This window comes from Megascapheus bottae, chromosome 11 (assembly GCF_031878675.1).
Source record: "Megascapheus bottae isolate mThoBot1 chromosome 11, mThoBot2.hap1, whole genome shotgun sequence".
Taxonomy (NCBI): domain Eukaryota; kingdom Metazoa; phylum Chordata; class Mammalia; order Rodentia; family Geomyidae; genus Megascapheus; species Megascapheus bottae.
In genome coordinates this window covers 59,623,934-59,682,488 of record NC_143519.1, presented here as the reverse complement: position 1 = coordinate 59,682,488, position 58,555 = coordinate 59,623,934, and the positions used below count along the sequence as shown (strand labels likewise).

The 58,555-nt window shown below is 39.4% G+C and overlaps 1 long non-coding RNA gene and 1 pseudogene across 1 annotated transcript; one reads left to right on the top strand and one right to left on the bottom strand.

Annotated features, from left to right (window-relative positions):
- The first annotated feature begins 8,849 nt into the window (after nt 1–8,849).
- Nucleotides 8,850–49,628, top strand: LOC150057208 (uncharacterized). The gene is made up of 3 exons (XR_016537153.1): nt 8,850–8,957; nt 13,380–13,781; nt 49,506–49,628. It is a non-coding gene; the product is annotated as an uncharacterized LOC150057208 (long non-coding RNA).
- LOC150057209 (26S proteasome regulatory subunit 4 pseudogene) lies at nt 33,363–34,670 on the bottom strand (annotated as a pseudogene).
- Nucleotides 49,629–58,555: the final 8,927 nt, after the last annotated feature.

Below are 58,555 nucleotides of genomic sequence, written 5' to 3'. Positions count from 1 at the left end.
AACAAAAAGAAAAGAAAATAATTTTTTCTAATGAGGAAATGTTAGAATTTCTAAATTTTTGCAGAAAGCATGTATTTTAAAATCTAATATATATTATACATATTGTTCTATCATTCACTGAAATTTCAGTTGTATTTTGTACTTTATTTTCTACTGCTACATGTATTTAATTGCACCAGTTATTTTAAGACAGGGTTTTGGTTTTTGCCCGAGGTGTATGTGGACAATGACTCTCCTATTTCATACTGTGCCACAGATGATAGGAGCATGGCGCCACGGCTGGATTTCTCTGTTGAGATGGAGCCTCAGTAACTTGCATGGCCTATGGTCTACAACCATCCTCTCAATCTCAGTTTCTCATGGAGCTGAGATGGCAGGCATGAGCTACTGGGCTAAACTTTAAATTTTCTATACTTCATAAAGATGAGAAACAAACTTCTGGTGTCTCGTTTATTCATTCATGAAGCCAGCAGGTACTGATGTTTATACTTCAGTGACATGATGCAAAGACAAAGCTTCTGTGTCTCAGACACAAAAGAAGCGCCCCAATCAGACCTCTTCCAGTAAGAACTCACTACACGATAGTCACACCGGGTCACATTTTCTTCCCTTTTACTTTTTACCTCCTTTTCTGCTCGGAACTTGGATCCCTCCCTCTTGATTTTTAAGTTTTGTTTTCAGTTGGGGGTATCATTTGTGCTGCATATGGTATTTTTATTTCCTTCAGGAAATGCATTAAGTGGTCAGGTACTGGTGCTCAGGCCTGTAATCCTAGCTACTCAGGAGGCTGACTTCTGTGTATCATGCATGGAAGTCAGCCCAGGCAGGAATGCCATCCTTCTCTTCAATTAATCAGAAAAGAAGCTGGAAATGGAGGTGTGCTGCGCTTAGAGTGTGCCAGCCTTGAGCAAAACAGGCAAGAACGAGGGACAGGCCCTGAGTTCAAGCGCCAGCACTACCACCTCCCAAAACAACTCATGAGGAGAAATCTAGGTATATCCACGTGTAAGCAAGTATGAGGACTTGCTCTGAACTCTAGCATGGAAGACACACACACGCACACACACACTACTTAAATAGCTCTTAGTTATCATTACTACATCTATGACTACTTCTCTGCTATAAAATGTATAATGTGATGCCTGGACTTCAATGAGTTCTTCCCTTACTATAGACATTTTCTTGGTAGGTCAGGGAGCTTGAACTCTGAGCTTGGGTGTTGTCCCTGAGCTCTTCAGGTCAAGGTTACTGCCCTTTCCCTTGTGCCACAGTCCCAATTTCACTATAGATATTCTTTAGAGACAACTGTCTTTGCCTACATATGCTGCCTTTAGAGTGTCTAATTGTAGGGGTACAGCTTGTAACACCCAATCCTCTTTGTATTTTACAAGTTAATTATATCTCCTTAGTGTGCATAGTTTACTAGTTTAAATAGATGTGAGACTGGCATTTAGACACTTTATAGTAGTGTCTTTTTTTAGATATGATCAAATTTACCACTAAATGTGCAAAATACAAGTGAAAAACTTTACACATATGAGCAGGTTGCAGGATAGTTTGAGGATTATTGTTCAAAGCCAGCTTGGGCAAAATAGTCACTTTGAAATCTTATGTCCAAAAAACTGCTCAGACAAACTCACAAAGACACCGTGGCTCAAGTGGTAGAGCCCTAGCCTTGAAAGTGAAGTGGCTCAGGGACAGTGCCAAGGCCCTGCCTTCATCCCAGGACTGCACCAAAATACAAGTGAGAATATAAAGATTGTATCCAAAGTCCATGAAGATGGCAAGGACTGTTTCTCTGGACAATGCTGAGTCACAGCAGAGGCCTCTTGCTCTTTTTCTGAAATATTTCAGCATGAAAGGAGATTTAGGTAAAGCAGCCTCTTTCTCTCTCTCCTTTCTTTTCTCCTCTTCTCCTCCCATTCCTCTTCCTCCTTCTGCTTTCTCCATCCTTCTCTTCTAATTATTTATCATAGCATCAATTTAGGGCCTTGGCCTTTTGTTTGGCTTTTTCACTCAATATTGGTTGTCCACCCCTTGAGGACCCTCCTCAATTCTGTTTTTTTGTACTTGGATTCGGGAATCTGCTACCTTTTTCTGCTGAGGTTGGCTTTGAACTACTATCCTCAGAACTCAGTCTCCAGAGTATTTAGGATTACAGTTGTGAGGCTCTACAACGCTATAAATGATTGTGTTTTATAATTAACTGAGAGTTAATTATAGTCCTACTTTGTCCAAAAACGATCATAAACTATTACTGGTCATCATTAACCCAAAGAATGTGTCTGATCTCATTTGTTTGAAATAGAAAAATAAAATCACATTCTGCATTTTGAGGATAATTTGCTTTTAGCCTTTAGGTTCAAAACTACTAGCTGTGTGCTAGTAGGTCAGGCTTGTTATCCTAGCTACTCAGGAAACTGAGATCTGTGCATCAATGGTTCAAAGCCATAAGGGCAAGAAAGTCTGAGAGACTCTTATCTGCAAGTAACTCTCTAAGAGCTGGATGTGAACAATGGCTAAAGTGATCATGTACTAGCCTTGTGCAAAAAGCTCATGGACAATGCCCAGGGCCTGAGTTCAAGTCTCAGCACTGGCACACATGCACAAGTATTAGGACAAGATAAATAGGTGATAGGCAGTCACTAGTTTATTGGAATTGGCTAGGCAAATCTGTGAAAGCTTTTTAGTGCTGGATACATGTCTTACTAGGTCAACACATGGTGTTCTAATGCTAGATGTGTTGAGTCCATTTTCCACTCATGAAACAAAAACCTGAGAATGAACGTCTAAATCAGAAAGGTTCATTAGCAGGGCATTGTTGGCTCTGTCTTGTAATTCTAGCTGCCCAGAAGGCTGAGAACTGAGGATTGCAGTGCAAATTGAGCTTGGATTGCAAAGGGTATGAAGCTCTTATCTTCAGTTAACAAGAAGATGGAAAGAACCAAAAAGAACAGAAATCCTGGCCACGTGTGAGAGATCAGCGCTGCAGCTGCAGGAGCTGTTTCGTGGCAACCAGCTGGTTTTCGCCCATCTTCTTCCCGATGGTTTAGCAGAGTTCGGCTGGCTCTTGCTCCACTGACCTTCCCTCAGAGCTCAGTGAGGACGCCCCTAGCAGCTGGGCTGGCAGCCTGCAGGTGGACTGCAGTCCATCCAAGCCCCGCCCCCGGCCCCACCCACCCGCGCTTAGACACGCCCCTCCTGCCCAGAGCACCATGGGAGCTGCTTGCCTGGAATCCCTGTGGAAAGCACAGTTGGAGGCCAACGGACAGGGCTCTTGGTAGACCTACGAAAGGAGCATCTGGAGTTTGCTCGTACATTGACTTTACCTTAAAATAGTACTGCAGTTATAATGTAGATGTTTATTTATATGTAGTTTACTTATCATTAAGAAGTTGTTCGTTTATTTCGTGGGGAGTGGGTCCTGAACTGGGTTGGGGAAAGGTCTGGGTTTCTTGCACACGGTTAGTGCTGTACCATTGGAGCCACACTGCTTATGGCTTTCTGGTGGTAAATTGGAGATAAGAGTCTCCTGGACTTCCCTGTCTAGGTTGGCTCCAAACGGTCATCCTGAGATCTCAGCCTGCTGAGTAGCTACGGTGAAAGATGTTTGCCACTAACAACCAACTAAAAGTTTTCTTAATAATAACATTGTCATTTTCCATATATTCCAGTTTCACTCAAATAATAACTTACAAAAAGTTGTTAGGAAGTACAGAGAATATTGATCTGGCAATTGTAAGTTAACTTGATGAAGAGGTCACCACTGAAATTTATATATCACCTTTTTCTCTCATAAAAGTTTAAAATTGCTGGATAAGATGAAAATTTATTCAGGTTTTCAAGATAGTCAAGCCTTGTGTGTTACAGTTTTAGGTATAGAATATTAACATTTGCATCTAAGCTGTGTAATTCTAGCTAGTCAGTGGACTAAGAGCTGAGGATGGTGGTTTGAAGCCAGGCCACGCAGGAACGTCCATAGTTAACCAGTGAAAAGTGAAAAGTGGAGGAGAGTGGCTCAAATGGTAGAGCACAACCTTTAAGCTAAAAGCTACAAGGCCGCACTTAGGGACTGAGGTTGTGTCTGTGCCAGTGCAGTCCCCAAAAAGGCCACCATAAAATACACATTGTGTGGCATCTGCTTACTACAGGAATGTCACACTCGTGATCCTTCTGCCTCCAGAGCAGCTGAGATGAAAAGCATGGACCATCACACTCCGTTTCTCCTTCTTGTCCTTCTTCCTTCCTTCTGTTTACTGTGCTGCTTCTTTTGGGACAAGGTCTGAGACAAGGAGAGCCTAGTTGGCCTGGAATTCCAGATCTTTCTGTCTCAGCCCTCTGGGAGCTGTTATTACACATAAGCTTCACCATAGCTGACATATTATTGTTTCCTACATAGTATAGTTTTGACATTTTTTAGGAACACTGCAGAACGCACCATTTCATATAAAATTTGTTTCGTTCTGAGATACTTACATTAATTACATAAACACTCTGCATTTTTTTCTTGGTTTTTATTTTTTTCCTTGTTACACTTAGAGAAGTTTGAACTCAGAGGCTTGTGCTTGCCAGGTGGTTTGGGGTTGATTTTATTTTAACCATTGAGCCATACCTCTTGTTAGCTTTGTGCTTGTGATTGTCTGATAGGGCCTTCCTTTATCCCAGGCCATTCTGGACTTCTATCCCCCTATATATGCTTCTCACAGAACTGGGTGACAGCATGAATCACCACGTCCAGCTTTTTATTGTTGAGATGAGGGATTGTGAGTACTTGGCTTAGTCTGGCCCTGGACAATGGTATTGTCAATTCCAGTCTCCTGAGTCTCTAGAATTAGAGGTGTGAGCCACTGAGCCTGGGCTACACATTCTATGGTAGTCTTTCTTCAGATGCATTTATTTTTCTGAGGGAAATGTCCGGAATATAAGTGCTAGCTCATAAAACGTGAGTGTAAATTTCATGAAAATGTCAGATTATTTTCCGCAATAATGTATCTAAAATAATGTAGAAGTGTAAAAATTGTTCTGTATCCTTGATGATCCCATGTGTTTTGGACTTCTTAAATTTAATTTCTCAGGCTAACAGTGTAGTGGTTTTGGCCTTTCATTTTAATTGTTGATGATGTATATTTATTCTACACTTCCTCCGGGGCTTCATCAAAATTCAAGTCATATGAAGCCCTGTATATATAGTAATTATATTATGAATATTACATGGAGCTATTGGGTTAGTAGTTTGTTCATAAAATCTGAAACGAAAAATTATGAAATATTCAGAACTGGTAAATCCAGAGAGCAGAATGCTTTCCTAGGTAGGAGCAGGGAATTAGTCTGTCCAAAAGATTGTAAATGATATAGCATTTGAATTAAGGATTACTCCTTGACAAAAGAAATGTAGCTTCATCATGTACATAGTGTGTATGAAGCCTTTGCCTTCAGGTCTCAGCGTCAAATTAAAGACAAAAAGAAAAATAGCATTTTTATACCAATAATACGTTTACATTGCCATTTTTTTCCACAGGTGCAGATGGTGCACAAAATGCCCTTGGCACCAGAGATGTAATCACACCATCTAATACATTTATGAACATTACTGGGACTATGATACTGAGGTAAAAAGCTCAGTCTAGTTGTTTTTTTTTTTCTGTGTTGATCTTTTGCTCAATGGCAAGACATATGTATAAAGATTTTCTTTGAGCTAGGCACCAGGGACTCAGCCTGGAATCCTAGCTACTCAGGAAGCTGAGATCTGAGGATCAGATTGAAGCCAGTAGTGGCAGCAAAGAATCAGAAGTGGAGCTATGACTCAAGTGGTAGAATGTTAGCCTTGATTGAAAAAAGGGAAAGGATAACATTTAGGCCCTATGTTTAAGCTCTAGTACTGTGTTAGAAAACAGGAGAAGGCCAGTTTGCATTTCAATGTAATCTGCTTTTTCGCCTTAAGTAAGCAGATTTAAAAACATAGAAAAGTGTTATTAGTGAAGAGACTAATTCTCAGCAGTGCTATTAATTGGAACAAAAGGAAAGATCATAAGAAAGAACATGTATAGGAATGTAGGATTATGTGCTTTCTTCAGCAATAGATATTTGAATATCATAAGTAAAAAGACTGTGATTAGCTGAAGATACATGAGGCTAGTTTTATAGACTCTGGGTTAGAAAGGTCAACTATTTATTTTTTCTTTTAATTGTTACACAGCATTTCACAGAAAAATTCTGAAGTGATGAATAGTGATGAATATAAAGATAAAAACTAGTCATAGAAACCGTCACCACACAAAAAGTTTCAAAATTATCTCCTAGACTTCCATAACCATTTAGTTTGCTGATGTCTTTGAATATTAATATGTTCAGATAATTCCTCCCTGAATACAAGTACCTATGTGCAGATATGATTATACAATCTATCATCTATAAGTCTGTCTTTTCTATCTGTCATTTATGTACTTCCTGGTATTGGAATTGGGGCTTGAACTCAGGACTTGTCCTCCTGCTTTTATTCCCAATAAAATCCTGGTGGAACTATGCACCCTAGCTATCACTCTGTGTGTCAGGAAGTTGTGACTGGACATAGGAGTTTGGATTCCTGGTCAATGGCTCTACATCTTAAAAAGACATACTGGCCATACAAGTCGTGTATCAGCCCCTGTATTCATGATCTTTCATGTCATATACATGTTTCTCACATTTTCCTGTCCCATTACTGCTAGGAAAGGGGGAAAAACAAGATGAGGGGCAGAGCAGAGGGAGGGAAATGGGGACCAAGACATAAGAAAGGGTATCAATGTTTGTGAAGTAATGCATCTTCTATCTGGTGAATAAAATGTAACATTTCTAATAATTACAATAAAAGTATATGAAAAAAACAAATAGCTCTTCTTACCAGAAACTTCTCCTTTAGGTAATCAGAAGCCTGGGATTTGGTAGGTCCATGTTCAAAGCCAACCCATCACGAAATTCTGGGAGACTCCCTGTTCACAATAAGTAGCATTAAAGGAGGCAGGCAGTGTGCCTTATGAGATGAGGTCGAAGCCAGACATGGTGTAGAAAGTTGAGCAAGAGTGAAGAGAAGCCCTAAGTTTAAAAGTTGACATGGTCAGAATCTGAAATCGAGAGAGAGAGGGGGGGGGGGAGCGCACAAGCAGTAAGAAATTGTCCTTTTAATTTCTTTAAGCTTATTATACTTTTTTCTTCCTAAGGAGAATTTTACATTGTGGTAAAACTTTCAGTATTTAAAACTAACACACTGAATATAATTCCATTGAGTTTTCTTGTTAGTGAATGCTTTTTCTTAACGCATAGATCGATATGCTCTTGTGTCCTTGTGCATCAAGGAAAATACTCTTTCTTTTTCTATTGCTGTTGATCCTAGGATTTCAATTGAGGGCCTGGGCACTGAGATGTTTTTCTTTTTTTTTTTCTTCTTTCTTTTTTTCTGTGCCAGTTCCAAGGCTTGTATTCATAACTGGGGCCCCGAGCTCAGGCCCCAAGACTAGCAAAAAAAAAAAAAGAGAGAGAAATAAAGAAAGATAGAAAGAAAGAAAGAAAGAAAGAAAGAGGCATTGTCCTTGCATTTCCACAGGCTAGTGCTCTACCACTTAAGGTACAGCACCACTTTCAGCTTTTTCTATGTATGTGGTACCTAGGAATTGAACCCAGGGTTTCGTGCATGCTGGACAAACACTCTACCACTAGGCCATGCTTCCGGCCCACTGAGGTGTTTTTGCTCTTGGTTACCACTCACCCATTTGAGCCACAGCTCCACTACTGTATATTTGAAGGTTTATTAGAGATAAGTCTGTTAGACTTTGATTCCTAAGCAGATTTCAAATATGGATTCTGAGATCTCAGCCTCCTGAGAAGTTAAGATTACAGATGCAAGCTAGTAGAGCCCAGCTGACCATTACCTTTTCTTTTGCTTAATTCAGTATTAGGATCCTTCTTATCATACAAATATCATCTTTTGAAAAATAAGCAAATTCTCTCCTGGAAAGTGTTTCTGTATTTTATTACTCTCCTAGTGAAAATATTAGTACTTTAAAAAATATGTATTTGATATCCTGTCCTCCAAAGCCTATGGGATGTGCAAGGTTGCTTTCTGTGTTCTTGAGTTAATTGCTTGCTGAAATATTCTCACCAGCCGTACTTCTGTATATCTGTAAGGTTTTTCTATAGTCACATGCTTGAATGACATGAACAATGACCTGACAACAACCATGGCCGCAACAACAGTGGTTTCACGTGAAAATCAGAAGAAAAGAGCTCAGTGATAAAGACACTGAAAACAACAAAGTTAATTTTTTACGAATTCAAACATTTTTACTTAATTAATTTTGAATACTAATTAAGGAATAGTAGCCATGAATTATAGCTGAAATAGGATCTTTACATCTTTATCTTATGCATTTGCTTTTAAATTTTTCCTCTAACCTTTAAGAAGCAAAAAGAACTCCAGGTGTGGTAATGAATAATTATCTCATTTGTATATTTGATGTATGGGATTGAAGGTATTTTCTGAAATACATATACATTTTGAAATACTGTTATTTAATTTATAGATCACACACCAAATAAATGGAGCAGATGATTCTAATGTCTTCTCTCAGTTGTCTGAATTGGTCTCAGAGGAGTCTGCCTTGCCTCATGATGAGCATTTCTTCATGGAAAATACCACTGAATACATCTAAGGAGTTCTTTATTGACTAAGAAAATGCTGGTATTTGTCCTTGGCAAACTTCACAGGACTGTGGACAGCATGAAGGAGGCCATTGAAGGAATTTCCTTGTTGATTGCACACTCTCAGTCTCTTGCCCATACTCCTGTCACAAATCCTACCAGCGAGGGGTCTTCCACATGATGCAGAATTGAAGGGAAGTTTCCCTCCTGGAGAAAACCATGTGACTTCTTCCTCAAATGCATACACTTCAGTTGAGAGCCTGGACCAGTAGTACCTGAGCAGGGTCAGTTGCATTTCAATATGTTCCACTGGTTTGCAAAGTTTGAATGATTACGCTTCATTTTTTGACATCCTGACTTGTTTGACTGCCTTGTGTTCAGTTAATATTGCTATCATTCAGTGTTCATAATAGAATTGGAGATCTGGGTATTTTTTTTAAACTTCAAGCTCTCATTCTGAATGTCTACAGATTTGGGGTTGTTTTTATTGGAATACCTTTGTTGTTTACAGTGGTGCTTCCAGTATCCTCCATACATGTGCTCTCCACTCTCGGAATAATTTCAACCGTTGCTCTGACTTTATCAGATAGTATACTGAAGAGCATTTTATATATGTCCCATACCTTCTCCTGTCATGTCCTCACTCCCCACTGCTGTCCTTCCCCCAAAAGGTCCTCTTGTGCTTTCCCATTATTCATCTTTAAATCTAAATTTACAAATGGAGAGAAAAATGTGACATTTAGCTCTCAGTGTGATGTATTTGGCTTAGCGTGCTGAGATCTCCTATCCATTTTCCTGATAATGATATCATTCCATTTTTAGAGCAGACTCGTTCCTCATTTTGTCCACACACAGCAGTTTTATATGTACTCATTGGTGAATAGGTAGCTTTTGTTTTTTTGTGGGTCATGGGGTTTTAACTCTGGGCCTGGGCTCTTTCCCTGAGCTGTTCTGCTCAAGGCTAGGGCTCTAGCACTTTGAGTTTCAGTGCCACTTCCGTTTTTCTGGTGATTAATTGGAGATCAGAGTCTCATGGATTTCCTGCCTAGGCTGGCTTTGCATCGTGATCCTCAGATCTCAGTCTCCTGAGTAGCTAGCATGGCAGGTGTGAGTCACCAGTGCCCAGCTTCAGCTCTTTTGAATAGTGCTAATATAAGCACAAAGGTACAATGAGAAAAGATACATTTTTGTGTTTCTTGACCCCATAAGTATATTGGAAATTGAAATATTTTAACTTTCTGTGGAAGCTGCGTCAGATGCAATAGCCCTTAATGCTTTAAAGCAGCTTCCACAAAATAATGAAGTAGAAGTAAGGCAACTTATTTGAACTAATCAGATAATTTTGAAACAGAAAGTAGGTATAATTCTGAATGTTTTTTTAATAGCAATCAGTGACATGTGACTAAGCTCACATAGAAATGCCAACGATACATTCAGATCACTACACTTAATTTGCAATGGTCAAAAAGCATAATGTAGCTAAAAAACTAGAAGAAAGATAATGCTCTCTTTTAACATGTTATACATTTATCCAAATAAATCAGAAAGGTACATCTCATGCTACAATGAACATGCAAAAATGGTGACAGTGATATCTGTACTGCAGTTTTTATATATGAACTTCCTCAATGCAAATTCCACATTCTGAGTATTTTGTGTGTGAATATATACTATATATGCTTATATGTACTGTATATATAGTAAATCTGGTTTATATTAGGTATTACATATAGCATATCTTATATAATACTGTAATCTGTGTTGTGGGTATAATATGTATAATATATACATAGATAGAGGTTCATGTATGAAAATGTACATACATATCCAAAGAAAAACACCAAGATACATGTGTCCACACATATTTCATATATATGTGATTACAACAAATTAGTATTTATCCCCTTGTATCTATGCATATTAGGTGCTCATTTATCTCCAACCTTTCATTTTACTGGGAAAAGTAAAGATTTGACTAATAACCTTTTACACTTTTTTTCAGAGAACTCCTAAAGATACAATAGTGCAAGCATATACTACAATATGACTATGCAGAAATATAGACAGTGACACTCTGTGTAAGATTAGTCCTCATTATGATCTTCCTACATGCCAACTTCTGGCTTTCTTTGTGTGTATTCAGTGGGCCACAGACATACTTGCCTACACATATACACATATATACGTATATATACATACATATATACATATATACACATGTGCATGTACATATGCATATACACACACAAGCCTCTTTACAGGTAGTATGGATTTCTACTTGCCCATCATTATTTTCCACATGTCTTTTGTGAATATTACTATCCAATCTATCCCATTCAAAAATATAAGAATGCAATATTGTTATGTAATTAAAAAGTACATATGACTCTTGACATTATATGACTTCCTAGATCATACATTCTGGTTAGTATTTCTCTACAGCTAAATGATTAGTGCGATTTGTTCTCATATAAAGTAGTTGCTTATAATTTTTTCATCATTTTTCTATGTCTTTGAGTTTGACAGATTTGTGATAGACCCATTTAGTTTTGCAACATCAGTTCAACAATGGAACCTTTCTGTTTAAGTGTTTAGAGTGGCAGCTTTTTGTGTTGTGCTTTCTTGCTGCTTCTGCAATTTTCTTTTTATTATATAGGTGATATACAGAGGGGTTACCATATCACCAGTCAGGTAATGAATATATTTGTCTTTAGATAATGACATCCCCTCCTTTATTCTCTCCCATATTTCACCCCTGTTCCCTTCCACGAGTTATGTAGTTCATTTTCTACATGATTTCTACTGAATATCACTACTTCATTTGTTCACTCTCTGTCCTTCCACTTTTGTGTACCTCCCTTATCCTCCCCATAGACAGAAGCAGAGAGGCTCTTTGTTCCCCCTCCAAGAGTGCCTGCTTTGGTCTAACGATGTATGATTGACCAGAGTCCTCTATGACTTATCATGTCACCATGTATTTTAGATTTATTCTCTGCCTATGTGTCATTTGTCTTTCTGAACTTGACTTATCTTCACTTAATATGATTTGTTCTGGGCCCATCCATTAACTCGCAAATGACAGATTTTTTTTTTTTTTTGCCATTCCTGGAGCTTCAGTTCAGAGCCTGGGCAGTGTCCTTGGGATTTTTGAGGCTAGCACGCTACCACTAGAGCCACAGCACCACTTCCAGCTTTTTTCCAATATGAGATACTAAGGAATTGAACTCAGGGCTTCGTACATGGTAGGTGAACACTCTACCACTAGGCCACACTCCAGGCTCCCAAATTACATTCTTTTATTTTATTTTTTGGTCAGTCCTGGGTTTGAACGCAGGGCCTGAGCATTGTCCTTTGGCTTTTTAATCAAAGATAGTGCTCTACCACTTGAGCCATAGCACCACTTCTGGCTTTTCCATATATGTAGTACCAAGGAATTGAACCCAGGTCTTTGTGCGTCCTGGGCAAGCATTCTACCACTAGGCCAAACACCCGACCCCAAATTACATAATTTTTAATGGCAGTGTAAAACTACATTGTGTATCAGTATTGCATCACTTGGATCCACTCACCACTGTAGGCCATCTGGACTGTTCCTATAACTGGGCTATTATGAATATTACAGAAATGAACATAGAGGCGCAACTGTATTTACAGGGTTCTGGCTTGTGTTTTTCTGGATAGATGCCCTGAAATGATATGGCTAGGTCACAGTTAAGGGATTTTTTGAGGAACCTCTAGACTGCTGTCCAAAGTGGTTGTATTAGTTTACAGTGAAATAGGATTCCTTTTCCCTCAAATCCCCCCAGCATTTGTTGTTCTAACTCCTAATGTTGGGCAATGTAACTGGAATAAGATGGAATCTTAGAGACATTTTGATTTGCATTTGCTTTATGGCTAGGGATGGTGGATTGCACGTCCTCTGTTTCTTTGTCATTCTTACCTCTTCCTCTGAGAAGTGTCTGCTCACTGTTTCTCATTCATTCACAACAGCTGCACTGCTATGACTTTGAAAATAGCTCCTTGGTCTCTACATATCTTTATACACATGTGTATTTATATGCAGATATCTAGCCTTTGATGGAAGACTTCACAAGTATGGTTCATTTTTGTTTGATTAAGTCATGGGCCTTGAACTCATGGCCTGGGTGTTGTCTCAGTTCATCAGCTCAAGGATAGTACTCTATTGCTTTGAACCTCAGCATCATTTTAAGTTTTCTGATGGTTTACTGGAGAAAAGAGTCTCTCAGATTTCTTGCCTGGGTTGCTTTGAACTCTGATCCTCAGAGCTTAGGCTCCTGAGTAGATAGGAGTGCAGTCATGAGCCATCAGTGCCCGGCTGTTCATTTTCGTCTGTGCTAAATGATTAAACTATACACAGTCAAGGACCATGTGAATTCATAGACTTAGTTTTTCATTGATGTTAGCAATAATTCACCTAATACCAACTTCACATACTGTAAATGCAAAAGGTATTTCCTGCTTTTGTCTACAAATGAAGCTTCTTCTAGCAAAAGTTAAAATGTAAACTCTCCATAACAAAGCTTTTATGCAAGATTGAGACATTACTTTCCTAGCTAACCTAATTCAGTGTTCATTGTGCTTTTGTTGTTTCATGTATTTTGTATTTCATGTACTAATTGGAGTTCAATATGATATAACATCTAAATTTCTGCTTCTATGTCTTCTCTATTTCTTGTTTGCTCTAGTGTTGGCTGTCTGTCCTGCCGCTCTGATGGATAAAAGCATCTGCAGGTGGAATGCAGGACTCCATCCAAAGTGATGCTTAGCATTTCAAGCTGCAGAGTCCTGGGGTATGAGGGATTGACGCAAGGTCAAATAGCTCTTCCTCATCTGAAATCTTTGTCACGTCCCAGGACTTATTGTGAGTGGCGTACGCAGACTGTGATTATCTGACTAAGCATTGTGGTTGCAAGTACTTGACATCACAACGGAAAATGTCTTTGACTTTGTCTACTGTTTCTGTTTCATTTCAAAATTGAACATAATTGCATCCCTGAGCAAGATATGGACAGGCTTTCGAGTATACTATGTATTGTTATATTCCAGAATGGCTTAACACTCAGAGGACAAGTACATGGATATGCCAGGTATTTGGCTGGGCAGTCCAGTATATGATAATATTTGTTAGTATATTGTCCACATTTTCAACATTGCAAATACACAAAACGTTAATTTGGACAATATCAGAGAAATCACACTTTTTGTCTACAGTGCTGGGTATTGAAAGCATGGCCTTGTGCATGTTGGCATGTGGTCTGCCAGTTGAGCTACATCTCCAGCTTAGGTTTCCCCTCTACCACTTCTCTCCGGTGGTGAGATATGAACTCAGAGCCTTGAACTTTCCAATTAAGTTTCAAAATAGAACACGAGGACATAGTGATACCAATACTCTGTCTTGTATACTGGTATTGTCACAATATTCTAAAGCACTCAGATGACAAGGACATGGACTCATCAGGTGTTTAGGTCCAGACACCAACTGAGGACATTACTCCTTGGAGACCCGTATCCCCCAGTGCTGTGATGTAAATTGTTAGTGCATAGGCTCTTACTTGGTGATTATTTGTTCTTGTACTCTAGAAAATGCATACAACCCCTCGAATTGGGTTTCATACACAGGTGGTTTGATGAGGATTTTTTAAGAGTTCTCTTCTCTGCTCAGTAGAAGAAGAACTGCATCTCCTCACTGGTGTCTCAGTCATTCACCCAACTTGTCAAAGGGCAGAATGGCACAGACAAAAGCTGCACTGCTGTGGCCTTCAAACTAGTTCCTCACAAACTTAGTGCTTGTTTTCAGTACATCTTTATACACATTCTATCTATATTCGGGTGTCTGAACTTTTTTGGCTGACTCCTCTGGATGTATGTGTACTCTGCTCCTTATTATCAGCACTGAATTGTTGAATTCTACACAGTCAAATACTATGTGAATTTCTACACCTACTTGTCCTTCCCAAATACCTATAATTCACCAAAAACTGACTCTACAAGGCTGTATTTCCTGCCTTTTCCTAGAAATGAGTTTTCTTGCTTCATTTAAGTGTTCACCTCTGCTAAACAAAGGTTTTATGAAAGGATGAACAAGAGTTCATGCCTTATGAATCTACACCAGTGTTTCCTGTGGTTTTGTGGGTTATTTTCTAGTTCACTTGCTATGTGGGATACAGTTCAAGACTTCAAGCATTAATTTCCTTTTTCAGGGTTTTAAAGTTTTCATCAAAAAGATCCTTTACGTTCTTAGTTAAGGTAATTCCTAGGTACTTTATTTTCATTGAGGCTATTGCAATAGGAGTTGCTTTCCTGATTGTTGCCTCATTCTTCTCACTGTTGGCGTAGAGGAAGGCAGTTGATTTTTGAGGGTTAATTTTATACCCTGCTACCCTTCCAAAGTTTTGAATCAGCTCAAGGAGCTTGGGAGTAGAGTCTCTAGGATTCTTTAAATATAGAATCATGTCATCTGCAAAAAGGGATAGTTTTACTTCCTCTTTCCCTATTTGGATCCCCTTTATGCTTGCTTCTTGCCTTATTGCACTGGCTAGGAATTCTAATACTATGTTAAAGAGGAGTGGAGAGAATGGGCATCCTTGTCTCATTCCTGATTTTAGAGGGAATGGCTTTAGCTTTTCGCCATTAAGTATAGTACTAGCTGTGGGTTTGTCATACACAGCCTTTATTATATTGAGGAATGTTCCATGGATTCCTAGTTTCTCCAGAGCTTTTAACAAAATAAAGGGGTGTTGGATCTTGTCAAATGCCTTTTCTGCATCTATTGAGACAATCATGTGATTTTTGCCCCTGCTCCTGCTGATGTGTTGAATTATATTAATTGGTTTGCGTATGTTGAACCAGCTTTGCCTTTCTGTGATGAATCCTGTTTGATCATAGTGTATAATTTTTTTGATGAGTTGTTGTCGATGGTTGGCCGGTATTTTGTTGAGAAGTTTTGCATCGATGTTCATCAAAGAAATAGGTCTACAGTTCTCTTTCTTTGATGAATCTCTGTCTGGTTTGGGGATGACGGTTATACTGGCTTCATAGAATGAGTTTGGTAAAGAACCTTCATTTTCAATTTCGTTGAAGAGCTTGAGGAGTATTGGTGTGAGCTCTGTTTTGAAGACTTTATCGAATTCAGTTGTGAATCCATCTGGCCCTGGGTTTCTCTTAGGTGGAAGGTCTCTTATTCCCATTTCTATTTCAGTGCTTGAAATAGCCCTGTTTACTTGGGTTAGTTCTTCTTGGTTCAGTGTGGGTATGTTAATATTGGCTAGGAATTCATCCATTTCTTCTAGATTCTCAAATTTGTTGACATAAAGGTTTGAGAAGAATTCCCTCATGATACTCTGGATCTTGGTAATTTCAGTCATGATATCACCATTTTCGTCTGTGATTTTGTTTATTTCGGTATGCTTCCTTCTTCTTCTTCTTCTTCTTCTTCTTCTTCTTCTTCTTCTTCTTCTTCTTCTTCTTCTTCTTTATTTTTTCCAGTCCTGGGCATGAGCTTAGGGCCTGAGCACTGTCCTTGCACTTTCTCAAGGCTAGACCTCTACCACTTGAGCCTCAGCACCACTTCCAGGTTTTTTTCTATGTATGTGGTTCTGAGGAATTGAACCTGGGTCTTCGTGCATGCTAGGCAAGCACTCTAACACTAGGCCAAACTCCTAGTCCCTCCCTTCTTTTTTGGTAAGAGTTCCTAAGGGTTTGGATGGAGCAAATGACAATCTTCATAATTTTGAGTTTTCTTAACTGTCATTTCTCAGTTAAACACATTTTTCACTATTTCAAAATAGCCAACATGGAGACTCTGTAAAGCAACAAAAGCCTCCACTTTAGGGGGGATGACAGATGTATAGTCAGTATCCTAATCTCTTTCTCTTTTTTTAGCTTCTTAACAGCAGTAAGAAATGAAGGCAACATTTAGAATGAGTCCTTACATTATCAAAATTCTTTGGTATTTTCCTCATTGTGACTAATTACTTACCATGGAAAAAGAGCCCAGCTGAGACTTGCAGACAGTAACATGGAAAGAACAAGCCCTTGCTTCTAGGCTTGCTTATGACCATGAGAACAGTGAAGGTGCTGAAACAGCGATGACACAATCTGTTGTCATGCACTAGAGAAAGGACTGTGGTTTGGGAGATAGTTCCTCATCAGGAGGAATGACATCTCCAGATAGCTGCACTAGATGATTCTGTACCATTAGTGAGGGGTCCTCTACAGAGAAGAGATTCTTTATCTGCCTTTTTCTCCAATATGTTTTTTTTTTTTTGGTAAGGGAACCTTTCAATACTGTTTGGCTCCTAGCAAGTTGCTCAAACAGGATTTCTTAGAATTCTCTTTGAGAAACTCCAGATGTCTGATGATGAACCAACTGAGAAGAGCTCATAAAGTGAACTGCCACATTTCCAATTAGCAAAAGCACTTGTACTGCATGCGAGTGGCTGATATCTGTAATCCAAGCTACTCAGGAGGCAGAAGCTGAGAGGACTGAAGAATAATGCCAGCCAGGGCTGAAAACTTTGAGATAATCTATTCTATATACTTAGCCAGAAGTTGAGCTAGAGATCTAGCTCACCTGGTAAAGTGCCACTTGTGAAGAGTTCAAGCCTACTGAGCACCAGGCCACTGAGTTTAAGCCCCAGGATGGGCAAACAATGAAAGGGCAATAGTGAGAAAGATGCCTGAAAATGCAATAGGGCAATGCAAGATGCAATAGGGCAGTGCTGTACCACTTCACATCTCCAACTCAGGCTGTTTTGGTTCTTAGTTAGAGCTAAGAATGAAAGGATTTCCTGCCAGGGCTGGCTTTGAAACACCATTCTCCAATCGCAGCCCATATCTAGAAATACAGACTGGTGCCAGTCACCAGTGTTGGGCTAGATGGGATTTTTTTAAGAGTGCATATGTTGGGTGTCATGCCAAACTTCTTGTGAGGTAAAAGGACCTGATGAATAGAATTTCCTTCCTGGTTGAGGAAAGAAGAGTAGGAAGGGTGACCCAGGGTTTGAGAAGAGTGGGGAAGGAATAAACAAAGCATGACTGTAGGTTGGGCTGAACCATGCACTGTATGGTTCCATCTTTGTGTGTTAGAGTCTGGATATGAAATGTGCACTTAAAAGGCTCATAGGTGGAAGGCTTGATCCCCAGTATACCAGCAGCGTTCAGAGGTGGGTATGGGGAAGTAATTATATTATGAGGCTTTTGACTTTATCCACAGATTCATTCTTTGAGGGCTTCCTAAATTTAAAGCATTAGTAGGAGGTGGGCAAAATGTTAGGAGTTGTGGACTCATGAAACCAAAGAAGTCACTGACCCTTCCTTCTCCTCAGCTTCCTGGGTACCTTGAGGTGAGCAGTCTTCTCCACAACACCCGCCTCCTTGACATAATTGTTCAGTGTCACTGTAGGACCAAAGAAATGGGATCAAATGGCCATGATGTAAAGCCTGAAACTGTGAGGCCAAATTAATCTTTCCCCACTTGAAGTTCTTTGGTCAGGTACCTTTTTTATAGTGATCAACACTCCAATCCAATATAATTGGGATTTTTCATACAGTAGATAGTTTAAAGAACGTTAAGAATATGGAATGAGAGTAAGTATATGATAATGTCTGCTGGAACAAGATTCATAAAATACTTATTATCCCAGTTCATTCTGTTTTCTTCTGTGTGTCTTTATCTCTCATTCTTGGTCTTAGAATATCTCATTCTTTCTCTTCTCTGAACTCCTCTTTCCCCTACATGAGGGTCATCACGAAACCATTCTGGCAATGTTCTAGAGACCTTGAATTGCTCATTGCCTTAGTGAAAGTTGGTGAAGACTCCAATTCCTCTTTCTAGGGAAATCTATGGCTAGTAGATCATCTACCAGCCAGAGATCATCTTCAGGCATCAGAAAACCTCAGATATTTGACCTTCCTTTTGGGGAGTGGACTCAATTCCAGAAGCTGTAGGGAATAAAGAATACGAAATGGAATGTGTCATGCTCTGCTGAGAACCAAGCCAATAGCCTATGAGGCTACAGATGTGGGCCTCCAAAGATCAGGAAATGGTTAGGAGTCACAAGTCCTCTGCCATCATTGATTGTTAAAGAAGGGTTACAGATGCAACCAGGCTAAATGTGCCACTAACATCTCCCCATAAATAACTTTTTGTGACAAGAGAAAATTTACTTGGGAGGACTTTCTACTCCTTGAAATTTATTGCTCAAATTTGTATCAGTTCCTCATTCTCCGAAGTAATTCAGGCTATCCTACAGAAAAGGGAAGGGGTTAATACAATCACAGTGCATATCTGGCCGGGAACTTTCTTACATCTCAGATTTTCAAGTAGCTGAGATTACAGGCATGCCTCCACAATGCCCACCTTTCCTTAGATTCCTTTAAAATTATTTTATTATTATTTTTAAAAACTCATTATAAAGGTGTTGTACAGAGAGGTACAATTACATAAGTCAGAAGGATAGAGCTTTTTGAAAATATTGATTCTTATTTCTTAAATACAGAGTTACACACTCGTGCCTATATCCTACAACATTAAGGAAATGGAAGGAAGGTAGGAGTGGGTTGGCACGGAGGGAGGAGAATGTTGAAAGTGTGACCTTACTCACAATGCACTGAATTCTCAAACTGCCTTTTTGAATGGCAACGACTTACAGATAGTAAAAATAGAACTTAAAATGCTGTTCATCATAGTAATTCTGAATTTGGGCATTCCCACCCATTTGTGTCTCCCTGCTCTCACTATAGGCTTGGCCCAGAACAAGAATACAAGGTTACAAGGCCAGTAAATAACTGTACATTAAACAAGGCTGTATTAAGCCAGGCTTTCATTTTCACTTAATCACCATGAGCTAAGCATTTCCTTAATATTTTACCATGAATGTTTCAGAACCGGCAAAATCAATACATATAAAAGACTAGGTATCATAACCTTGTTCCTACCTTTGCAGTCAAAAATGTGCCAGTTACAAGAAGACAGACACAGGTCACTGTCCCTGTGTGTCCTAGAAAAGAGGAGAAATGAGTTCAAGAAACCTTTGTTCCAGTGTAAAAATACACTCACAAATACTCATTTGGTATTGGTACTGTTTCTTCTGAAGTGTTGCTGTCTCAAAATTGCCATTTGAGAAATGTTAAGACTTTCTTTTTCATTAATGTAATGAAAATAATAAATAGGGCCATGCATGCTGGTCCTCATGTATAATCCCAGATTCCCAGGTGGGAAGATCAGGATGGTTGTGATTCCAACCAGCTTAGGCAAAATAAGCAGGACCCTATTCTCAACCAGCAAGATGGGCCGGGTGCTTCACATCTACAACCCTCATTGTGTGGGAGACATAGAAGAGGGTTTCAGACAGATGGCAGCTCAGGAAAATGCAGGATACTGTATCTAAAAAAATCTTAGGGGCAAAACAGAGCTGGGCATATACCTGAAGTGGGAGAATGCTTGCCAAGCACGTGTCAGGTGCTGAATGCAAATGCAAGCAGGAACCCACATTACCAATTAGAACTTGTAGTCCCTATGTAATTGTATTATTTGAATTGTATTGTGAACATTTGCAAAAATAAAAATGTAGAGAGACAAGCATAATGAATATGCATATTTCTATTCCTCAGATTATGTAATTCTAAGTATTTTGCTGTAGTGTTCTTGCTTACTTTCTACCTCAGCTTGCATGCCTGCTTTTCTCTCTTCTCCCTCTCTCTTTGCCCCTGCCTGTGTGTGTGTTAGTGTGTGTGTATGTGTCATAGTGTTTTGTAGCAAATATTTGACAACTATAGCAAATCCTTGACTTCTTCCTGCTTCAAATCACGCATCCTCTAAGTCTCTTCTGTTACCTTCCATTTATATCTTAGTTTTGTCCTAAAAAATTTAAGTTTGAAAATACGTTTTCTCTTACTATATTTATCCTTATAATCTAATTTTTAACATACCGTTTCACCAGAAAAAAGACATGTTTTTCATCTATTCTTTAAACATTTTTTCAACTGGAAGAAGAACAGTTTTATTATCTTCACGTACAGAGAAATGAACATTGCACATGTAACCCAGCTTAGTAGCCAGTTGCTTAGCCTTTGCCTTTTCCAGCTTGCCAATTTGAGTCACAGATTTTGGACTGAGGACGTTGCCTCCCCAGTGAGGATGGATCTCATCGTGAGTATATGTGAGTATATGCCTGGGTGAAACTTTCACATAGTCAAACACAAAGTATTTTAAATGCCAAGTGAGAAGTCATTCATGTTGAGGCCTGGTTATCAGAAGATATGCAACTGGCTAATTGATACATAAAGAAATTTTGAACTTCTTTAATGATAAAGAAAATACAAATAGAATCCGTGCTGACCAAGGCAGAATGGAAGTCATTAAGAAAACAACAGCAAAGGCTGGAAAGATGGAGCAGAAAGATGAGAATGAACTATATTAGTATACTGTTTTTAGGGGTTTTTTTGCCAGTCCTAGGCTTAAGCTCAGGGCCAGAGGACTGTCCTTGGAGTTTTCTCAAGGCTAGAACTCTACCACTTGAGCCTCAGCACCACTTCTGGCTTTATCTAAATAGTGGTACCAAGAAATCGAACCCGAGTCTCCGTGCATGCTAGGCAAGCACTCCTCCACTAGGCCAAACTCCAGGCCCTTTTGGTTGGGTTTGAAATTAGTATATCCACTACGGAAATCAGTATAGAGTGTTTTCTTCAAAACACTAATCGTAGATTTACTTGTCAGTTTTATAGGTCTCATAATTTACAAGGTAACTTCTCATTTTATAGAATATCTTGTTTGTGATTTTGGATGTGGTGAGCTGCCTGTGTGTGTGTGTGTGTGTGTGTGTATGTATGTGTGTGTGTGTGTGTGTGTGTGTGTGTGTGTGTTTCATACGGTTTACTATGGAAAAATCTTAAACCAATAATTTAATGGTACAACTTAAGATGCTGGAAAAAGAGTACCAAACCTAAGCAAAATCTAGTAGAAGGAAACACATTATTAAAATTAAAGCAGAATCAAATGAATTAAGAATCCAAAAAAAACCAGAATTAACAAAACAAGGAGTTGGTTCTTGGCAAAAATTAACAAAACTGACAGACCCTTAACAAATCAGATCAAAAGAGGAAGGGAGAACACCCAAATAAGCAAAATCATAGACAAGAAGGGCACTATCACAGAAGAAATTATCAAGATCCACAGCATCCCATGGGATTACTTTTCAAACCTGCATGTCAACAAATTTGAAAATCTAGGAGAGATGTATGAATATCCAGTAAATATTGAAATAACCAAACTGAACCATGAAGATCTAAGCCTACTAAACAGACCCACTTCAAGCAATGAAATAGAAAAGGCAATAAGAGACCTCTCATCCAAGAAAAGCCCAGGACCTGAAGGATTCACAGCTGAAATCTACAAGGCCTTCAAAGAAGAGCTCACACCAATACTCCCCAAACTCTTCAATGAAGTTAAATTGAAGGCTCTCTACCAAACTCATTCTATGAAACCAGATTAACCCACATGCCAAAATGAGACAGGAACTCATCAAGGAAAGAGAACCAGAGACCTAGTACTTTAATGAATATTGATGCAAAACTGCTCAACAAAATATTGGCCGATCAACTTCAACAACTCATCAAAAAATTATACACTGTGATCAAACAGGACTGATCACCGGGATCCAAAGCTGGTTCAATACATGCAAGTGGGTTAATATAATTCATCACATCAAAAGTAGCAAGGACAACAATCACATGATCATCTGAATAGATGTAGACAAGGCATTTAACAAGATCCAACACCCCTTGATGCAAAAAGTTCTGGAGAAAGTAGGAATCATGGAACATTCTTCAGTATAATAAAGATTGTACACGACAACCCTACAACTAGCATTAAAGTAAATGGGGAAAAGGTAAAGCCATTTCCTCTGAAATCAGGAATGATACAAGGATGCCCACTTTCTCCACTCCTATTCAATATAGTATTAGATTTCCTAGATAGAACTATAAGGCATGAGCCAAACATAAAGAAAGTTGAAATAGGGAAGGAGGAAATGAAACTTTCTCTCTTTGCAGATGACATGATTCTTTTTTCCATACATATTTAATTGTAATTAATAGAAGGGTTGCATAATATTCACCAGATAGAAGGTGCATTACTTCACAAACTTTGATACTTTTCTCATGTCATAGTCCCCATTTCCCTCCCCCTTCCCCCCTGTTCATCCTCCCTTCCCTATCCAATTTCAAATAACCAATTAAGCATATATGAAATATATCAGATAACAAGGCGAAATATTGTAATAATATGAGATAACCAAGGGACAGCAAAAGAGATAAGAGATAATATGGTACATTAAGGACAACAATCATTATATGGCTTTTGTTTCTATAACCTGGAGGTGGTTACTAGATTTTGTTCTATTGTAAATCTCTGCTAGAAGAGCCCAAGGTTTCTACTGATTATGAGCAAATGAGCATATGATTATGATAAATGAGGGAAACCGTTGAGCATATGTTCCTTTGAGTCTAGCTTACTTCACTTAATATGATTTTTTTCTAAGTCTTTCCATTTCCTTACAAGTGGGACAATGTCATTCTTTCTGACTGCAGCATAGAATTCCATTGTGTATAAAGACCACATCTTGTTGATCCACTCATCACCTGAGTGTCATCTGGATTGGTTCCATATCTTTGCTATGGTAAATAGTGCTGCAATGAATATCATTGTGCTAGAGGATTTAGTATGCCCTTGTTTCTGGCCAATTGGGTAAATGCCAAGTAGAATTGCTGGATCATGGGGTGATCTATGTTTACTCTTTTGAGGAACTGCCAAACTGCTTTCCATAGTGTTTCAACAAGTTTGCACTCCCAATAATAGTGTAGTAGTGATCCCTCCTAGCATTGGTTGTTGTTAGATTTCTTGATCCTGGCCATTATAACTGGAGTGAGGTGGAATCTTAGAATTCTTTTGATTTGCATTTCTTTTATGAGCAGAGATGTGGAGCATTTCTTCATGTGTCTATAGCCCATTCTTATTTCTTCTTCAGAGAAGACTCTCTTTTAATCTTTGGCCCAGCTTTTAATGGGATGGTTGTTTCTTTTTAGATTAGTTGTGGAGTGATTCAATTGTTTGAGCAGTTGATATATTTTAGATATGAGGCATTTTGCAGATGACATGATTCTGTACTTAAAGAATCCTATAATTGCCACTCCTAAGTTACTTGTGCTGATTCAAAACTTTGGCAAAGTAGCAGGTTATCAAATTAACCCTTAAAAGCAATGGCTTTCTTGTATGGCAACAAGTAGAAGACAGAGGCAGAAATCAGGAAAGAAACTCCTTTTGCAATAGCTTCAAGGAAAATAAAATATTTAGCAATTAACTAAAGATATAAAGGAGCTTTAGGATAAAACGGGGACCTTTAAAATCCTGAAGAAGGAAATCAAAGCAGAAATAAGGAAATGAAAAATCTCCCATGCCTGTGAATTGGAAGAATAAACATCATGAAAATGGCAATCCTGCCAAGGGCCATCCACAAATTCAGTGCCATACTCATCAATATCATGAACAATCATGATAACAAGGATGAAAATGAAACCTATCTCCCTCACCCTCACCCAGTACCCAACAACTTCAAAAGGCTAGAGATTTAACCAATATAGTGTCACTCAAAAAGAAAAGGAATTGTAACACTGCTTTGGGCAAATAATTTGTGACTAGAACTACAAAAATACAGTCAGTAAAGTAAAACAATAAATACATGACATTAGAGGAATGCAAAATGCTTCTTCACAGAAAAATAGATAATCATCTGAATTGAACAACAGTATAGAAGCATTAGACTTAACAGACATCTGCATATTATTTCACCCAGAAACAAGAGAATATACAATTTTTCAGCAACACCTGGAAATTTTTCTAAAATAGACCACATTTTAGGGCATAAAGCACACCTGTGCAGATTCAGAAACACTGAAATTATTCCCTGCATTCTCTCAGACCACAAGGGCATCAAATTGGAACTGAACACCAATCTCCACCAAAGAAAGCCCTGTAACTCATGGAGATTGAAAAACACATTGTTGAGTCATGACTGTGTCATGGATTTCAGAACAGAATTTCAACAGTGTGTGGAAATTTACAAAAAGGAGCACACAAAATACCAGCACCTTTGGGACAGAGCAAAGGCAGTAGTACCCAGCGGAAAATTTATAGCTCTGAGTGCCTACATTAACAAATTGGAAAAATCACAAACTAACGATTTAATGGCTCACATTAAACTCCTAGTAAAAGAAGAACATGACGGGTGGGAGTGCGAAGAGAAATGGGGACCAAGACACGAGAAAGGGTATCAATGTTCGTGGAGTAATGCACCTTCTATCTGGTGACTATAATGTAACACTTGTATTAATTACAATTGCAATAAAAATATATGGAAAAAAGAACAACAAATAAATCCCAATTCCAGTAGAAGGAAGCAAATTATTAAAGTCAAAGCAGAATTAAATGAATTGGAGTCCAAAAAAAACCATGGGAAGAATCATCAAAACAAGGAGTTGGTTCTTTGAATAAAAATAATAGGTTCTTAGAAAACCTTACCAAAAAAAAAGAAGAGAGCACGTCCCTCCCCAACCCCCCCCCAAAAAAAACCATGGACAAATATGGAAATATCACAGCAGAAATTACCAAGATACAGAACATCATAAAGGAATACATTTCGAACTTTATGCCAACAAATTTGAGGATCTAGAAGAGATGGATGAATTTCTAGCCAATATTAACATAACTAAGCAGAACCAAGAAGAACTAATCCAAATAAACAGACCTATTTCAAGTCCTGAAATAGAAATGGCAATAAAAGACTTCCCATCCAAGAAAAGTCCAGAGCCAGATGAATTCACAGCTGAATACTATGAGGCCATCAGAGCAGAACTCATACCAATACTTCTCAAGCTCTTCAATGAAATTGAAAGTGAACACTCTTCTACCAAACTCATTGTACAGAGCTACCATAACCCTCATCCCAAAACCAGATAGGGACTCATCAAAGAAAGAAAACTATAGACTCATCTCTTTGATGAATATTGATGCAAAACTGCTCAACAAATACTGGCCAACCATCTTCAGCAACTCCTCAAAAACTTATACACTATGAAAAAAAATTATACACTATGACCAAACAGGATTCATCTCAGGGTTGCAAAGCTGGTTCAATAGATGCAGGTCAATAAGATTCAACACATCAACAGGAGCAAGGACAAGAATCACATGATTATCTCAACAGATGCAGAAAAGGCATTTGATAAGACATAACACCCCTTTATGCTAAAAGCTCTGGAGAAACTAGGAATCCATGGAACATTCCTCAGTATAATAAAGGCTGTGTATGACAAACCCACAGCTAACATTATACTTAGTGGTGAAAACCTAAAGTCATTTCCACTTAATTCAGGCATGAGACACGATGCCCACTCTCTCCAGTTCTCTTTAACATAGTATTAGGATTCCTAGCCAGGGTTTTTCATTTGTTCTTCCCTCCCATTCTCTATTTTCCTTGTACTATTCTTTGCTTCTTTCATCCTTTAAATACAAGATTAATATGTTAGCAATGATGAATCTATAGGAATTCCTTATCTGAGGAAGAGCAGTAGGTATCTTCCTACAGTCCTTCAATATTTATTTTCAACTATCTTTTTACAAAGGAGACAGAAAGGAAAGCATCATTACCTTTTCCACCTTTGCAGTGAATTACAATGATGTTGGCAGGATCCTTGGATAACCAGGCAATGACTTCTTTAGAGAATGAAACCATCTCTCTGGTTTAATAAGGATTTTTAGTTAATTAAAATTCATTCCCAAATTTCAAGCCCAGTGAATTTAGTGCTTTTCTGAACATCAGTGTGGCATCAGACTTACTCAAGAGTGGGGACATTGTGATCATCTATCATTATTCTATGTACTCGGTGATGAAAATACTTGGGGTCATAAGGCCATTCGCCTGGAAGAAATGAGATATGTGTCAGAGCTGTATGCCTACTGACATGAAAGTTAGGAACGAAGTTTAAAATTTCTCATAGGAATTCTTATCTCCTTTCCATTGTTCTAAAAGGATTTTTAACATCACCAGCACAAAGGTCCTGAGAGGAACACAGGCAGACCAGTGGACCAAAGAGCCAAAGAGACATGAAGGACGTTAGGGACAGATTCTTGTCCTTAAAGACTTTTTCATCCCAAGTAATCTAAAATCAGCTCATGCTTCATATTCCTTACCTTTAACCTTCTAACAGAGTGCTAATTCTATTTTCTAGACTGTGTATCCTATCATCCTGCATTCTGCTTATTCTATCTTCTAGACTGCTTATTCTATCATACTACTTAGTGGTACATAGGTACCACTAAGCAGAGGTTAATGGTGCTGTCTAAATGCTCAGTCCGTGAAAATATTATTAAATATTTATTCTGACAATAAAATGCAATAAAAATGTACATAAAAATCATGATTGGGAAATCAGGGGACAGTGAAAGGGAGACAAAAACATGAGAAGGGGTATCACGGTTTGAGAGGTAATGTAACCATTACCTAAAATAATCTAACTGTAACCCCTCTATACATTAACCCTAAATAAAGTACAAAAAAAAACCCATACCACCATAAAAAAATCTAGACAGGTGTTAATGTCTAGACAGGAGAAAAACTGAAGACAGACACAGCAGAGAAACTGGGGGCACATTCTTCTCTTTCTTCTGTTTTCTTTTGTCATTTCTCATCACGCGCCTTGTTCTCATCACCAACCCTTTCTGGTGGATCATAAAACATACTTGCTGAATTGTCTGTGATACAATCTGGCATGAAAGGCAGGAAGAGTTGATTGAGCATAAGAGCACGAGCAGATCTTTCCTGAGCACTTCCTCTGCAAGTCTGCCTCTTCGGTCTCAGTGGCCCATCTCTCTCTTAGGGAATGTTGTGCTGCCAAGCTCACTTTTCCTACCACACAGCACAAGCGCATTACAGAGATTTCTGATCTGACTTCTTACTACGTAATATTTACAATTAAATGAAAGATACCCAAGGTGACTTTCTTACATATCTACAGTAGCAAATATATTAAAGTGATATACATACTACAAAGGTTGTATACAAAATAATGCTCAGGATGTCTGGTGTTGAAGAAATGAGCCACTTGCTAAAAAAGATAAATACATTCATAAACTATATTGTTGAAGGTGGCTCCTTTGTACAACTACTTAAAGATACTACTAAAACATGCTGTCTACTTTTGAAAACGCTTTTGTCACAGCTTTAATCTTCTGATTTTCTTCTTCTTCAAGTCTGCGAAATGCTTCTTTTGACCTAAGAGTATACACTAACTCCCCCCTTGTTCTGAAGGACAAAGCAGCCAAGCATTCATGCCTTCTAATTCTTGTCTATCTCCAGATAGACCCTCATATTAAACAGGAAGGTATTGGAGGCATTAAGGTAGGCATGTTAAATCTGTCCAAGTCTCAGTCTGAATGACCTGCCCTTAGCCTTTGTCTCTGGAGGCCTGGCCAGTGTTTATAGTTCTGGATTTTTCTCTTCAAGATGACAAGAAAAGGCATTGTGTTTGGAAAGCAGTCTGCCTTTTGCAGTTTTATAAATCCTGTTCTTCCTGGATCCCTAGATATCTATGAAGTGACTGCAAGGGAGCATGGCTAAGATCAAGAACACATTGTATTTTCCAGCAAAAGTAGCTTTTACTTGACTTAGGGGCAAAGGGACATGGCCTGACTGCATACAGAAGTGGCCAGACTTGTTGATGCTTCCTCACTGTGTTTGTTTCTCCAGTAACTGTGGCTGTGTCCTACGCATCTGCACTCTGACCCTTTTCTTTCTATATTCAGTGTTGTGCAAAATACAATGCTGAAACCTTCTTCCCTTTGAAGGACAAGCAGGAGCATATGACCTGCTTAGCCTCCTCAGGAATTAAGTTTGTTCAGTGTTATGTTTATGATGTACAGATCAACACAAAGTACAATGTTTACCCTCATTGTTTTCAAACTCAAATATTTAAAGTCATATGAGCTATAAAATGTCCACTCAAAAACTTCCAGTTGCCAAATTTACACTTCCTCTTGGTTTATTTTGTCATATTTGCATATTTTCCTATCTACCAAATGGATATGCAGAATATAATGCATTTCATGACTATTTGGAACAGTATATAACACTATATTTTCTGTGTGTGCATTTTCCACAGATCCATAAATATTAATCCTATTTTTAATAGAACAACCAGGGCACAAACCTAGAATTTATTTTGCTGATAGAAACACAGTTACAAAAGAGCTACCATATGATTCTACTATGAGAACTCAAGAAACATTAAAACTGGTCTATGGTAATCAATACTCAAAAGAACACTTTCAGTGTTTGGAAAGTGATTATAAATGCCAGAACATTGTCAACAATTTGATAGTGGTGTTCATTGCATGCCCTCATACATAATTGCGTTAATAGACAAATGTAAGATGAGGGCAATGTGGAGTCTGCATCAGTAAAGGTTTATTATATAAGCATGCTTTATATAATGATGGTTTTTCAATTAAGCACCCATTATTTTGTTCTTCTTGTTGTTGTTTTTTGCCAGTCCTGGGATTGAGCTCAGGGACTGAGCACTGTCTTAGTACTTTCTCAAGGCTAGAGCTCTACCAGTTCAGCCTCACTACCACTTCCGCCTTTTTTCTAGGAATGTGGTACTGTATTGTTATTTATTGATACATATAGAAGAATAAATGTCATGCATATTAATAAGTACCACATGAGATTTTGAGACACACACATGTATATACATATACACACACAAAAACACACACATACATGTACATAAATCAGGTTAAATACAACTATTATGTCAAGCATTAGATAACATCGTAGTGAAACTTTAAAATCCTTTCTTCTTTATTAATATATAACACAATGCTGTTGTGTGTAATCAATCTACTGTGCAACAGCTGAGTGAAAAGTTACCTCTTATGTCATTACAATCTCTTGCTCATTGATCAACCTTTTTCCAAACCTTCCTCCTTCGGACTCACCCAAGTTTCTGGTATTCACTAGTCTAGGCTTACCTTCTTTGAAATCAATGCTTTGCTATTTCACATATTCCATACTTGCCATTTGGCTTATTTTTTTAACATATAACTTCTCCTTTTGTGTTGTTGACAAAGATAGTTGTTTGCAGGAGTAAACAATGCACTACCATGTAGAGGTGCCACACCATTTACGTTGGATGGACACTTAAGAGGTGGATTTCATCCCTTGGCTATTCACTGCTGAGCAGTGAGCTATTAACCAGGGGTGCATATGTCTCTGCCACATCATGATCTCTTTAAGTCGCATCAATACCCACTCGAGGTATGATTGGATCCCAGGATCATTGAAGTCTGATTTGTTTGAGAATTTTCACACAGTTTTCTAGAATGGCTATACTAATTGATATCCCCATCAATAGCATGTCACAGGCCATCTTTCTCCACAGGTTTACTAGCATGTGTTACCTCTTATCTATTCAATAACTGCCATGCTTGTTGGAATGTTGCAGTGCTATCACATTGTGGTTTCCACCTGCATTTTTCTGATGATGAGTGAGGTTCCATATTTTCTCTTATACTATGTTTTTTTTGTTTGTTTGTTTGTTTTTTACCAATCCTGGGGCTTGAGTTCAGTGCCAGGAACTGTCCTTGGGTTTTCTCAAGGCTAGTGCTCTACCACTTGTGCTACAGCACCACTTCTGGATTTTTCTGTGAATGTGATACCAAGGAATGGAACCAAGGGCTTCATGCATGCTAGGAAAGCACTCTACTACTAGGCCTTTCTTGCTTGTCTCATAAGAGTTGTGGAGCATTTATTATTTGACTTGTGTGGGGAAAGAGACCTTTAGTCCTGAGGCTATGTTTGGATAACTGATGCCCAGCTTACACAACAGTACTCTTATGGGATGAAGCTGCTGAGAATTCCAGGAACTTACTTCAAGTACATTCATTGATGTTCACACACTGAGTGATCACCCATCAAGCAATTCCTGTCACTGACTACTGAATGCAAACACATTATATATGCACCCATACACAGATACCAATTACATTTCATTAAGGAAAAACAGTGAGAATTACTACAGGAATTCACTGTATGTGAATACATATATACATACATCCCTAACCCAAAATTTTATGTACTTTCTTAGTAAGGAGCTTCAAGGAGCTTAAAATTCAGTTAGTCACTTACAGAGCCAAAAGTGGGATTTCCCTTATTTAAATATCAGGAAATCTATGTGAAAGAACATATATATTTTTAGACATGGCTTTCTTCTCCCTGAAAGACTACATATGGGGACACAATTCCCCTCATCATGTGATGGAGCCTATTTTCTGATCCTTGAATCCAGACAGCTTTTGTAATTCATTTTGTCTCAGCGAATGAATTAAAGGCCACCCATGCTCACTTGAAGACTTATTCTTAATGTAATTACATTCATTTGCTTGCTTTTTCTGAGTCCATTTCAATGGTCCCCAAGATCTAGCTGTCTGGGAGAAGAGACATAATAACAGAGAGGCAATCAGAAAAGCCAATTCAGATGAGCTAGTCTTCAGATGAGCAGCAACTGATCAGAGATGCCCAGATCAGCCCAGTGAAGTAGCCAGTCCTGTACCTAATCATTGGAACCACTCCATTAAGCCCCATCCAAATGTTCAAACCACTCTATCTTGAGATAAATAAATGGGTGCTCTTACTAATCAGTAGGACCTCCAGGGCTTTGCATAAACAAAAGCAAGTTGATACCATGCTTTTATGATTTTTCACCAGAAAGAATAAAATGGTACAACACTGCTTTGCCTGGGTCAACACTAAGCTCTTGAGTCTATAGAGTTCACTCTGTGCTGCACAAATATGCTTACCTGCATTGGATTCCTATAGAATGTATGTATCCCAGAGGATGGAAATGACATGGCGACAAGACGGTCTGGAAAGCAAAAGAATCCCTATTAGGAAAGTCAGTGCACATGGGAACAACAATAATAACAAAAATTATTTGTACATCTATCCAGGTTCTTTTCTCAGAGTACAAGAAGAGTTGATATGATAGTGACATAACCAAGATGATGCATTAAGATGAAGCAATAGAGGTCTAGGGAGGTGATTTTGTGGCAGAGCGCTTTTCCCAGTATCACCAAAGAAGCCAACATAGTAACAAATCAAAAACAAAAAGCACAAACCAATGTGCCTTAGACACAAAATATCGTAGTTTGGGAAAATCAAAGGGAATATTCTTACTTCAAAGGAAAATGTGGATTAAACATAAGTCAATCACATGACAAGTTTCAAAAAACAGTACTATAATTAAGAGAAGTCAATCAACAGTTAAGTTTCACAAACCAGTGATGTAAGTTAAATCTAGGTCAAATCCATCCTTGGCATATCGTCTCTTATTGCCAGACACCTGGGGAGAACAAAAATGATGAAGCTGTAAAACAGAAGTCAACCACAAAGAATTTCATATTGCTACCTAAAACTTTTACCAGGATGGGAAGCAAACATGTCCTGCCCACTTACCAGTCTTCTGATTAATTTTTCTAGATGTCTTTTCTGAGTTGCAAGGTGAAAGATCCTCATAAGTGTTATCAGCCTCAGAAGCCGAAAGAATACAATCATTCTAAAAATTTATAGATACATACTTTTAGTTCAGAAAGAGAAGAGTTCATCAATACATACGTTTAAATCTGTGTACATATGTCACATTGCTCTGCACCACCCCCATGGCCTCCACATTATGCTCTAGTGCTCTAACAGTCAGCTATACCCCTCATCCCAGAGGACACTGGGTAACATATGGACATACTTGGTGGTCACAACCAAATGGATGCAGGTGCTAATCACATCTAGGACTGCTGCTAAACACCCTACAATAAATATGAATCTAGGAAGAATGTTAGGATGTTTTTGTCCTCTCTTCCCTACCCAAGTAATAACTATCTTCTCAAAATGTCAGTAATGCTACGGTTGAGAAATTACTGTCTGGAGAAACAGTAACAAGTTCATTAAGATTAATAGACTATTTTGGTTTTCATCTTCCCCCAAATGAACTTTGATTGTTTGTACATTGGTGTTATTCCTCTTAGTAACAGAGGCTCCCTACAGCTAGTACATGCATATCAGGCAGGGAACAGGTTGCAATACTTCCCAACCATACTGGCTGGTGTTTCTCCTCCATTCAGAAACACAAAGGTGTGGACATATCCAACAAGATTCATTTGGCAGAACTGCTTCAACCATGGTTCACAGATCCCAGAGCTACCAATTCAGTGGTCTAGGGTGGAGCCTGAAGTGTTCTTTCTTTCTTATTTTCTTTCTTTCTTTCTTTCTTTCTTTCTTTCTTTCTTTCTTTCTTTCTTTCTTTCTTTCTTCTTTTCTTTCTTTTGTTCTTTCTTTGCTCTTTGTTTCTTTGTGAAAAGCACACTTTATTGGGAAGCAGACTGCTGCAGAGCACAGAAAACAGAAATTGCCAGATGCGCGACCTATAAGCCACATTTCCTAAGACAAAGGGGAATTTTTAGTAAAATCATCTGACCCATGGTTTCCACTGGACAGGCTCTAATAGCTTCCCAGTGGAGAGCCAGGAACACTCGCATCACTTTCCTGAGGCAGTTGTGGTTCCTAGAGATAGAGCCCCTCAGGTGTGCCTTCTTGTTTTTAATAAACAAGGTTTTCTTTAGATTTTTTGAAGTCTGCATTTGTTACTTTCACTCTGCGTTCCCTCAAGGCCATCAGCTCAGCTTCCGTACACATTGCCTTATTGTTGGCTCCAGAGAGATCATCTTTGCCCTGATCAAGTCATCTAGTCACGTTGTCTGCCAGGACAGTCATGCTTTTATGAATGTGGAAGGTGAGCTTATTTTTTTTTCTCATCTGGCAGGGGGAGCTCAATCTTTCTGTCAATGAAGCCTGGTCTGATCAGTGCTGGATCCAAAGTTTCTATCTGGTTTGGGGCCATGGTCACTTTCACATCCCCCCTTGAATCAAAGCGATTCAACTGGTTTAACAGCTCCAACATGGTTCTCTGAACTTCTCTCTCACCTCCTGTTTTTGAATCATACATTTTGGTCCCAATGACATCAATTTAATCAATAAACACAATGAATGGTGCATGTTCTTCCTCAACACGAAACAATTCCCATACAAGTTGGAGCCCGTTGCCTAGGTACTTTTGAATAAATTGTGAGCCCACCACTCTCAAGAACGTGGCCAATGATTGATTTGTACTGCTTTAGCCAACGGTTTTACCTGTGCCTGGTGGCCTATAGAGAATGATGGGTGTTTTATACCAATCTGTTCATAATATTCAGGATGAGTGAGAGGCAACTCCTCAGATTCCTTAATATTCTGGATTTGGTTGTCTAAGCTGCCCATAACTGCATATGTCTCCTGGGGAGCCTTCTCCACCTTCATCACTGTGACCAAGGGGTCCCTGTCATCCATCAGCACCCCTATCACCACATGCACCTTGTGGGTGAGGCAGGACTGAGCAGCCTGGTTCCAGCAGATTCTTGTCCAGAAAGGAAAGGATGCTGACACAGTGCTCAGAGCCCACAGATGTGGACACTGTGGCACGAATGTCATCAGTGTTCTTCCAAGATGCCTACTGACATCAGGGTCCCCCCCAGGTCATCCACCTTCCATCTTTCCTCCTCTTGCTTTGCTTCTAATAGCTTCATTTGTTCCTGATTTCTAAGAAATTCTTCTTCCATGAGAAGATAATCTTTAATTCTCTCTAACTTGAGTTATTTCAAGGAACACTGAGTGTGAGGTGTCACCAGTGGCAGTTTGCTGGCAGCATCTGGTCACTTCGTTTTCTCCTTCTTTTTCCCCACTCTAGTTGGTATAGGTGCTTCATATATCCTTTTCTTGTCCTTATCATCCTTCTTGCTACCCCTGGCCATGACCACGACTCTGACTCCGATCCATCTTGATTCAGCTGCTGTAGCTGCTACCTCAAGCGTTTCTTGCTAGCAAGGTCTCAAGTGGTGTTGAGGTTGCCCATTGAAGGACCATATGGATTGAGGTTACTTTCAAGATCCAAACCCTAGCCCAAGCAATGTTTACTTGGGGATCACACTGGACCTTTCAGAAACTTTGTTAAGAAAGAATCTATTTCTTTGACTTCTAAAGAATATTGCTAAAGGCCCCCTAACATCAGCCCTCCAATGTACATTGCTATTTTTCTATCTCATTTATGGAAAGGGATAGAGAAAGAGGTAGACACAGAGACACAGATACAGACAGACAGCCACACCCATACATATTTACTTACTAATCCCTTACTGCTTTAACTTTGCCTTAACATTCTTCATTTTACCAAATTGCCATTGCAAATATCCATTATCTGGGTTGCCATATACGTGATTTCCTGGTTTCCATTGGTTACTTTTTAGAGAATTATAACTAGAGCCACTGAAACTCCATACATGGTCAAGTCAATACACTTGCAATATTAGGAAAAGAAGGTTAGTTGATCATCAAGGGGAGAATTTCAAAATGATTTTCCACTTCCTATATCCAGTGGAAGTACTTTAGTGAAGATACCTGTAACTGGCCTTAAATGCTGTCTTTATTTAGTTCCCAAGGGTATGAAAATGTATCATTTTCCCTTCATTTGTTCTTCCATTTTTGTGTTACAGTCCCTTGAAATCAGGTCCTTACACTTGCTAAGTAGGCCTTTACCACTCAATCCATGTCATCATCCCTAATATTTTATTTTCAAAAAATATATCAGGTTCAGAACTTAAACAGAAATCAGTTCAATATCACAATTTAAGACAATAATAAGAAAAAGTACAAATTAAGGAACAAAATAAAGGAAAGTGTGACAGTTAAGTCATGGGTTTCCTACCTTTGGATATCTTTAAAATATGCAGCCTTAAGGTATATGCATGTGATGTTCATAAATAAAATAATGACAGTGATGGCAGCATCTGTAACATTAAGGAAATCTGAAAAATAATGCTTTTTCTGGAAGAGAAAATGAAAAAATGGTTATCTTCTCTGAGAGTTTAGAGGAAAATCTTTAGAGCAAAAAATTAATTGACTCAACTTCATTAAAATTGGTATTGTAATAGATTCTATAAAATGTATGGACTAGATTTGGCAAAGGGAAAATATAATATTAGTGGAAGGTATTCAAGTAGTACATTTGTATTTATTACAGATTGTATAATATGCATGGACTAGATTTGACAAAGGGAAAATATAATACTAGTGGAAGATATTCAAGTAGTAAATTTGTATTATTACATACTCGCATACAGGATGAAAATCAAAGCTTAATGCATAAGCCATCTACCCCAGCCATTGGACAAGAGGCACGCACTGCCTTCTCCCATGGAGTTGGAAGAAGACAAGCACAAGTGTACAGTTCTGTTGAGCAACAATTTCAGTACATCATACTATCCCCAGATAAATATGTGAGTAGTATATGAGATGGGTATGAACTGGGCTTCTGACCTCATAATCTGTCCTTGTACCCACAATGGAATCCCAAGGGGCTGCTGTGTCCTTAAAAGGACAAAGACAGACATCCATCTACCAGACTCCTTTCCACCACTGACTCCTGCATAGGTGCGCACTAGTCCTCCAGGGAAAGCATCTTCACACTCTGAGGCAGTCTGTCAGGATCAGACTAACCTGGCAGTGAATAACTCTGCTTAGCTCAAGAGAAAAAGGAGAACAAGTCATCAGGAAAGAACATACACTGCCTTCTGAAATGACCTGGAGAAAGGGAGGCTAGGAAACCCAGTGCCTGACTCCCCCAGCAGCCCATCCCCAAGGCTTGCCTCACCCATCCTACTTTTCAGAAACCAGCAAGCAGGAGAGGGAAGGAATCTATTTCTTTCTTGCTACATCTCACTAATGAGATAAGCAATCTCCACATCACCTGCAGATGCTTTCATTGAAACTTTTCCTTTCAATGAACTTGGGACTATTTACAGTGCAGTATCTAGTATTTCACATACTATCAAATGTTACTTGAAATTCCAGTCAGAATCAAAGTATTGATCTATAGACCTCAAGTATATACTTCTCCTTCTATTTTTTAACAGTCATGGGGCTTGAACTCTGGGACTGGGTACTGTCCCTGAGCTATTTAGCTCAAAGATACCATGCAACACTTGAGCCAGAGAAACACTTCTGATTTTCTAGTAGTTAGCTGGAGATAGGAATCTCACAGACTTTAGCACCTGGGCTGGCTTGGAACTGTGATTCACAGATCTCAGTTTCCTGAGTAGCTAGGATTACAGGCATGAGACACTAGGCCCAGATTCTTCTTCTTCTTCTTCTTTTTTCTCAAGTCCTGGTGCTTCAACTTAGGGCCTGAACACTGTCCTTGGACTTTCTCAAGGTTAGAGCTTTACTACTTGTGCCACAGCACCACATCTGGCTTTTTCTCTATGTGGTACCGAGGAATTGAACTTGGGTCTTTCTGCATGGTTGGCAGGCATTCCACCATGAGGACAGACTCCTGGCACTCATACTTCTCCTTCTTAACGTACACATTGACATATTAATTGCCTAGCCCCTTTTGGTAAATCCCTTTAAGCTCTATCTGTTCAAAGACTTTTCTCAACTACACCATGAGAGTGTCTCAAGCAATATAAAACTAATTAAAGCTACTCAGTGAAAATCTGGGTTTGGGCCTTGGCTTCAAGAATGCTTTTCAAGAGGCACACATTTGTTTGGATTGATCTTCTAATTAATTTAGTATCCTGAAAAAAATTTGGCTGGGAGTTTGTCCTAGTAGAATGTTTGCTATCATGCACCAAGACCCTGGTGCAATTCCTTGGCACCACATATATAGAAAAACACTGGGAGTGGTGCTGTGGCTCAAGTGGTAGTTTTTTAGCCTTGAGAAATGTCCAAGGACAGTGCTCAGGCCCTGAGTTCAAGCACCAGGACTGGCAAATAAATGTTATTTAGTGTAAAAGCAAGGAGATAAATGGGCATTTCAAGCACACAGTTAAGGGAAACAGTGAACCTAAGCTGCTTGGTGGAAGAGCCAGTCTCTGTAGGGTTCTTCGGATTTAGGCTTCAGAGAGAATAAAACTTACCCTTTCACGAATACTTGTAGAACAACATCCAAAAGGAAAAATATAGCAATCACAAGGGAAATTGTTCTGTACTCTAATGGAATGTGTAGTTTGCTGGTCATAAGTATAATATCTGTGACCATTAGAACAAGATCAACAAAAATCAGTAGTGTTCTCAAAATCCTAAAATAAATAAAGACAATGAGAGTTTGTCACCACAGATCAACAATTACTTAAACTATATGTCAGACGCTAAAATGTCATTTTTAAGATTACAGTGACCCGTGGTATGAAGAATTAGTGTATTATTATCTAAAAACATTGTTCAGTTTTTTATCCAAAAGGAGCACTGAATAGTGAACAACATTCCCTCCCAAACAATATACTGGAGGGTATGTAGAAACCACACAATAACTGCAAGCTAGAACAAAAATGGAAATGAAATGACCAGTCTGTCAGTATAATCTCTTTAAATATTGATAAATTCTGAAGATGAATCTATCAGTTTCTCTTAGCACATAAAAAGTCATCAATCTGAATCTTTCTCAGACTGTAATAGTTAAAGCTCAGTGAAGGCATAAATGACCTAAGCGCTTGAAGGACCACCTGCCTGTGTGCGGTGGTTCATAGCTATGATATTAGCTATTCATGAGACTGAGGAGGATACCAGGTCAAGGCCAGCCCCAGCAAAGAAATTCCACAAACCCACTTCAACAAGACAAGCTAGGTGTGATGATGTGAGCCTCTTGTCCCAGCCAGGTCAATAAGGCAACTTCAGTCTTCCTACTGAAGTCCAGGTCAGTCAGAGCAAAAAGCCAAACCTTATCTCAGAAATAAGAAAGTAGGAAGGGCTAGAAGTCTAGTTCAGTCAGTAAAATGCTTGTCCAGGAAGCATGAGGCCCTAAAACGACTAATGCCCACTTGGATCCTAAGATTTTTATTGAGGATTTTAACATGGATATGATTATTTATTTGGGGGTACTCCTTTTGCAGCTATGGACACATGAAAAAGAATTCAATTCCGTACATATTTATGGAATTGAACTCCAAGGTCTTTGAAGTCTTTCTGTCACATATTTTAAACAAACTATCCATTGGTTGATTGTATCGTTTATGTCGTTATGACAATGAATTAAGAAGATTTCAGTCTTTTAGAACTGAAACTCAAATGAAAATACTATTAATTTTTATGTACTCTAAGGCACAGTATAAAATTATTCTCCTATGTAGAGTGGAATGGAGGAATCACATAAATAAGGGAGTTATTAGAATACAACCTATACTTCCAAAAGTTTAACACTTCATTGTTATTCTTTCCTTTATTTTTACTTTCCTTCTTTCCTCACTCCCTCCATACTTTTCCCTGTTTTCTTCTTTCCTACTTTCCTTCCTTCCTTGCTTCCCTCCTTGCTTCCTTGCACTCCCTCTCCCTCTCCCACACCCTCCCCCTCGCAATCTCCCTCTCCCTCTCCCTCACACCCCTCCTCTCATTCTTCCAGTATTTCTGTCTTTCCTTCTTCCTTTTCCATTCCTGAGCCTTGTACTCTAGGTGCTGTCCCTGAGCTGCTTTTGCTCAAGACTAGCAAACTCACTTGAGCCAAAATGCCACTTCTGGCGTTTTCTGGGTCATTTATTCAAGATAAGAATCTCAATAACTTTCCTGTCCAAGCTGGCTTCAAGTGGTAATCCTCAGCTTTCAGCCTGGATTACAGATGTGGGTCACCAGCACTCAACTTATATTTACTGTCATAAGTAGAAAAACACATAGCCATATGTCATTACACAAACTTGGTTAAATGGCATTTTTTTTCTGAGTTAAAACATCAGCTTAAGACAATTTTCCAAGATCAACTGTTTTACAGTATGAAGGCACACACGTGTTATTTTTCAACATCTTAACAGTAGAAACTCTTGTTCTTCAGTTTGGAATTTCTTAGATACTTTTCACTTCTGAGAGAGAGAGAGAGAGAGAGAGAGAGAGAGAGAGAGAGAGAGAGAGAGAGAGAGAGAGAGAGAGAGAGAGAGAGAGAGAGAGACAGAGAGAGACAGAGAGAGACAGAGAGAGAGACAGAGAGAGAGAGAGACAGAGAGAGAGAGAGAGAGAGAGAGAGAGACTGAGGGAGGGACAGAGGGAGGGAGGGAGAGAGAGAGAAAGAGAGAGAGAGGGGGGAAGAACAAGAAGGAAGAGGAGGAGGAGGAGGAGGAGGAGGAGGAGGAGGAGGAGGATAAATGCTGGTGTTGTATCCTCTAGATGGAGATAATGGAGTACCTGCAGAGTAGTTTCTTACCCTGCTGGGGCTTCCATCAAAACACTGAATTGGCTTTGGCCACTACAATAGATTAGGAATAACAATAATTCTTGATATTTCTTCTTAAGATGGCTAAGGTTTTAGAAAGGTACCTGCAGATATTATATCCAATGCATCTTAGAAAAATATCAAAAATCCTGTATTGTCATCAATACTTCAAATAAAATTCTCTAATCTAAATCACTTTCCTTTCTGTGGCTATTCTTTTATGTGTGTCTGTACCTACATTCATGTTAATATCTATAAGTATGCCTAGGTGAGTGGTGCATATATGTTCAGAACATACCCTTCATTGTTGTTAAGTTCATCACGTTTTGTTGTGATATAAGACAAGATATGGCTACAGGATGAAAACAAAGCACATTGTCAGGTATCTTCTAGACTTGATTACATATCCCCCCATATTTCTCCTATAACCATCAACCAACCGTTCAAAAATGTTTTGTTCTACTTCTATGTATTTCAATATACTCTGTAGTTTATCTTGCTGTCTATTTCTGCTACTGGAATTCCATCATGGGATGGTAGCATGCAGTAATACAATCATTTCTTTTTTTCCATATATTTTTATTGTAATTAACAGAACAGTTACATTATATTCACCAGGTAGAAGGTGCATTACTTCACATACTTTGATACCCTATCTCATGTCTTGATCCCCATTTCCCTCCCCTCATCCCTGCCCATTATCTTGTTTCCCCCCTTCCCTATCTGAATTCAAATAACCAAATATACATATAAACAATATATCAGATAGCAAGGTGAAATACTGTAACAATATGAGAAAACCAAGGGACATCAAAAGCGATGAGAGGTAACAGTACATTAAGAACAACAATCACTCATTATATGGCTTTTGTTTCTATATCCTGGAGATCCTTTCCTTTAGTATCATATTATATGGGCTTATGTATCTAGGTTTTGTTCTATTGTATATCTCTGGTAGGAGAGCTCAAGGTTTCTACTGATTATGACAAATGTGGGAAACCATAGAGCCTATGTTCCTTTGAGTCTGACTTACTCCAATTAATATGATTTTTTCTAAGTGTTTCCATTTCCTTCCAAATGGGGTGATGTTGTTCTTCCTGACAGCAACCTAGAATTCCATTGTGTATAAATACCACATCTTGTTGATCCACTCATCAACTGAAGGACATCTGGTTTTCCATATCTTTGCTATGGTAAATAGTGCTGCAATGAACATAGTTGTGCTAGTGGCTTTAGTATTTCCTTGTTTCTGGACAATTGGGTTGATGCCAAGTTGTGGAATTGCTGGATCATAGTGGAGCTCTAAGTCTAGATAAGTAGGACTGTGTTAAAATGCAGAGCTTCTGTATGGCAAAGGACATAAGTAGAAAATTTACTAGACAACCTACAGAGTGGGAGAAGATCTTCACTAACCATACAACAGGTAAAGGCCTCATATCTAAAATATATCAACAGCTCAAAAAATTGAATCACTCCAAAACTAATCTCCAAAGAAACAACCATCCATTTAAAAGATGGGTCAAAGACTTATTAGAGTCTTCTCCGATGAAGAAATAAGAATGGCCTATGGACACATGGGGAAATGCTCGACATCTCTGCCATAAGAGAAATCATCTCTTAAGATTCGACCTCACTGCAGTTAGAATTGCCACGATCAGGAAATCTAATAACAACATATGGAACCAACATAGATGTCCCTCAGTTGATGAATGGATCAACAAGATGTGGTATTTGTACACGATGGAATTCTATGCTGCTGTCAGAAAAACGTCATCGCCCCATTTGTTAGGAAATGGAAAGACTTAGAAAAAATCATTTTAAGGGAAGTAAGGCAGACTCAAAAGCACAGAGGCTCAATGGTTTCCCTCATTTGTCATAATCAGTAGAAACCTTGGGCTCTCCTAGCAGAGATTTGCAATAGAGCAAAACCTTGATACATAAGGCCATAGAGTATGAAGCTAATTGAAAGGACCTCTAGGATATAAAAACAAAAGCCATATAATAAATGATTGTTGTCCTAAGGTACTAAGTTAGCTCTCAGATCTCTTGCTATCACTTGGTTATCTCATATTGTTACATTATCTCACTCTGTTATGTTGGATATATTTGTATTTGGTTATTTGAAATTGGATAGGTTAAGGGGGGAAAACAAGATGGGGGGTGGGGGGCAGGGTAATGGGGACTAAGACATTTGAAAGGGTATCAATGTATGTGAATTAATGCACCTTCTATCTGGCAAATATCATGTAACCCTTTTATTAATTACAATAAAAAATATCAAAAAATAAATAAATTAAAACAAACAAACAAACAAACAGACTTCAAGCATCAGTAAGGAATACAGAGTCATGGGGCATAATGCCATAAAAGCAATGTGCATGCATGCATATACACAAGCACTCAACACACACCCATTATAATTTCTTTGAGAATGTGATTTCAATAGAATAACCAGTCACAAAACTATAATCAACAATTTTTCTTGACATAGCTGTTGTTCACATAATTGTCCACATTATTCATACTAGAGAATGAAATTATACATAGTCAAGTACCATGTAAATTCATTTGACTTGCTTTTTGCACTCACATTTACTTCAGTTTATCTAAGCACCATTTTATATGATGTGTATGGAAAATGATATTTCCTGTTTTTTTCATAGACATGAGACTCTAAAAAAAGCAAAGTTTTATGCTATATTGATGAATATTTCTTTCCAGGGGAACCAAACCAATGTTTAATGTCCTCTTGTTTAAATCATTTGAAAGCTAACATACTTCGTAGGAACTTATGCCCTTGCTCTACCTCTAAAATTCTGCTTGCATGTTCCCTCTTGTCACTCCTTGCTGTGCTAATGCTTCCTGTCTGACCTGCCTATCTGATAGAGAAAAGGAACTGCAGGTTAGAAGCAGAACTCTCATTGAATGGGGCAGTCAGAGGAGGAGAATTCTTTGGTATTAAGTGTTGATCCTGGGTTTGTTTGCTCCTTTCTTTCTTAGGGCCTTCTCACTTCAGTGGCTTGTGACTTCCATATATCCATTGTGGCAATCTTACTAAGCATTGTGTTTGCTAGTAGTTGATTTCACAACAGACCATAAGCACTTATCCGTTGTCCTCTTCAGTTGTTTTCCATTTATTTTTGTTGTATGGGAACTCAGTCAGAGAAAAACAGAGAAGCCAGATTTTGAGAGGCAGAATTGGGAGTCTTCATTGGAGAGCCAGTGACTCTAGGAAGACTTCTGTCTCAAAGACCTGCAACCCAGCACACAGCTTGCACAAAGCTTTTAAAGACAAAAACCACATGATTTGGGTGAGGAGCAGTCATTCTCTGGAGCCAATCTTCCCTAAAGCCAAACAGCATGAGATCTCCATATTCTCTGAAGACAAGCTCTCCTAAAAATGGCTTGTTTCACTTTGAAGGTTTTGTAGCTGGATGAAAAGCTCTTATCACCCAGCTAGGTGCCAGGATGGATGAGAGAACACGGTGATGATGTGGAGACCCAGTCTCTTTATTTAATTTTGACATCTGAAAATATTTGCATGCAGGTATTTATGAGCTGTTATGTTATTCTTACATATTCCAAAATGATTTAACACAAATGACAAGTCAACTCAACAATGGTCATATCCAGTTGAGGAAGTCACAATGGCTGCTAACAAGCTGTTTTCACCATGAACAAATTCAACACATACATGGAAAAAGAATCTGGAAGTAATTATGGAAGAAATCGTACGTCTGTCCATAGTGTATTGTCCACAGTAGTGTACCCATGGCCTTGAGCATGTTTGGTATGTGCACTGCCACTTGATATCCATCTGTAGCTCCTCCTCCCCACCACTGTTTTTCTTGGGTACTGAGATGGCAATTCAGGGGCCTGTAATAGACATGCTCTCAAGATAGAGTCACTATTTCATACGTGCTTGATTCTTCAATGATCCCCTTTGTGCTTTCCCCATAATTTAATCTTGAGCATCCTGCTGTCTGACATCTAAAATAGTTTCTACTCTTATGCCTGAGGCCAGGGGAAACAATTTTGAAGGAAACTCAGGGTAGGCATGTGTCAGCATACAAATCCAATTCTTCAGCAAAATGGTGCCTGGAAGCATGGTGCCTGATTTAATGCATCAGCCATGAGGTAGAAGGTAGGATATCTGCAATGCCCTAGGGAAGAATTTATAGTGGAAGAATACAGACACATGGGCACACACAGAAATACCTCAGGACTCTAGCCTTTCCCATGCTGGCCCTGCATGCACCACATCATCTCCTCTCTATGTCTTGCTGGTGTGTAACTCCTGACTCTGAGCCCTCTGTTCATCTGTCTCTGTTTTTGACGTGGTGCCACACCCAAGGAAACTCTACACCTTCTGGCTAGTCTCTTCCCCCTCTGAAGATGTATGAATCAGAATTTGACAGTCAGCTGGAGAGAGCTGGAGCACACTGGGATGCCTTCCATCCACTTCCTCATTCCCTCTTTGACCTCAAGAATCATATGTCCTTGTAGACTCCCTCTGTGTCTTTACTGGATTCCCTGCACATCCTCACCACACTCATTTCCTTTAGCCTCACCCTGTATGGTCATATGTTCATTGCTTTTGAGCTAATGTGATTCTGTGCTAGGAAAACCTAGACGTATACTAATGATTACAAATGAGGCACACCTTGGGTCTGGCTTACTTCACTCAATATGATTTTTTCCAAGTCTTTCCATTGCCTTAAAAAACGGGGTGATGTCATTCTTTCTGATGGCAGCAGAGAATTCCATTGTGTATATATATACCACAATATCTTGATCCAGTCTTCAACTGAGGGACATCTGGATTGGTTCCATATCTTATGTATGGTAAGTAATGCTGCAATGAACATGGTGGTGGTACTAGGTTTAATATGTCCTTTTTATGGACATTTGGGAAAATGCCCACGAGTGGGATTGCTAGGTGATAATGGAACTGAACATTAAGTTTTTTGAGGAATTGCCACACTGTTTTCCAGAGTGGTTGAACAAGTTTGCATTCCCACTCACAATGCAGTAGACATCACTTCTGGCCACATCCCTACTGGCAAAGGTTGCTATTTGATTTCTTGATAATGGCCTTTCTAACTGGAGTGTGGAGGAATCTCAATTGTTTGGATTTACATTTCCTTCTTTTTTTCTTTTTTGCTACTCCTGGGCTTGAGCTCGGGGCAGAGAACTGTCCTTTGGAATCTCTCAAGTCTAGCGCTCTACTACTTGGGCCTCAGCACCACTTCCGGCTTTTTTTTTTCTATGTATGTGGTACCGAGGAATCAAACCAAGGTCTTCATGCATGCCAGGCAAACACTCTACCACTAGGCCAATCTCCTGAGCCCTACATTTCTTTTTTGATAAGAGATATTGAGCATTTCTTCATGTGTCTATTGGCCATTTTATTCATATATTTTTATTGTAATCAATAGAAGGGTTACATGATATTTGCCAGATAGATGGTGCCTTAATTCCCATACATTGATACCCCTTTCACACGTCTTGGTCCCCATTTCCCTCCCCCCATCCCCACCCCTCATCTTGTTTTCCCCCGTTTCCTGTCCAATTTCAAATAACCAAATATAAATATATCTGATATATCAGGTAACAAAGTGAGATACTGTAACACTATGAGATAACCAAGGGACAGCAAAAGAGATGAGAGATAACATAGTACCTTAAGAACAATAATTATTCATTATATGGCTTATGTTTCTATATCCTAGAGATCTTTTCATTTAGCGTCCTACTCTATGACCTTTTGTATCAAGGTTTTGCTCTATTGCAAATCTCTGCTAGGAGAGCCCAAGGTTTTTACTGATGGCCATTCTTATTTCCTCTTCAGAAAAGTTTCTCTTTAAGTCTTTAACCCACCTGTAAATGGAATCGTTTTTTCTTTTGAGGATTTGTTTTTAAGAGAATCAATATTTTGAGCCATTAGTATATTTTTGATATGAGGTCCTTGTCTATTGGATGGCTAGTGAAGTTCTCCCATTCTCTGGGCTTTTTATTTGACTTCTAGCTATATGCTTTGCATATATAACCAACCCAGTTACTGCAGTCCCATTTGTCCAAACATTCTTTATTATGTTGTATTTCTGGGCCTTTATTAACCTGTGCTAAGGAGCCCTAGTGTGTCTCTCATTTATTCCTGTAAAGTTTCCAGGGTGTCGGCCTTTACCTCAAGGTCTTTGATCCATTTGGAATTAATTCTGGTGCAGGGTGATACATAAAGATCCAATTTTGGCTTTGTACAGGTGCTTAATCAATTCTGCCAGCACCATTTGTTGAACAGGCTATCTTTCTTCCATTCATATTTTTGCTCCCTTATCACAGATTAGGGGCCATGTGTATGTGCGTTAATTTCTGGGTCTTCAGTCCTAGTCCATTGGTCCTCTGGCCAGTTCTGGTACCAATACCATGTTGTTTTGATTACTATAGCTGTGTAATGGAGTCTGAAGTTTGGTATTGATATTCCCCTAGCACCAAACATTCAGTCTCAGCTCTGTGTACTTTCATGCTGCAGGAAAAGAAATAAAATGTAAGCTAATAGAATGTAAGAGAAGGGTTGCCTCCTTTCCTTGAAAATCTGTTCAGGGCACTTTCCCCAATCCTCTTTGCAGGTCCTGGAGACTGCTACCCACCTAGGAAAAGAGAAAGGTCATGTGGTAGGTATTCTTGTGACCAACATTCTTCTTCCCATCTTTCTCCTTCACCAACCAAGGTGTTCAAAAGTCATGGTAAAGAAAACAGGAAGGAGATTAGGAATGTAAAGAAACGGAGGGAAGTTAATAAAGGAAGCCTTGGGAAAGGAAGCAAGGAAGAAAGGATTTGGGAAGTAAGAATTGGCTTAAAAGGTTGTTTCCAAGGAGAGAAAGGAGGAAATGAAGACTACTGGGTTGAGGAAGGAGCAGCTGGTATGAGTATGTCCTGGTTTGAGAAGGTAGAGCTTATTAGTAAAGTTAGTGAAGATGGTATGCAAGAAGAGGGAAAAGGGAGTTCCCACACACCCCTCCACAGAACTACTGCTGCCACAAGTTTCCCCCCGAGGAAGCTGGGGAGAACTGGTCAGGTAAGAGGGGATGTTACATCCCATACAGAGTCAGTTAGTGCTTCCCATTTCAAAATTAACCAGAGTCCAGATATCAAAAGTACAGACTTCATGAGCATGCCTATCTAATACTCATTCCTATCTGTCTTTTAACTGGGAAGGAACACATATCTACTACCTATTAGTTCTATTTATACTGAGTCTACCATCCATATTCTTTACTCCAGAACATGACCAAGGCCTCCCACCGGGCCCATACCATTCTAATCCAGTCACAGATTCTGACTGGTTATTCTTAACAAGTCCACTATGCTGTCCTCTAGCCAGTGGCCACATGTCAGTCAGGAGTAGTTAGGGACATGATCTACCAAGGCAGGACCACCTACAACATAGGAGACAGGAACCAGCCAAGACATTCAATTCTTTCTTTTCTAGCCTGAATCGATGACTCTCCTTTCTTCTGCCATTTATGAGTGCGCTAATTATGCTTGGTCTTTTTTTTTTCTAACTGTATGGCTCCTGCCTTGTCCTTTCGATTTCATCCAGCGACAAATAGGGGCGTTCACCACAGAGGAACTGTTACTGTGGCCTTCTCTGGATGGGATTACATTTCTGCCTTCTACCCCTGAGGTGGATGCCCCTTGTTGGCGGGAAGTACACAGAGAGAGTCTGTGCTCCTCTATAATGACCAAAAGGCTGGAATGTTAGGTTGTCCTGGAAAATGGCCCCTTGCCTGAGTCGTCTTTCCTTGACAAACTGCACCAAGACTCCTTCCCCTTAGTTCTCTCTCCCAGCAAAACTGCACTTGGCCCTCCCTAGAAATCCTGTTACTCAAGTTAAGTTTTGGGGACTAGATTGCCTTCTTAAGTTGGTGATGGCATTGAGAGTGTCTCCAAACCTCCAGAAAGCCACAACTGAGTTAATGATCAGACAGCCCATTGGCCTGATCAGGGTTTATGCTCTCTCAACCACATATGTCCTAGTACTTTGTCTTCCTTTTGTAGAAATCATAAATAGTTCATGTCAGTTTCTGGAAAATTGACGGGGTCAATTTATCTCATTTTCTCAATGAGGTCATGCCAAATGGCTGTATGTCTTTCCTCTCTCTCTTTAGTAGACATAATGGGTTGGGTAGCTCTGCCTAGTCTGTTGGAGTCTCATAGAAGGAAATTTTGCCTAAAAATCATAACAATTGGGTATCTGAGATGAAGTGGAAAACCAAATAGCCAGCAAGAATGTAGCAAGCAGTAGACACTGAGGGGTTGGGATGGGGAAGGGTACAAGGAAAGAAATGCATCTTTTCCTGGCTAAAATGTTATTATTGCTTAAGAAAATACTCTGGGGTCGGTAGAGTGGCCTGGTGGTAGAGTATTTGCCTAGAATACAGATAGGCTGCATTCAGTCCCTCTGTAGCACATACACAAAAAAAGCCAGAAGTGGTACTGTAGCTCAATGGCAGAGCAGTAGACATGAGCAAGAAGTGTCCAAGGATAGTGCCCAGATCTAGAGTTCAAGCTCCAGGACTTTCAAAAAGAACAAAAACTATAAAGTACTCGGTCATGGGTCCCAATTAATTCCTGAGTTGCCACTCTGGTCCATAATTGTTTAAACATTTCAGGCTGCCCTGCAGTTACCTGACATTGTCGCTAGATGGTGATATGCTCATGAACTATTGTGCATGCTCCTTCCAGCCTGCTCAAGGACTCAAAAAACTGTGTGTGTGTGTGTGTGTGTGTGTGTGTGTGTGTGTGTGTGTGTGCGCGCGCGCGCGCGCATGTATTCGTGGTGGAGGGGTTGAACTCACAGTGTAGGCATGCCCCAACTTTAGCTACAGCTAACAGATTATTTCTTTGGGGTGTGGGCAAGGGAGATAATTAATTGGAAATAACAGTCTTGTAATCCTCTTGCCAGGATGGGCTTCATACAATAATCCTAAATTTCAGCTTCCTGAGTAACTAGAGTTACAGGTGTGAGTCACTAGCAACCACTGAACTATGGGTTTATAGATGTAAAGGTGAGGCAGGGGTGGGGCGGGTGGGAGGGCTGTTGTGTGACATCCTATAAGAATTCTTGTCTACCGTGCCAAAGGGTGGGGGTTAAACATTAGGAATACAAGTGGTTTAGAGGCATAAGCTGGGACTCACAGGAGCAGCCTGCAGCCAGCTAGTAAGCAAAGGAAGGAACCTGAAGAACTGTATGTGAGCCCTGACCATCAAGAGCAGAAGAACAGGAACAACAGGGCTGGGGAGGCCATGTACTGCTGGGGAGCCTGGGTGGGCATCAAAGCTACGTAGTGTGGAAGATGAACAGACTGTGATCATAGCTAGTTACCTGATGGATGGACTGATTCTTCATCAATGGACAGGGCCATCGAGGTCACAGAGGAGGGGATGCCTTGGGGCAACAACAGGAAGATCCTGGGAGTTCCCAAGCAAGACAGTGAGAGAAGAAAACTCTGCTTTGGGGAAATGAACCTAGCCTTGAACCAGTATCTTCTAAGCCTGATTTGGGGAAGGGAAAGCATGATGGATCTCATCTTAGTAAAGTGGACAACTTGACTCATACACTGTCGGGCACTTTCCAGAGCTACCGTAAACCCTCTGCAGTGCAGTTGTTTCTGGGAAGCATCTGCCTGGGACTCCATCTCCGCCTGTCCTCACCCTGCAGACAGAGGAGTCAGGTAAGTGAGAGTGAGCTGCCCAGCATGGGCCAGCATGACTAGTCTGACCCCTCTTCACACCTCGTGCTCACACTTCCTTTCCTCAGCAGGGCCTCGACACACTGAGCAAGGCTACAAACATGGCTACTCAAAAGACAGCCCACAGAATGGGAGAAAATGTTTACCCATTATACACCGAATGAGGACCTAATATCAAGAATACACAATGAGCTCAAGAATCTAAACCCCCTTCAAACCAACTCAAGAAATGGACAAATGTGATGCACATATAACACTGGTCAATAAACACACGAGTAAATGCTAAACATCTCTAGTCATAAAGGAAATGAAAATCAATCCAACACTGACATTGCATTTCACTCCAGTAAGATTGGCCAAATTCACGAATATGAGTAGCAACGAATACAAAACAAATGAAGGGAAATGGAACCTTACTAAACTGTTGGTTATTATTATTAAATTATTACATCATATTGTCAATAAATGTTATTAATAATAGATGTAAATAATTTATTGTTAGCATTAAACCATCTTTAAATTTACAACATGTATTAAGCACCATAACAGAGGTAAAGAAAGTTTTGGTAGTTCCTAAATGTTCACTTCCAATGTGTGTAAAGAAGCCTGTGACATTTGGGTAAATGCCAAGGAGTGGAATTGCTTCCTCACAGGAGAGCTCTATGTTTCATACAAAAACCACTAACTCCATAATGTTCATTGAAGCACTATTTACCATAGCAAAGATTTGGAACCAATCCAGATGTCCCTCAGAATTTGATTGGATCAACAAGACATGGTATTTATACACAATGGAATTCTCTGCTGCTATCAGAAGAATGATATGGTCCCATTTGTAAGGACATGGAACAACTAGGGAAAAATCATACTAAGTGAAGTAAGCCAGACCCAAAGGAAAATAGCCTCAATGGTTCCCCTCCTTTGTAATAATTAGTACACATCTAGTACTCTCCTAGCAGAGACTAACAATATTGCAAAACCTAGATACATAATGTCATCTAGAATGAGGTGAAATGAAAGGATCTCCAGGATATGGAAACAAGAGCTTTATCTTGTGTGATTGTTTTTTTCTTACTGTATCATGTTATTTCTCTTTTATTGCTCTTTGGTTAATCTCATATTGTTACTGTATCTGATTTTGTTACCTGGAATATTGTATATACATCTATTTGATTATTTGAAATAGGAAAGAGAAGGGGGGAAAAGAAGATGATTTGGAAGGGTGGGGAGGGAAATGGAGACAAAACATGAGAAGGCATATCAATATGAGAAGTCATGTGCCTACTATCTGGCAAATGTAACTGTAACTCCTCCATACATTACAATAAAAATATAAAAAAAGAAGCCTATGACAAAGAAAAGAACCACTAGTTATTTCTTTCTGGCCTGTGTCCCTCCCTCACTCCCACTCTTCCTTCCTTTACTTCTGTCTTTCTTCATTTACTAGTTTAATTACTTGTTAACTGTTTCGCCTTCCAAATAGTAAATAAAAAAGAAACAAAGTAGAAGAGGGAAGGGGGAATGAAGTGTCCAAGGCAGTTTTGTTCGTGTCTTTGAACTTGCGACACATGATGAGTAAATGTTTTTGCAAGAAGAGAGCAGAGCTTGGTAAAGAGGTTCACACCTCTAATCCAAGATAGGAGGCTGAGATATGAGGATCATGCCTTGGAGCGAGCTGGAGCAATGATATTAGAAACTCTTCTCAGGAATAAGCACCAAAATCTAGAAGATGATGTGTCACTCAAGTGGTAGATCCCCAAATAAGAGAAAAAGAAAGAGAAAGTACAAGTTCTGGTGATTAGGAGGGGATAAGAGTTAAGGGTAGGGGCAGGACAGAGGGGGGAGGAGGAGTAGCAGCAGGGAGTGGAGAGAAGAGATGAAGAAATAGAAAACAGAAAAATGGAGAGAAATAGTAGATAACAGAACAAGTTTACCTAGAATTGAATTACTCTGAGCATCTGAGTCCACTCAGGAGCACCCCCTAGAGTGAATTTACAAATACTCTTCCCATGGGAATCAGAGCCTTTGGTAGGGATGACTCCAGGGCTACACCCTGTTGAATACAAGAGCATTGGTTACTTGTGGTGCTAGTACAACCCAGATGTGTGCAGGAAAGGATGAATGTTTTGGGAGACTGAAATCAAAACGGAGAAGAAAACAAACAATGACAGGCAGAGGAGAGGGCAGAGGAAGATGGGTCACAAGACCACCTGAGGGAGACCTGTCTGGAGGCAGCAGCTGCTGCTCCACCTTGAAACCGGCCACTCCCACCATTGGCTGTGTGTCCCAGGTGGGCTGTTCAGCACCCAGGGAGGAACCGGATCATCTAGGGCTGCAAATTCCCGATGCAGTGAGGGAAATCACCTGTGCCCAAAATTCACCTCAGGGAGCTGCCAGCCACTCTTGGGGTCACTGAAAGGCAGGACCGATAAGTGGGCGTGGGCTTCTGCTGGGGCCTTGGGGAGGGTCCACCCGAAGACAGGGCCTGTACTGGACGTGGAGTTGCTCTGGGGCGGGTCTACCTGAAGACAGGGCCTCTATTGGACGTGGACTTGCTCTGGGGCGGGTCTACCCGAAGACAGGGCCTGTATCGGACGTGGACTTGCTCTGGGGCGGGTCCACCAGAAGACAGGGCCTGTACTGGACGCGGACTTGCTCTGGGGGCGGGTCTTCCTGAACACAGGGCCTCTATTGGACGTGGACTTGCTCTGGACGGGTCTCCAGGAAAACAGGACCTGGACTGGACGTGGACTTGCTCTGGGGCGGGTCTCCAGGAAAACAGGACCTGTATTGGACGTGGACTTGCTCTGGGGCGGGTCTACCTGAAGACAGGACCTGGACTGGACGTCGACTTGGGCAGGGGCGGAGCCTCAACCAGGATGTCACCGATGCAGCCTCAGCTGAATGCTGGGACAGTGGGAACCTTCACTTCCGGGTCTTGACGGCCATTTCTCCAGCTGCACCTAGGGGACTAAGTTCTGTCCCCATGGCCTTCCTGGGGAAGGAGTGGCAGGACTCCTTTTCACCCTCGGGTTTCCCGGCAGCCCGGGTCACCTGTCCTGCCGGCAGTTTTGAAGTGGCCTGGAGCCCAGGAGCACCCGGCAGCGGCCTGCGTGGGAGGCCCGGCCCGCAGGTCCACTTGGGCTGTCAGAGCCCAGGCTGCAGAAGAGGTGACCGCTGCTCGTGGAACCTCCATCCTACAGGGGCTGCCGGGCTGGCCGAGTGGTGGGGCCAAAGGCCCGGACTTGCTGTTCTCCAGCCTAGGAGTTGGTGCCTGCCTGACCCAGTGGGCCGCCTGCAGTGAGAGAAGAGGCATCTAGGCAGTGCCAGACTGGGGGATTTGCCTGGCGCACCTGCCGAAGTTATTCCATGGCCTGGCCTAAATTGCTGCAGCCCCAGAGCCCCAGGGTTCTGGAAACATGGGGAGGGGCAGGAAGGACTGTGAGTGAAGGGGTGGATGCCAGCTCCTCTTCTTCCCCAGAGGAAGAGCAAGTGTGCCAGATTGTCTCCCTGTAGCACCTGTATTCAGACTGTGGTCTGCCTGGACTGGCTTCCAGAGGAGTTGACCCTGGCCATGCAGCTGCTAATACTGAGTCCTGAATTAAGCAAGCAGAAGAGGTGGTGGAGGCCAGGTTCAAGGACGAGGGAACGCATGAGGGACAGGAACAGGATTTCTGGAGGCCATCGTAGTTGTCCAGGAGTGGTCTGTGTGTTGAAGCAGAGCATCCAGTCTTCACTACCTCAGGTATTACTAAACTGTGCATTCATGGAGAGCCTAGCATGCATCACTTACACCATCAGATGGGAACTAGTTACCACCCTTAGAAGGGTCACGGAATGTAAATTTTTCTACATGTTCACTGCAAGCTAATTCATCTACCCTGCGTTTCACTTTTTTTTTAACATTGATTTTTACATCCTATTTCAAATGTCATGTTTAACAAAGGGAATGTCAATATACAGTCACTGGCACATAGATTTTAGAACATAAGTAAAATTAAGCTGAGTCTTTGTATGGCGTAGATAATATTAATCTATGTAATAAAACATTATGTCTATAGAGTATATTGCCCATCATAGATTTTTATGTCTATGTAGTTATGTTTATATATACAGGCTAATGTACTTTCTTTACATTGTCAGAGTGAGGAAACTATCACTCCATATCACCCAGAGTGAAACCCCATACCTAATAGCAGTCATATTTCCTGTTCTTTTCCTGACTCTCCATCAGAGCTATAAACAACTACTAATGTATCTGTGTATTTGCTTTTTCAGACTTTTCATGGATTGTTTTTCTTAGTATGCTTTGGAAGTTCCTCCTGGTTGTAGTATGTATCTATATATCTATTCTGCACTCTTTTGGATGGTCAATACCCCATCGCATAGACATGGCATATTTCAAATATTCATTTGGGTTGTTACTACTTTTTGGGTGGTTTGAGTGATACAGCAGTGAACATTTGTGGATAAGTGCTTTCATTTCTCTTGGGTATGTACACAGCTTACATTAGAAGTATTGAGTCCTATGGTCACTGTGAAGATCTGCCTCATTACATGCATTTTCCAAAGCAGTTGCATCACCTTGTATTCTTGTTCCCAATTCTTCCCCATGTCTCTTGTCAGCCTTCGGTATTGTCTGTGTTTTTGGGTACAGCCAGCTGTATTTCAAATGTTTTCATTGTGAGGAAAAATTCATTCAGTTCTATTTCCCCTCAATAGTATTGCATAGAGAATCTGAAGTATTCTGAAAAACTCTTTTCAGTATGTTGAGAGATTCCTTTCTCACCATTCCTGTGCATATTGACACATAAGTTACAAATAATCTTGTATTAGCTTATATTAATTTTAAGGTGGAGAATTGGTTTGCCTTTTTTTCGTACATGTATACAATATATTGTAATCAATCTTCCTTTATTACTTTCCCCAAATTTTTTCAACAGGTTTCTTTGCTCTGTCAGAATTTTTGCAATCCAACTAGCTATTTCAATATTTACCCACTACTTTTATTTTACCCACCCTTCTCCATTTATACTTAGGTAGTCCTTTAGTCAAATTCCTGCTGTATATTTATCCATATAGGCCTAAACATGAATATATACTCCTTTTAGTTTTTGATTCCGCATATGAATGAAGACCTAATTTTTGTGAAGTTAGTTTGTTGGGTTCTATGAGATGTTCTCAAATTGCCTCCCATTTTGTTGCATTTTTATTTTGTATGGCTGTGTAATATTGCAGCTATACAGACATTATATTAAGCTCATGAACAGTCTTTATAAAAATAAGAAGTCATGTTTATGTCTACTCTTCCTACACATTACTTTCTATAACTAGGACAAATTCTGAAGTGGATAGGTCATATTGACTTAACTGTTTCAATTTTCCTTGGTATTGACATTGGTTTCAGCATTTTGGTATAATGAGAATTACTAATTTTGTTTGCATACTTATCATTTTGTAATGATTAATTGATTAGCATTTATGAATAGTACCATGGGGTTTAATTATGATATTCCTATACATATGTACATTGAACTTTGAATGAGTTTCTCCTGTCCTAGTCCTTTTTATCCCATTTGTTCATAAAGCATTTAATAGGTTTCGGCAGATTCTCTCCATATATAGGTGAGTGTCTGTATGAAACATCATCTTCCTCATACCTGGTTTCCATCTCCCTCTCTCACTTATTTAATCATCAGGTTTCGCTTTGTTGTGTTTTTGTTTCACTTTGTTTTGTTTTTTTATTACACATATCCCATTTTTACTATTATTTATTATCATTACTTTAGATCTAGTTTCCACATGAATGGAAACCTGCGCTATTTGACATCTTGAGCTTGGTTTATGTCAGTCAACATGATGATCCCAGTTGCATTCATTTGCCTAGAGACAATGATATTTGACTCTTCTTCATGTGAATCAAAGTCCATTGCTTGTAAGTATTACATTTTTTCCTTTTGCCAATCCTAGCACTTGAACTCAAGGCCTGAGCGCTGTCCTTGGGATTTCTCAGGGCTAGGGTACTACCACTTCTGGCTTTTTCGGGCTTTTGTGTAGGTAGTACCAAGGAATGTAACACTGGGCTTCGTGCATACTAGGCAGGCACACTACCCCTAGGCTATCCTCTGGGCCCGAGTGTTACATTTTCTTTACGCATTCATTGGTTGTTGTTTACCTTGGCTGAGACACAGCCTAACTGTTGGGAAGAGCACTACAATAAAAATGGGTATTATAAATGTTTAACTGTTTTAACAACTTACACTTCTCCGGATGTATGTCCAAAGGTCATATAGCAGCATCTGAATTTTATGTCTAATCAATCCTTTGACTCTTTATGCAAAGGTCACACAGCAGGATTATAAGGTTGCTCTATTTTAGCCTATCCCAAGTGCCCCTAAATAGGAGAATTTTAGGTCAAGTACCATGGTCTTTCCTCCAGGGCTGGGGGGGAACTGTCATCTATCAGGTTTCACTCTACTGATTAGTTAGGGTTAATGGAACTAGCCAACATAAATAAATAAATATATATGTATAAATACATTTATGTATATATACACATATATACTGATACATACACATATATACATACACACTTATATGTGTTTGTGTATATATATATTTGTATATATATTTACATACAAGTATGTATATATTTATAGCATCCTATATGTATGTGATTTCCACAGTGGACACACGAAATTACATGCCCACCCACTGTAGTGTATTGTATAAAGGGTATTTTCCCCATGTCTACTCTCACAACCTCATCATCAGCATTTGTTGTTTGCTTTTATAATAATTGCTATTCTCACTGTGGTGAGATTGCAGTCTCAGGGTCACTTTGCAAATGAGGTGGAAACTGTTTATACTTCTGCAACCTGAAGAAGTCATTTGCTAATTTATTAATTGGTTTTTGTTTGTAGAATTGTGTATTCTTCATATTAACCCTTATGTGTTTTATAGAGGACCAAGATTTTCTCCTATTGTGTAAATTGTTGCATGAATTTATGGTGTCATTTGATGTGCAGAGACTTTTTAATTGATTGGAATCCTATTTGTCAACTAATTCTTGTTCTTATTTTCTTGAGTCCTATCCAGGAGATAATTTCCTGTCTCTCTTGTTCACTGCCACCCTGTGTTGTTCTATAGTGATGTCAAAGTTTCAAATCTTAATATAAATAGCTTTGATCCATTTTGAGTTGATTTTTGAACTGTATAGAGAGACTATGATTGTAGGTTCACTCTTCTACATGTAGATAAGCAGTTGTTCAAGATTGTTAAACCATACTTTTGATTCCTTTTTCCAATAATTGTATGAGGATGGCTGTGTGCATTTAATTTTGAGTCTTCTATTTTGTTTTCTTAGTTTTCTAAGGACCATGTTGTTCTTATCCATGTAGCTTTACAATCTTTTAAAGTCTGGTAGTATAAAACCTTTAGTGTTTTGATCTTTTTACCCAGGATTATTTTTACTACCTGGGATATTTTATGTTTCCCTATGAATTTAATGATTTATTGCTATGATGATTTCAGGAAAAAAATCACTGTGAAGTTTGGGTGAAATTTTCCAGAGATGTGAAGATTACTTTCAGAAAGGTTTAAAACTGATATTAGTAAATAATTACCATGAAATAATGATACATGTTAAGGCTTTACTGTAACTATCCCTTAATTATAATGAAGTCCTATTAATATAAATTTCGACAATTCAGTTTTCCATGTTTTAATGCCTTTATCCATTTTTTGAAGGATTGTTAGAGTATGCCCCTCTAGTTATTATTTAGGGTTCCTGCTAGGTATTGTTTTAATAAAGGCTGGTATTAATTGAAGAGCTTAATTTTTAGTGTATAAGCAGTATATCCATAATATTTGCCATGTGTATACACTGCATTTTAATAGGAAGAATCTCATCCTATTTCTCTTTCCATCTCCCATTCCTCTGTTCATTAACAGCCTTTTTATTTACTATAGTTTGATTATATTTAGCCTCCATGTTGGTGTTTCTGTGTATATGTGTGTGTACAGACATATATATATATATACATAATATACATGTACTGGTATGCCTTTAAAGTTTGGATTCCAGCAATAATTGAAAATGTGATATTTTTTTTTGAGCTTGGTTCATCTCAGTCACATGATCATCTCCAGGACTGTCCACTTTACTGTAAATCACAGGATGTTAGGGTTTTTTTTTTTTAAAAATAACTGAGGATTTACAGAAGACGGCATGGAACTGAGGACACAGACATTAACCCACAGACCTATGGTCACCTAATCTTTGATAAGGGAGCCAAAAAAATAAAATGGAAGAAAGAAAGCCTCTTCAACAAATGTTGCTGGCAGAACTGGTTCAGCACCTGCAGAAAACTAAAGTTGGATCCTTCTTTTTCACCTTGCACTAGGATTAATTCCAAATGGACCAAAGACCTCGAAGTAAAAGATGATACACTGAAAACTTTACAAGAAGGAATTGGAGATACTCTAGGTCTCCTTGGCACAGGTTGAAACTTTCTTAATAAGGACCAAGAAACACTGGACAATTGGGACTGCATTAAACTCAATCTTGCGTGATTGGGAGCTTTTCGACGGGCCTCAATATCTCTTATAACTGGATTTGACTTAGCAGGAATAAATTTTTTAAAAAAGAATCCCTTTGTAAAAGAAAGTTTAGACAAAAAATTTCTAAAAAACAAAGAACCATAGATATAATGTGT